The sequence below is a fragment of the Capra hircus genome (genome assembly GCF_001704415.2).
Source record: "Capra hircus breed San Clemente chromosome X unlocalized genomic scaffold, ASM170441v1, whole genome shotgun sequence".
NCBI classification, from domain to species: Eukaryota; Metazoa; Chordata; class Mammalia; order Artiodactyla; family Bovidae; genus Capra; species Capra hircus.
In genome coordinates this window covers 9838686-9910435 of record NW_017189516.1, presented here as the reverse complement: position 1 = coordinate 9910435, position 71750 = coordinate 9838686, and the positions used below count along the sequence as shown (strand labels likewise).

General features: G+C 45.4%; 2 protein-coding genes across 3 annotated transcripts; one reads left to right on the top strand and one right to left on the bottom strand.

Annotated features, from left to right (window-relative positions):
- Positions 1-39280: 39280 nt before the first annotated feature.
- On the bottom strand, positions 39281-43799 carry RGAG4 (retrotransposon gag domain containing 4). Of its 2 annotated transcripts, none has more exons than XM_018043799.1 (2): positions 42081-43799; positions 39281-39875 (listed from the first exon to the last, which is right to left on the bottom strand). In XM_018043799.1, exons 1-2 carry the CDS (start codon positions 43648-43650, stop codon positions 39799-39801), a joined length of 1647 nt encoding a protein of 548 aa, XP_017899288.1. In that variant the 5' UTR covers positions 43651-43799; the 3' UTR covers positions 39281-39798. The 2 variants fall into 2 exon arrangements, with proteins under 2 accessions (XP_017899288.1, XP_017899287.1); XM_018043798.1 differs by having other exon boundaries at positions 39300-39875; positions 40320-43799.
- A 330-nt stretch (positions 43800-44129) lies between these two features.
- On the top strand, positions 44130-65409 carry NHSL2 (NHS like 2; the record flags this gene model as incomplete). The annotated part of the gene is made up of 7 exons (XM_018043622.1): positions 44130-44289; positions 47169-47296; positions 47603-47798; positions 49591-49722; positions 51078-53405; positions 55138-55270; positions 56137-65409. Coding segments are annotated over 7 exons (3402 nt in total), but the record flags the coding sequence as incomplete, so codon positions are not given.
- Between the last annotated feature and the right edge of the window lie 6341 nt (positions 65410-71750).

Below are 71750 nucleotides of genomic sequence, written 5' to 3'. Positions count from 1 at the left end.
GGGAAACACAGCGCACGTGCAGTCTGGGTTCCCAGACACTTGAGGTTAATCAGTTGCCAGAACAAGGGTGTGCCTCAGTTTCCTTGGGCAGCAGGCCATGAGTGTGAGGATTCATGCACAAGTGAAGGAGAGGAAGTCATCTCCAGCAGCCGCTGTTCTTCACACCTAACTCATCAGCAGTGCTTTACGAGACAAGCAGTGTCTGCCACTTCTCCCACTCAGTCGCTCTCTGCCGTTCCCTCTCCTGCTGCTCCCCGTGGCTGTGCTTTGCCTGCTCCCTGTGGCTTCTGCTTACTGCTGCCCTCTGGGCTTCTGGGCCACCCCCACAGCTTGTGCTCTCCTGTCTGTGTGTATCACATCTCATTCCCCAGGGAAGGAGTCTCACAGGGTCAGTGGTCACTCTGCATTCTGGAGTACCTGTCTGTCTGGGTCCTCACTGCAGAACCCTCCCAGCCCAGGGTGTGCCCTCAGAGCCAGCTGGCAGATGACTTCCCTTGACTCAAGCACAGACTTCCTAAATTATTCAGTCACAACCAAAAGAACAGTGCCTGGCACAGAGTAGCCACTCAATAAAATATTTCTTGAAAGAATAAACAATCATCCAGAATCAAGAAATCACTACTGTACACTTGGTTCAGAAGGGGCTATGGGTGAGGCAGGCACACAAAGCATTGTGGGACCCCTCTCTAAGGTCACATTCAACAAATTAGTTACCTGGATTTCTGATATACTTCTGTCTCAAATGTAGAGGTGCAATGCTATAAGGAGAAGAATGCAGACAGACCTGAACTCAAATCCTGACTATCACCAACTCTGCAGCTTTGGGCAGGTTCCTTGACCTCTTCATGTCCTTACCAATAAAATGAGCCTCATAATATATCTGGGGCTTCTCTGGTGGCTCAAATGGTAAAGAATCTGCTTTCAGTGCAGGAGACGTGGGTTTGATCCCTGAGTCAGAAGATCCCCTGGAGAAGGGATTGGCAACCCATTCAGTATTTTTGCCTGGAGAATCCCATGGACAGAGGAGCCTGATGGGCTACAGTCTATGGGTCACAAAGAGTCGGACACGACTGAGCGACTAACACTTTCACTTTCATAATACATTTATCTTATGGTGTTATTAGGAAAACTAGTCTAGACAAAGAATGCAGTGCCTAGTACTTAAAGGTGTTTAAGAGGCATTATCTATTGTGGTTATTAAAGTCATTTTAAAAAGTTAAACCTTCTGGCTTTATCCATTAAGCTCCCAGTAAATGAGAGCATGCTTGCAATTTTAGAGATATGCTTGAATGTCTCAAGTCAAATACTCCCAGGCACCACAAACATTTCCTCTTATTGATGTTTGTTACCAAAAGAAAAAGCCTTTTCTTCCTTTTCTTTCTGTTCGGCATTTAGCTTTGAAACAAGGCAAGTCATCTCATCAATTTGCAAATGTTCCTTTCAAATACTTATGAGTTCTGTCTCCTTCTGATATTTCTACAACCTGAGTTCTAATTTATTCCTTGGACTACTTCCCTATTTTTTTTAATTGATTTCCAAGAAAGGCACCTTCCCAGCAGACTGGAACTCTAGTCGGGTCTCCATAAGGCAGGAGTGAGTGTATCTCCATCTAATACATCAGCAGTTATGTCACCCCCCTGGTACCTGGCCCTGTGCTGTGAGCAACATTATTTCTTCAGTCCAGGAGTTAAGGTAGTAGGTGAGAAAGGGACTGCTTAACATTGCTTTCTTGCAAACTCTATTCCCTAGGGTAGGGGTCCCACAAATTGTTCATCTGCCCTGCTCTACACTGATGGACGCTGAGAATGTTTCTAGTTTCACCCAAGTACTAACAGCGGGGTGATGAGCGTTCTCGTGCATAGATCTGTGTATATACTGGGGCTTCCCAGGTGGCGCAGTGGTAAAGAACCTCCTGCCAATGCAGGAGATACAAGAGACTCGGGTTCGATCCCTGGGTCAGGAAGATCCCCTGGAGAAGGAAATGGCAACCCACTCCAGTATTCTTGCCTGGAAAATCCCATGGACAGAGGAGCCTGGCAGGCTACAGTCCATGGGGTTGTAAATAATCAGAAATGACTGAGCAATTGAGCGTGCACATGTATGAATACTTACCTAGTCTGGCTTGATGAAAGTGCAGTTACTGGGTCAAATACAGTATGAATAGTTACTTTGGATAAATATTAGAATATTGCCTCAAAAAAGCTTTTAAAATGTACACTTCCATCATTTACCTCAACTATTGCATGCCTAGGTATATATCCTAGAGACATTCTCATACAGGTGGACAGTGATACATATGCCATGAATGTTCATGACAGTGTTGTTTACAAGAGTAAAAGCTTGAGAAACAACAGGAGGACAGATAAATAAAATCATTGATTATTGTGGATTCAAACAGTGGAATACTACACAGCATAAGAATGTCTGAACCAACATCAGTGTGACTATTTCTCACATATCTAATGTTGAACAAAGAAAGCACATTGTAGAGGATATGTACAGTTCAGTAATAATTTGTATAAAGTTTAAGGATGTGAAAAACAATACTGTATATTGTGTATTGTTTATGAGCATATGCAGAGTATATTTTTAAACATGCATGTGAATCATAGCCTGTCAGTTCAGGGGATGGCTGCCTTTGGGAGGAGGGACACAAGAGGCTTCAACTGACCCTGTAATATTTTATTTCTTTAAAGGAAATATTCTAGGACAAATACTGGGAAATGTGTTGTTCCTAATACTTTTCTGTATGTTTGAAATAGTTCAACATCTTCAAAACAGAAGGAAAGAAAAGCAGGGCAAAGACTCCCTCTACTCTTTTTGTGAAGATGAGAAAACTGAAGCTGAGACAGGTTCACAGCCCCTCTGGAGTTCACCCTTTTGTTCAGGGGCAACCAGTACACCAGAGAGACCAGTAACCACTATGAGAATGGAGCTCGCACCCTGATTCACTGAGAACCTCCTTCTGTTTCAGACTCCAGTACAAATCCTTGAAGTCATGATGCTTGACTTGCCGACCTAAGAGGGTGACCACTGAATTTTTGCTACTGTCACCCAAATGCTGGAGTCTGCCTGCCCACCCATCTAGGGATTCTGAGTGTACTCAAATCAAGTGTTTGGGGCAAATGTTAGATCCAATCCTGATTTGGTAACACCCTTTACCAACACCCTTTACCCACACCCTTTACCCTACCACTGCACCACAGATGCAAGGAAGCAGGAATATTGCCAAGCTTTTCCTAGAACTGAAGTTTTGCCACAATGCCTCCTGCAAGCAGCATTGCCCTGATTAGGTGACACAATGGAACCATTAGGCCTTATCAGCAGCACTTGGTCTAAAACAGAAGCTAGGAGGAATAGGAAGGGCAGTCCTCAGTGCTTGGCCCTGTTGCCATGGCCGCTGTTGCCATGGTTCCCAAGCACTTTTGCTTACTATTTCTTTCAACCATTCATGGCATCCATCAGCAAGCAGGACCTAGAAGCTCTCTGAGGCAGACCAGAGAGAAAGTGATTAACAGAAAAGGTAAGAGTGAGTAGGGAAGTAATTAAACAAATGAAAAGAATTTGGTGTATAGAAACATGAGGCCGAGAACACAGTTTCTTTTAAGGACTCTTCTTGAGATGTGATGGATCGAGGTGGCTGGGTCAGAATTAGCTGAGAAGTGCCCATTATGCAGCTGCTTTGGGTTTCAAGTATAGCAACTCTGCGCCCTAGATTTTCCAGAAAAGTCCCAGTTTAAAGTATTGGGTTCTGTTTGTCAGATCAAGGATCCTGATTTGAGATTCAGAAAAATAAGGTCACTGTAGTTATAGTAGCTCTCTAAATTATCCAGGAAAAGCTGACTTAGAATTCACTCTGCCCCCACTGGGTGGCAGGGAATCCCCACAGTGCCTGCCCCTGGGGCACTAAAGACTTGAGTGAGGTGGCCTTTTATACTGCCAACAAGCATCAGAGTGCCTCCTTGCCCTCCACACCCCTGTAGCTCTCTGTGGGGTGTGTAGCCAGAAAGGGATAGGTTTTGACCCCCATAAACCTAGGTTTCAATATTCTCTGCATTAATTCTGTCAGTTTGGGCAGTGCTCTGAGCCCCAATTTCCTCATCTGTAAAATAGGAACAACAATACCAGGTTTATTCCAAGCAAACATCAAATGAAATGTTTACCTTTAAAGCTCAAACAAAAGTTAGTTATTAAAATTAATCCCTTCATTCATCCAATAAGTGTCTACTACATGTCAGGCTCATATGAGGCCAGTCCTGGGGGTACAGACATGAGCAAAACAGACAAGGTCCCTGCTAGCATGGAGCTTTCAGCCCAGGGGAGATGGCAGACATTAGCTAAAGAATCACCTATTCAAAGTTCACACAGAGGAGAGATGAGGTAGAGCTGTTCTTTCTAAAAGCTGGCTCTGGCTGCTTTGTAGAGTGAGGCAGTGAGAGAAGGGGCTGGAGGCCACTGAGGAGGCTTCTGCCAGCCACAGTAGCGTGGGCTAGGGTGGTGGCAGTGGTGGCAGTGACGGTGAGAAGGGGTCAGATTCTGGATCTATTTTTGAAAGTAGAAGCAACAGAACTGGATGATGGACTGACGTTTTGGAGCAAGGAAGAAGCAAGGAGGTGTCTTAGCTAGCTGTGTCCCCAGGGCTGGGGCCACTGGAGCCACAGAGACAGTCCCAAAGCTGCCGAGGGAGCCCATGTGTAGCTTGGGTTTCCTCTCTTCTCTGTAGCTCAGATGGTAAAGAATCCACCTGTAATGCGGGAGACATGGGTTTGATCCCTGGGATGGAAGATCCCCTGAAGGAGGGCATGGCAACCCACTCCAGTATTCTTGCCTGGAGAATCCCCATGGACAGAGGAACCTGGCGGGCTACAGTCCATGAGGTTGCAAAGAGTTGGGGCAACCACAATTGAGCAACTAAGCACAATCACCCTTCTGTAGAATGGTGCAGTTCCCATCAAATCTGTTTGCTAGACTTGATCTTAATCATTTAGTATTTAAAATGTTGCTTTATAGTTGATAACAAAGACAAATATATGGCATTCTGTCTTTATAATAAAGGCAGATTTCCTCTTATTGGGAAATGCTTTGCTTCCAAATTTCAAATGGAAATTTTATTTCCAAATAATTTTTTTTATTTATTTTTAATTGAAGGATAATTGCTTTACAATACTGTGTTGGTTTCTGCCATACATCAACATGAATCAGTCATAGTTACACATATGTCCGCTCCCTCTTGAACATCCCTCCCACCTCCCACTCCATCCCAGCCTTCTAGGTTGTCACAGAGCACTGGTTTGAGCTCCCTGAGTCATACAGCAAGTTCCCACTGGCTATCTGTTTTACAAATGGTAATGTATATGTTTCCACGCTACTCTCTCCATTCGTCCCACTCTCTCCCTACCCTCTGCATCTGCAAGTCTTTTCTCTATGTCTCCATCAAATGCAATGTTACTTTAAAAACAACATAGTTTCCATTCACTTAGGATGCTGAAAAACTTCTTCAATCTAGGTGATCTCAGGGCCAGCATATGTTCTTTAAATTGCATTCCTTTCAAAGCTCGGCTTGGTATTTTTTGTTCTGAGAGGCTGGGAAAGAAGACGGCCTGAAAGGAGAGGGGGAAACAGGAAGGCCCAAAGACAAGGTTGAGTTTCATAACAATAATGGACCATACTTTATGGTTTTCAAAGGAATTTCATGCCAATTATTTGTTGTCATGTTTTGCAAATTCAGCTATGTCCTGACTCCCAGTCTGGTGATTTTGCTACTTAGAGCACTGCCAAATCCTTAACTTTGGGGGCTAGGTGGGGGAGGAGCAGAGCTCTCCATGAAAAACAAAAATGTTTCAGTAGACATACAAGGCCCTTCTTGATCAAAGCAATTTATTTCATTTGCATTGAGAATGATTGTTAAAAGGAAATTTGGTATTTTCCCACACCACTTGTCCCCTACACATATCAACAGGGCTTTCATTTCTCAGTCCTTGCAGGCCCACCCTTCAGAAGCTATTATCTGCTTGACAACTGGCTGAGACCTCTTGTCTCTTTTCCTCTCTCAATTAAACACTAAGGATTGAGGTTCCCATCTGCCCTGGAGCAGACAAATCTTTTGTTATACCTGTTTCCAAGAAGCTGAATAGCTTTATTGCTTTCTCCAACCTCTGTAGTTCTCTTTTCAAAACACTTGACCCTCAACTGCAGATGTACATGAAATTGGTTTCCCAAACTTTGAGCAAGGCTCTCCAAAGCCCACTTGCTTCAACCCTGCCTCCACCTATCCCTGAACCAGGAAAGAAAAAAACCACACACGTTTTCCTAAGTTGTTTTTTTCTTCTCTTTTCTAAGCAATCTCATCTTAACATGAAGGTGGCAAACTCCTAGGGAGAAACGGTAGGATGTATCTCCACTGAGTAGGTTTTTCTCTCCGTAGTGGATGGGGCTGACCTGGCCGTCTTTGATAATGCTGCGGGTAATCGTGCTTTATCCAGGATGGCGCCTTCCTCTTCTACGGGAAGACAGAGGGCGCCTCAGGTTCAAGCTGAGCAAGGAGCCAGCAGATGTGGGCTGGCTCCCCATGCACAGGGTTTTGAGGGTGAGAGGAGAGGGCAGGTGAGGAAAGAAAAGGGCAGGAAAGGAGGAATGAGAAAGAGTAAGGTGAGAGGGCTATTTGCAAGTAGAAATAAAGCTATGAAAAAAATAATAGAACCTCTAATTTTTTTGGTTGAAAAATATTAATACTTTTATATAAACTATTATAATAAATTATTTTCCAACATATAAAATTTAAATGAATGTAATGGTTTCATTATTGTAAGAATATCACATTTGTCGTTAAAACTTCAAATAGCACTGAAGAGTTTAAAGTGAAAAATCTGGGTCGGAGTCCTTCCCCTTCCCTCTCAAAGCCCTCCTCATGGCCCCCAGAGGCCTGTTAGTGGTAACAGTTTTTGTGTGTCCTTGGCAGACAGACTAGCTCTGTTCATATGCAAACTTAAGTGTGCTCTCTAGATGCATAAATGAGATCATACTATTTATTATGGCCCATTCCTAGCCCTTTTTTCCTTAAAATTAATAATAACTATCTGGAATTTTCCCATTTCATTTTTAATTTAATGTTTTTTGTAGTTTAACAAAGGTTTTTTTTTTTAATTGAAGTATAGTTGATTTACAATATCATGTTAGTTTCTGGTATACAGTAAAGTGATTCCATTATACATATATATTCTTTTTCATAATTTTTTCATTATAGTTTATTACAAGATATTGAATATGGTTCTCTGTGTTACACAGTAGGACCTTGTGGTTTATCTATTTTATATATCCCAAACTCCTAATATATCCCTCCCCTGCCATTTCCTCTTTGGTAACCCTAAGTTTCTTTTCTATGTTTGTGAGTCTGTTTCTGTTTCATAAATAAGTTCATTTATATCATTTTTTACATTCCACATATAAGTGATATATGATATTTGTCTTTTTCTGACTTACCTCACTTTTTATGATAATCTCTAGATCCATCCATGCTGCTTCAAATGGCATTATTTCATCCTTTTATGGCTGAGTAGAATTCCATTGTACATATGTACCACATCTTCTCATTTATTTTCACTGAAGTATGGTTCATTTACAATATTTGACATATTCCCATTTCTTCTCATAGAGATCTACTTCATTCTTATTAATGGTTGCACGACATCCCATTGTATATGTGCCCTGTGTTGTGTGGGACCCTGCTGATGGACATTTAAATGAAATAGGGAGCCCAGAGCAGCACCACTCAATAGAAATAAAATGTGAACCACAAATGTGAGCTGCTTATGAAATTTTGACATTTCTAATAGTAGCCATATTTTCTTCTTGCTGATTGGAGATGCCACTTTTATACATGAAATTGGTTTGGACTATTTTATTTCATTCACCAATTTGCCTATTTCTATACCATTTTCAGTAGCCACATTTAAAAAGTAAAAATAAAAAAAAGAACTTCTAGAAACAATTTTTAGCATAGTTGGTTTTTTCCATTATATATCTTGCTTCCATTGATTTCCGTACTCAAAAAAAGCAAAAAGAAAGAGACAAATTTTTTATGAAAATGTTGTAAATACTTTAGTATAATATAAGATTGTTTTTCATTGAAGCATAGTTGATTTACAATGTTGTATGTCAGGTGTACAGCAAAGTGAGTCAGTTACATATATGTGTGTGTGCATGTATGTATGTATATTGATTCTTTTTCAGATTCTTTTCCATTATAGGTTATTACAAGAGACTGAATATAGTTCCTTGTGCTATACAGTAGGTCCTCATTTATCTCTTTTATATACATTAATGTGTATCTGTTAATCCTAAACTTCTAATTTATCCTCTCCCCACCCTTTCCTTTTTAGTAATCATAAGTTTATAAGAAAGAGATGAAAGTAATCTTAAGAATATATTTTATTGAATCCCATGTATCAAAAATATTATTTCAACATGAAATCAATATTAAATATTATTAGTAAGATATTTAACACTCTGTTTCATACTCAGTTTTTAAAATCAGGTGTGAATTTTACACTTCTAGCACATTTCAGTTCACACTAGCCAATTTCAAGTGCTCAAAAGCCACACAGGGCTGGTAGCTGTGGTCCTGGGCAATGGAGGTCAACCAGACAGAGGCCCAAAATGTCATGCAAGCTGTGTGTCTCTGTGGTGGTAGGAATGGCTTAGATGGCGGAAGCTGAGGATGAAAACCTCAGTGTCACCACTTGGGATAACTCCTGGGCCCTCTTGGGTCGCTTGCGTGTGGATCCCATAAATTTGCTGTATGCTGCCCTGGTGCAAAGCAAAATAGCTGACCCACGTACAAAAAGCCCAGCTCCTTACCCCTGAGGGGCTCTAGCTCTGCTGGCCACAGAGATAAAGAAATGACCTTGAGTGCTCAGGAAGTGATTATCTGGGGCCTGTCGCAGGTTCCCCTTTCTTTGCTTCCAGAAGTGCATCTGTTTGCAGCTTCTCATTGTACTTAATGAGCATTGTACCCAGTGCTCCATTTCCTTTTTTCAAAAGTAGAGTGATGTGCCAATGGGGCTCTGAGGAAAGCCCTTCACTGGTGTCACGGAGGGTGTGGTGGGAGGAACCCACACTGTGGCTTACTCAACTGTAAGGTCTTAACCCAGAAGCTCCCAGAGCTACTGTGTTCCCTGGTGGCAGTGGCAACAGCGATGGTGGCCCAGCCTAAAGCATGGAATGGTGAGCATGGGCATGATTTCATATGGCAAGGGGATTTGCAATGGGGTTGGAGGTTGGAGGTTGGCGCCTGGATGGGTGCTGGAAGTATGGGAGGAGGCAGGTGGCTGGAGGACACTGAGGACGGGAAGGCCATCCTTGGCCAGGTTTGGGAAGCATTTGGACTTCCCAGCAGGCTTGAGGGCTTGCCCCCAAGTTGGCAGGAAACTGAGAAATATGATTATCTCCTGCAGCACAGCATGCTGTCCCTGGGCAAAGGCAGTGGCCCCATGCCCACTGCCTGACTGATTTCCAAACCAGCCCTACCCCAGCCTAGCCTTTCCCTGCTGGCCAGCCACAAGAATCCACGCATGGCAGTGAGCTGCTCCAAGGGCTCAGAGTGGGCTCTGAAACAGGAGAAAGGGAGCTCTTCTTCACTGGCCCCACTCCCAGTTTCCAGTGACTGCCTTACGTGGGGGTGGCTCAGCCTTTTTTATGATCCAACTCTCACATCCGTACATGACCACTGGAAAAGCCATAGCCTTGACTAAACAGATATTTGTCGGCAAAGTGATGTCTCTGTTTTTTAATATGCTGTTTCTAGGTTTGTCATAGCTTTTCTTTTTTAATATAAATTCATTTATTTTAATTGGAGGGGGGTTCAGGATGGGGAACATGTGTCATAGCTTTTCTTCCAAGGAGCAAGCATCTTTTAATTTCATGGCTGCAGTCACCATCCTCAATGGTTTTGGTGCCCATTAAAATAAAATCTGTTACTGTTTCCACTTTTTCCCCATCTATTTGCCACAAAGTGGGACCAGATGCCATGATCTTAGTTTTTTGAGTGTTGAGTTTTAAGCCAACTTTTTCACTCCCCTCTTTCACCCTCATCAAGAGGCTCTTTAGTTCCTCTTCACTTTCGGCCATTAGAGTGGTATCATCTGCATACCTGAGGTTATTGATATTTCTCCCGGCAATCTTGATTCCAGCTTGTGATTCATCTAGCCTGGCATTTTGCGTGATGTACTCTTCATATAAGTTAAATAAGCAGGGTGACAATATACAGCCTTAACGTACTCCTTTCCCAATTTTGAACCAGTCTGTTGTTCCATGTCCGGTTCAAACTGTTGCTTCTTGTCCTGCATACAGTCTTCTCAGGAGACAAGTAAGGTGGTCTGGTATTCCCATCTCTTTAAGAATTTTCAACAGTTTGTTGTGATCCACACAGTCAACGGCTTTAGCATAGTCAATGAAGCAGCAGTAGGTGTTTTCTTGGAATTCTCTTGCTTTTTTGATGATCCAGTGGATGTTGAGAATTTGATCGCTGGTTCCTCTGCCTTTTCTAAATCCAGCTTGTATATCTGAAAGTTCTCTGTTCACGTACTATTGAAGCCTAGCTTGAAGGATTTTGAGCATTACCTTGCTAGCATGTTAAATGGGCATAATTATACAGTGATTTGAACATTCTTTAGCATTGTCTTTCTTTGGGAATGGAATGCAAACTGACCTTTTGCAGTCCTGTGGCCACTGCTGAGTTTTCCAAATTTGCTGACATATTGAGTGCAGCACTTTAACAGCATCTTTTAGAATTTGAAAAAGTTCAGCTGAAATTGCATCACCTCCACTAGCTTTGTTTGTAGTACTACTTCCTAAGGCCCACTTGACTTCACACTCCAAGATGTCTGGCTCTAGGTGAGTGACCACATCATCATGGTTATCCAGGTTCTTGAGACCTTTTGTGTGCAATTCCTCTGTGTATTCTTGCCACCTCTTTTTAATCTCTTCTGCTTCTGTTAGGTCCTTGCCATTTCTGTCCTTTATTGTGCCCATTTTTGCATGAAATGTTCCCTTGGTATCTCTAATTTTCTTGAAGAGATCTCTAGTCTTTCCTATTCTATTTTGGTCTTCTATTTCTTTGTATTGTTCACTTAAGAAGGCTTTCTTATTTCTCCTGGCTATTCTCTGGAACTCTGCTTTCAGTTGGGTATATCTTTCCCTTTCTCCGTTGCCTTTTGCTTCTCTTTTCTCAGCTATTTGTAAGATCTCCTCAGACAACCACTTTGGCTTGGTGCATTTCTTTTTCTTGGGGATGTTTTTGGTCAATATCTTCTGTGCAGTGTTATGAACCTCTGTCCATAGTTCTTCAGGCACTCTGTCTATCAGATTTAATTTGAATCCATTTGTCCCCTCCACTGTATAATCATAAGTGATTTGATTTACGTCATACCTGAATGGCCTAGTAGTTTTCCCTACTGTCTTCAATTTGTCTGAATTTTGCAATAAGGAGCTCATGATCAGAGCTACAGTCAGCTCCTGGTCTTGTTTTTACTGACTGTATACAGCTTCTTCATCTTCAGTTGCAAAGAATATAATCAGTCTGATTTTGGTAGCTTTCTGCCTGATCCTCTAAGCTGAGGCCTCCCAACAAGTTGAGCCTGGGCCGGAGTAAAAGTACTAGGAAGACAGAGCAGCTTCACAGCAAATCAAAGTCCCGTATGCACACAGTGGCCTCATCCCAGTTCCACTGTGCCAGTCCCCTTCTCCAGCTGACCACAGGGTGGAACCCTGCTAATTAAGACTCATCCCTGAACGTCAGTAGCTTAGCATAGAGCCTGGCACATACATGGGAGCTACCCAGTAGAGTTTTCTTGGATTGATGGATGAATGATCATATTCTAGATTTTGTCTTTGCTGTACCACTTACTCCCAAAGCCCTCAAACTAAAATCTCTCATATCGCTTTTGCTCCTTCTACTCCAGGTGCCTCAGCTGCCACTAATCTCTACTAAGAAAAAGTCATGAGTACAGCCAACCCACGGACTCCTGAGGGTAGGCTGGGAGAATGATCTCACTGCACATTGTTGCTTCTCTCTCTTCACGTTATTGCTTTTAGGGTCTTCTGGGCTGAATCATCCTACTTTGAGAATCAAAAGCATGGGATTGGATTCTAGTCTCAAGCCTGCTTTTCCCTATTAACATGACCTTAATCAAAAGTTACATAGCCTCTCCAAGACTTAATACTGTGCTTTGTAAAATAGAGCTGAAAATACCTATCTGGGATTGTGGTAAGGAATAAATGAGAAAACATATTAGGATGAACCCTAAGAAATTGCCCCCAAACAGTTGAACACCAGCAGTTTTGTACAATTCAACCTAATATATAAAGTGCTTCCTCCTTTTCATCAGAATGCAGGTCAAACTAATAGTAGCAGCTACTCCTCCACCAATCACAGCTGCAGGCATTTCCTGGAGTAGTTTGGCCTGGGAAATCGGGACCAGGTATTTTTAAGAGACTAGACTGGTTCATGGAAAGCAAAGGAGGTGAGAAACAGGGTGACTTCTGGCAGCTCCTACCTGGGAATGATTTACCCAGAAGAGCACAGTAGGAGTTGGCAGCTTCTCCTGACCTGGACAGGAGTGCCCACTTCATAAGTCAAGTTCCAAGGCAGAGATGGCCTAGGACGGGCTTCCCTTCCCAGGAGCAGAGCCACAGGGGTCCCAGACCATCAGGCATTTGGAAGAAATTGAAAGCAGCTGCCTGCCAGCTTTTTTCTGCCTAGTGGCAGCTGTCAAGCCCAGCTTCTCTTAATTCAGCAAAGATTCAGGCCTGACAAAGCTCCAGTTTGGAACCAACAGCCATGATGATCACAGTAAGGAAAGCCCTCTCACCATTCTACATATCTGCTATTCAATCCCAGCTCTATCTGTAAAATTCATGGGGTTTCAAGTGGGAGGGGGATGGGAGAAGTCCAAAATAATGCCCATTGACTGGCTGTGCCTTGGATGCCAGTGCTCCAGGCCGATGGAGACCACAGGGGCACTAAGCAGGTATTTATAGAGTGCCTACTCAGTGTTTCCCACTGAGGGCACAATTGTCGTTTTGGTCTATACAGTTCATTGTACTGGACTGTCCCATGCATTGCAGGACAAGTAGCATCTGACGGCAAGATAAGGATAGGGCGCACCTTGTAAGCCTAAGAGCCAAATGAGTCCCGGTCACTGAAGCTCAGGAGAATGGCCCCAGCAGAGTGGTAGCCTCTCCATCACTCTGAATGGCACCTTGAAGATGACTTTTTAAAGTAGATGCTCCACAACTACGTGTTGGCCTGATGGCCATGAGCTATCCCATGAACCCAGTGACTGGGCGATCTTGACTGGGCCAGTGGAGACATGTAAAATCAGTCAGATGGGGCCTGGGACCTCAGGGTAGAAAAGCCAGGAAAGATATTCCCCCAGGAGCTGCCCGAATGGGGGTTATACCCCTGGCAGGCAGTGAACCACTCTGCTCAGGGACCCAAACCCTGGCCAGCCTGTGCCAAAGAGTCCACACAGAGGGTGGGGCCCACTCAACCCCAGGCCCAGGTGCCAGTTACCCAGCATCAGGCAGGATGGGAGTGGGATGTGTGAAATTTTTCAGGGAAGTATGGTGAATCTCCAAGCTGAGCTACAGCGTTGACCCTGCCAGAGCACAGAGGTGCTTGACCAGGAGTCCATGTACTTGGATGGGAAAAAAATTACAACTTTATCTTCATGAACCTCTAATTGAAATTTCGACTTCCCTTCCATTATCAATGCAGCAACAGCCTGCAGTTATATTAGTACTACCAGCGACTTTGTCTCCAATTAAAACTGCGGAGATTTTTATATCCCATTACTCTTGCTGTGGGCTTCCCAGGTGGCACAGTGGTAACGAATCTGCCCGCTAGTACAGGAGACTCAAGCAACGTGGGTTCGACCCCTGGGTCAGGAAGATCCCCTGGAGTAGGAAATGGCAATTCACTCCAGTATTCTTGCCTGGAAAATCCCATGAATAGAGGAGCCTAGCGGGCTACAGTCCATGGGGTTACAGAGTTGGACATGACTGAGCATACACACATCACCACATCACTCTTGCTGCAGATATCTTGAAATATCATTACACTCATAGCCATGAGTGTGGTAGTTACTGGACCTGCCACTAGATCATATTACTCTATATGCTAATAATGAAACATCTATTACTATATCACAAATTTTAAAGCATACATGTTTATAATAATCTTTAAAAATAATTGACTTCCCTTGGTATCCTATGTATCTTATTTTATGCTCATGGAAACATTCCAAGAAAGGGTCCGTAGGTATCATCAGACTCCCCAAATGGTCCAAGCCATAAATGTGTTAAGAACTCCTGGGTTTGAGATTTGGCAGGAAATCAGGCCAATTGTGGTCAACAGGGGAGGCCTGGATGCCGGAAGAGGCAGCTCAGGCTTGTGCTCTGTAGGCACCAAGAGGATACTAAAGGTTTCTAAGCAGGAGACTGCCCAAGATGGTGCTAAGGTTTCCAGCCTGGGATTCCAGAGATGGTGGTAGCATTAACAGAAATAGAGAAGTCAGGAGGAAAGGTCAGTTAAGGTAGTGGGAGAGACTTTTGTTTTAAACATATTAAATTCAGGGCTAAAAATTGGACATCTACATGAAATTGTCCACCCAGCTCTGGAAAATGCAAGTGAGCAGACTGGGAGAGTGGCCATTGCAACAGAAAAGACTTGAGGGGGTCATCCTTCAGGATGGTCTTAGAAGAGTTTAGAGTAATTGTAGCCTTCAATAGAAAAAAGACAGTGGGAGAAAAGAGGCCAAGGCAAGAGGCTGTCATAGGCTGGATTCTCTGGGAAACAGATTCTGAGACAGAGATTTGCATGCAGGTATGCAAGGAGAATGGCTTCTAGAACGCATGAAGAAGTAATTGAAGCAGGATTAGTCAAAGACAAGAGTTGAACTGCTAAACATAGTCACACTGGAGACCTTAGCTGATCCCATGAGGAGTTCTGGACTGGGATGTCCTTCATAGGGTCCCAAATGTGGCCGGGTAGCTGGGTCTTTCTCTTCCTACCACCCTCGCCCCCATATTTTGACTAGTCTTTGGATATAGGCTGCCCTCCCCCGGGGCATTTCCTTGGATAGGGACTCAACTATGAGCCACCAGCCAACATCCCTAGCAACTAGGGGGATGAGTTCCTTGCTTCTGAATGAGGGAAGGGAAAAACTTCAAGTCTGCTGTCCCAGCCCTGTGGAAAGTGCAGATAACTACCCCCAACCCTGCACAGGCCTTTGAGGAAGTCCCATCCTGCAGTCTACAGCCAATTTTAGGAATCTAGGGACAGGGAACCATGGCCTAAAAGGAATTTGAGTCTTTGGTGCCTGTAATACAGAGTTCTCAGTATTTACTCCAACTTCTCCCATTTGGGGCTAAGCTGGGGGGAAGTTGGAGAGAGCTAAGCCATTGCTATCCTCCACTGTTTGCTTTTAAGAGGTTACCAAACTAAGCAAACCAACCACAGCAGAAACAAGTTCTGTGGCCTCTGGGTCCCTCCCTTCCCTTTGGGGTGACCCACATCTCAAAAAGGGGATGTCACCACAATTGAGGTGAGAACCCTGCTCACAAGGCCTGCAGTCTGTCCAAGAAATGATACTGTTAGAGCTGCCAAGAAGCCCAAGAAGGAGGTTGGGCTTCATTTTGAAAGTGACACATGTACAAACTAGACTTTTGGTTTTGACATTTATGTCCTAAGACCAAAAAAGCAAACTAAATAGCAACCAAACTTATTAGGCACAAGCTCTTCCCAAAATGCAAAATCCAGAAAAATTGATTCATTTGTGCATTCATTCCATAAAAAAATAACAGGCTTTGAGTTTGCAAAATGATAGGCCCACAGTTGGCCTGAAGGTCAGTTTTTTCTTGTTATTGTACATAGTTTTTAAAATAATTTGTTAGTTGCCAACTCACTTTTTAAAAAATTCTAAGATCTGACCACAATGAACCTGTCAGTTAGAACTGAGAAGTCCTGTCCCCTTGTGAATGGGCATACCTCCTATCCCCTAGTTTACCTCCGGCCCCATTCAGCCCCCTGCTCTCCTGAGTAGAGGCCCTGCATGCCAGCATTCATGTTCATGAACACTTGTTCAGTCGCTCAGTCCTGTCTGACTCTGCTGCCCGATGGACTGCAGCACGCCAGGCTGCATTTGACTCCTGATTGATGCTGCTTCCCCTACAATACATTGCTCCAAAGTATGCATCCAGACAGGATCTCAACTGAGAAGGTCCAGGTTGTTCCATTTTTTCATTCTTGTTTATTTAAAAAACCTAATTGAGAGAAGGTAGATTTGCCCCTCAGAATGCAAAGCAGAGTTCCCAGTCAGTGAGAAAGTCATCCTACGCCCGTGGGAGATGCAGCTGAAACCCAAAGGACTGAGCATCCCCTGGAGGATGCAGGAACAGAAGGGCGAAATGCCTCCCTCTGGCCCAGGTATCTTTTCTCAACCAACTTCTTGTTACTTAGAGTGTGATATGAGGACCAGCAGCAACAGCAGCACCTGGCTCTCAGTGAGGAACACAGTATCTCGGCACGTACCCCTCTCCACCTACTGATTCAAACCCTCATTTTAACAAGATCCTCCGGGGATTCTTATGCATGAAAAGTTGAGAAGCATTGACCTAGGGGGCAACCTTTGAGATTGACCTGACTCCTCACTAGATGGGAGCTCCCTGAGGGCAAAACTGTGTCATCTTGTGCCCCCAGGGTCCTTGCACAGTGCCAGGCACCTAGCAGGTACTCAGTGATATGTGTTGAATGAGTAAATTTCTGAAGGAATCTAGCCACATACAGCCAGCTTAGGTACAGATAGAATCATGTACCAGGCACATTGTGCAGCCCTGCCTGCACTTGTCACCTGCTCTTGTAAGCTGCCCAAGGCAGAGGGTCCAGCCCTGGGGCTCCCTCCCAGCCTATGGTCCCATGAGGGAGGCCCACCAACAGGAGGTTTGTCTCTATAGGCCTTAGACTTTGGATAGGATGCCAAATAGGCTTGCTTCCTCCGTCCTCCCATCCTGAAAACCCCAAGGAGGAACTTCGGAGGCACCTACACTCTGTTTTTGCTCTCTTCAGAGGGCCTGGCCTCCTCAGCACAAGTGACCGCTGCCATCCCCATGTCGTTTCTCAAAGGCATTCCCCTCCTGGAAATCCAGATCCCTTCCAAGGTGCAGAAGGTGCTGCCAGGTGCTGGCTACCAAGCCCTCCATGAGTGTGCAACCAAAATAAACCTCTGTTGATATGGAAACGGGTCGAATTATTTTAAGAAAAAAAAATTGCTCCTTCATTAAGTCACGTTGTTATGGCAACTGGGATTAGGAAAGTTACTTGGCCAAGGAGGTTATGTTCAGTGTTTTGGGACTGAGAGTTTTCAGAAGAGCAGAAAACAATTTGTGAGCTCATCTCTCCATCTCCTGGCTCTGCCTAGAGTGGGGGTGGGGGAGGAGGAAGAGGAGGGCCAATTGAGAATCAGGCTGTCCCACCTGGATGGGCTTGTGCAGGGGGACTTGGGGCCACTCTCAGGGCCCTGCCTGTGGTGATGCAGGCTGAGGTCATAAAGGATATGTGGGAAAGGAAACTGCTGGGGAAGAGGATATCCTGACCAGAGGTCCAGCACTGCATGTGCAAGCAAGCCCACTACTCTGCTGCCAGAGGAGTGCTGCAACTTCCTGGAGTAAGGGAGAGGTGGGAGAGTTGAAGAAAAATCACAATAGCTACTCTTGATTGGGTCTTTACTGTGTGCTGGGCACTGAGCTAAGTCCTTGACACTCTCACATTCAATCCTTGCAACAACCCTGCCAGATAGTATTATTACCTCAGTTCTTCAAATAAGGGGACGGAGTATTAGGTCAATGGGGTGACTTGTCGAAGGTCACACAGGAAGTGCAGAGCTGGGATTGGAATCTTAAGTCACTGTTTGCAGCCTCTGCTGCAAAGTCAAAGGACTAATCACCTGAAACAAGAAACCAGGTATTATCTTAAGCCCGCATTCATTCATTCAGTTAAAAATCATTTATGGAGTACCTACTCTGTGCCAGGCCCTGAGAAGAGCATACATATATTGCATCTGCTTCTTGCCTTCAAGGAGTCAGAGACCTTGTGGGGGAAGCCTTGCAATAAGGTGGGTACCAATACAGGCGGCCCCAGGCAAGATGCTAAGCAGTCAGGGAGCCCAACAGCCCTGAACAGAAGAAATGGCAAATCTGCCCTTCCTCAGAGGGGCCCTGCTCTCCCTTCCTGCTTCCCTCTCCCTTTCAGATATTCCAAAGTGCTCCTTAGACTCAGGAAACACTGTCCTTTGGCATGGAAAGCAGAGAGGTTGAGGGGTTCAGGCCAACAGAAGAGAGGGGCAAGAGGACCTCAGACTCCAAGGGTCAAGAAGGGAGGCCAGTCAGAGGGCCCAGCCTTGGTCAAGTTTTCTGCTTCCTTCCCTACAAGTCTGGGGAATGCACCAGAAACCTCACAGTGACGGAGGTTAGGAGGCTGCTGTGAGGCGTCCTGGTCCCACTAGAAAAAGCGGGTTTCATCCGGCTAAACCGAGTCATGGCACACCAAAGCTTTTCTTAACACCTAGCGAAATTTGTTGCTGCTTTTTAAATTGCCAGTTAGTATTATGTGAATAGTGCTGAGGCACTTTGCCCTCTTTTCTTTCTAGCCTCAAACAGGCTACTGTTGTGAGGTTATCACCAGTGTGTTGTGTGCCAGTTTGCTGTCAGTGTAGGCTGGGGCCTGGCTGAATAACAACTTAAGCAAGGGCCCCTAACCCAGCCCAAGACAAAGCCTTCAGAGCCTGCCTGGAGGATCACCAACCTGGGACCCAGTGGGTACACCCTTATCCCGGCACAGCTTAGTCAGTGCTCAGCAGGGAATACAAAGGGGTTCCATCTGCACTCCAGAGACTCATTGAGGACCCTCACACACACACACGCTCACACCAGGTCTTGCGCAGTTTTGAGTGGGGGAATAAAATTTGCTAGAAATTAAACATCTCCATTCCCATTTACTCCTCACTGCAAGGTAGATGCTATTTTCCTCATTTTATAGAAGATAAAATGGAGACTCTCAGAAGGCTAGGGAAATGCCCATGGTCACACAGATGGGAAGTCACAGAGCTGGGACTAAGAACCATAGAGATTCTCATCCCTTACTGCTTCCTGGGCTGAAGAACCCCCCAGAAAACTGCCTTATGACTCTGTTGACTGCCTCAGCAGCCCCAAGGAGTATTTACATTCTGCTCAGCGTTAGCAAAGCCACTGCCCACTGGAATCACTGGGGATATAGCTGATTAAGAAATCGTATCTGTTTCTGCAAACTGGATTGGGAAATTAACTGTCAGAGAGACCTGAATTTAAGTATAGGGCTATTGTTTACTAGCTACGTGATTTACAGAGCCTCTCAATCTCATTTTTAAATGAAAGTTTGTTGTAAGAATTAGAGATAATATATACACAGGGCTTACCTAATGCCTGATATACAATAGGAACCGAATAAAGGGATAAATAAAAGAATCATCTGGAGAGTTTTTGAAAACAGCCCATGTTGGAGCCCTACTCCAGACCAAGTAAATCAAAATCCCTGAAGGTGGAGCCCAAGGATTAGTATTGTTAAGTTCTGCAGATGGTTCTAAGGTACAAGTGGGGTTCCAGGAATGATGCCCTTGGCCCCTGTCCACAAGGAGCTCCCAACAAATGGAAAAGACAGAGGCAAGCAACCACAGCCCATTGAAGCCAGGACTGCAACCGGGTACTGGGACAAGGATTGGGTTGCAGCTGACTACAGGCTATAAGCGCCATCTAAAGCTAAATTAAAGCATTACAGAGAATTCCCTGGTGGTCCAATGGTTAAGACTCTGTGATTCCACTGCCAAGGGTGCAGATTCGATCCCTGACTGGGGAACCAAAGTCCTACAGGCCATGCCAGGCGGCCAAAAACAAACAAAAAAATCCAGCAACAAGTAGCAGCTCCACAGTAGCATGTTACCAGTGAGGAGGGGCTGCGCTGACCCTCTGCACACTCACACTCAGCCCCCCTCAGCATCAGGAGTGGATATTTGCAAGGACAGCTGGCTGGAGTGGGCTTCCCTGATAGCTCAGTTGGGAAAGAATCCACCTGCAATTCAGGAGACCCTGGTTCGATTCATGGGTTGGAAAGATCCGCTGGGAAGGGATAGGCTACCCACTCCAGTATTTTGGGGCTTCCTTTGTGGCTCAGCTGGCTGGAGTGAGATTCACTCGTTTATTCATTCAACATGCATTTACCGAGCACCTACTGTATGCTAGGCATTGTGGATACACTGGTGACCAAGACAAAGTCCCTTGCCTTGGGGAGTTTACCTCCAATGAAAGGCAAACAGATAGGAAACAATAAAATCAATAAACCAGAAAAGTTTCAAGTGGCGGAAGCACTATGAAGGAAAGCAAGCAGAGATGTGGCCAGGATGACTAGGATCTGGGCACCATAGGACTGCAGGATCAAAGAAGGTCTACCTAAGAAGGTGATATTTGAGTGAAGACCCAGATAAAAGAAGAAAGCAAACCATGTGACTACCTGGTAGAAGAGTGTTCCCAGGCAGAGGGAGCAACCAGTACCAAGGCCTTGAAGTGGGAATGGGCTTGGCATATTTGAGAAGCAGCAAGAAGGCAGCAGTGACCAAAAAAGAGCTTGCAAGGAGAGTGGTAAGCGATGAGGCCAGAGAGGAAGCCAGAGGCCAGATGATGGTAGGGACTTTTCATCTTCATATAATGTGATGAGAAGCAATGGGAAGGTGTGCTGGGGAACAATAAGATATAATAAACTTTTTTCTTTAGTAATAGGTTTATTGAGATATTACTATAATTCATATGCTATACAATTCACCCATTTATTTATTTATATTGAATATAGTTGATTTATTAATACAATGTTGTATTAGTTTCAGGTATACAGTAGAGTGATTCAGTTATATCTATATATGTATGAAAATAGATGCATATATCTTTTCTAGATTCTTTTCCATTATGCTTTATTACAAGACATTGAATATAGTTCCCTCTGCTATACAGTAGGTTCTTGTTGTTTGTTTTACACATAGTAGTTTGTATCTGCTCATCCCAAACTCTTAATTTATCCCTCCTCTACCCTTTCCCCTTTGTAACCGTAAGTCTGTTTCCTATGTCTGTGAGTCTGTTTTGTAAATAAGTTCATTTGTATCATTTTTTAGATTCCACATATAAGTGACATCATATGATATTTGTCTTTCTCTGTCTGACTTCATTTAGTATGATAATCTGTATCTAGGTTCATCCATGTTGCTGAAATGGCATGATTTCATTCCTTTTTATGGCTGAGTAGTATTCCATTGTGTGTGTGTGTGTGTGTGTGTGTATACCACATCTTTTTATCCATTCATCTGTCAACGGACATCTAGGTTACTTCCGTTTCTTGGCTATTGTGAACATTGGGATGCATGTATCTGTTCACCCATTTAAAGCATATAATTCATTGGTTCTTAGTATATTCCCATATATGTGCAACCATCAACAGTTTAATTCCAGAAAGTTTGCCACCCTTTACCCATTAGCAATCACGTCCTGCTTTTACCGTCACCTACCCTGGCCATTGGTAATCTCTAATCTACTTTCTGTCTCTTGGATTTGCCTAGTCTGGACATGTCACATGAATAGAATCATACAATGTGTTACCTTTTGTGACTAGCTTATTTCACTTAGCATAATGTCAACAAAGTTCATCCATGTTATAACATGTATAAGAACTTCATTCCTTTTTACTGGCAAATAGTGTTTCATTGTGCGGATATACCACATTTGGTTTATCCATTCATCCATTGATGGACATTTGGTTTGTTTCTACCTTTTGGCTATTATGCATAGTATTGCTACAAGCATTCATGTACATGATTTTTTATGAACATATGTTTTCAGTTTTCTCGGGTGATAACTATGAGTGGAACTGCTGGATCATGTCATAATTCTGCGTTTAATCATTTGAGAAACTGCAGTCTGTTTTCCATTGTGGCTGCATAATTTTATATTTCCTCCAGCAATGTACTTGTGGCCAATTCCTCCACATCCTTGCCAACACTTGTGACTGTCTGATTCTAGCCATCTTAGTGAGTGTGAAGTGGGATCTCACTGTGGTTTCAGTGCGCATTTCCCTGATGACTAAAGATGTCAAGCATCTTTCCATGTGCTTACTGGCCGTTTATGTATGTTCTTTGGAGAAATGTCTCCCTATTTGCACATTATGTTAGTATTTGTCTTTTTAGTATTGAGTTGTAAGAGTTCTTTATATATTCTATTGATAAATACAAGTTCCTTATCAGGTAGATGATTGGCAAATATTTTCGGTTCTGTGAGTTGTTCTTTTCATTTTCTTGATGGCGTTGTTTGAAGCACAAAAGGGTTTTTTTTAATGAAGTACAGTTTATCTTATTTTTTTTTCTGTTGCTTGTGCTCTTGGTGTCATATCTAAGAACCCATCCCCTTGTCCCTTAACTTCGAGAATGACTCTCCTGGCCACCGTGCTGGGAACAGATGGCAGGCAGGGACGCAGAGTACCGAGCAGAGGCAGAATGAAAGTGGCCCTGAGGGGTCACTCTGAGCACTCAATGCAGAACCTCGACCTCCTGATTGAGGGCTGGGCTCCAAAGCCTGCAAAACAGCCCAGACCCGGACACAAGCATTTACATGCTGTCCTCATTTTCTTGCTTTTCTTTTATGTAAATCCTGCATGCACCTGTTGGAAAACTCAAATGTCTGGAAAATAGGCTCAGATGTGGATGGCCTTGGGTGGCTGGGGAGGAGCCCCTCTCACACTAACTCAGTGTAGGACCTGAGAAGACACCTTTCCTCTTTCTGGGCCCCAGTTTCCACATCTCTGTTATGTGAGGGGCTGGACTTGGGTCTGCTGTCCACAGGCTTCTGGGTCTTCACTTTCCCAGTCTCACAGGGTAGCTAAATGAGGCTGGCAGAAAAGATTTATTGTGGGAGTGAGAGCAAACCACAAAGCAATATTTACAGTATGAGCCCATGATTTGTTTGGCATAGGAAAACTTCTGGAAATATACACCCAAAGTATCAGCAGTGCTTGTCTCTGGCATGTGGAAGATGATGCGTTTTTGTTTTTCCTCTTTCAGTGTGCTTGTATGTTCTGATTTTTCACTTTGATAAACGTGTTTTGCTTTTGTAACAAGGAAAAAAAGAAAAGCATAAGAGAAAGAAAGTGAAATTGACATTTTAAAATTAAATTTTATTTATTTATTTTTGGCTGTGCTGGATCTTCGTTGCTATGCGGTCTTTTCTCTAGTTGTGGCAAGCGGGGGCCACTCTCTCATTGCGGTACACTGGCTTCTCATTGCAATGGCTTCTTGTGGAGCACGGGCTCTAGGAGTGGGGGCTTCAGCAGCTGCTGTGTATGGGTTCTAGGGCATGGGCTTCAGCAGTGTGGCACACAGACTTGGTTGCTCTGCAGCCCTCAGCATTGGCAGGTGGATTCTTAATCACTGGACCACCAGGGAAATGCTAAAATTGACATTTTTTAAAGAGAGAGATTGCCTAGAGGTCATCAACAGGGAAAGGGAGCAAAAAAGATAGTCTCTACCAGAGCCAGTAGGAGCACGTGTCAACACACCTTTCAAAACATGAGGTGCGCTCTCCACCAAGGGAGGTTGGGTGTCCCAGAAATTGGACTCTGAGATGGAGATGAGTGTGCAGGAAGTGTATTAGGGAGGATCTCAGGATCTGCAGCTTTGGAAAGAGAGTGAAGAAGCAGGGTTGTGCAGGTGGGACAAAGCGTACTGCTGCCCTAAGGCCTTGCTCAGTCAACCTAAGTGGGAGTCTCTGGCTCTGAGCCGGCAGTTCAGAGTTGGCCTGACTGGGGATGAAAGAGCCACCCTAAGAAGAAGGTATGACATTTGACAAGGAATCCCCACAGATTCCCCAAAGCAAAGGGCTCCCCAAGGAAAGCAAAGGAATCCCCAAAGCAGTACAATGCTGCCTAAGGCAGCTCTGTAGACACTTAGGAGACTAAATTGTCCCTGAGGTGAGATCTGGGCAGCACATCGGTGTCTGCTATCAGGAGACTGCCTGGCAAAGAAGACCTCCATTGGCAGATGTTAGAGGGGTTTTCAAAGAGGAAAGCATCATTTTTAAATTCAGATGCCTGGCTGCCCTCCCATTCTGAGCCCTAATCTCTATTCCAGTTTGTCTCCTCAGGCAGTGACCTTTGAGGGCCACTGATGGGCCAGCCTTTAGTTTAGGTGCTTTCCACGATCCACAACACTACTCCCAACTTTATCTCCTAGGATACTTTCATTGCTCTGGAATACAGACAGAATGGAAATATTCTGAGCACATTTTATCAATGAGGAATCCTAGGTTCAGAGAGAAGACCCAGCTAAGTTGTGATGATGTAGGCTCAGAGCCAGCTCTGTCCAGCCCCAGGTCCCACCCTCTGTGTCCCTGGTAACACAGCTGCCCAGACTTTCAAGTGATTTGTTTTGTGATCAAATGGACAAATCTGTTCCTTCTCATTATTGCTAAACCAGTTTGTTCCCCATGCCCACCAATCAGTTTCCAGATGAGCCCATCTCAATCCTGCAAATCACAAAGTGCACTTTTACTTAGTTGATGCAACATGAAATCGCCCTTCCTCTCCTGGAAAGCTGCTGTCTTTGGAGGGGAGCAGAGCTCTCTTGCACCTGAGCCTCCTCAGTTTGGGGGGACACGGGAGGCTGAAGCCAGTCTGGCTGAGTTAAGCTTGAGTTAATCTTATTAACCTGTGAGATCAATTGGCTGAAGGCACCAGGCAAGTGACAGTACAGGCATTAATTCAGTAGTGACCAGAGCAGCCTGACAGCCAGGGACTGATTTATCAGTCTTTTTAATGGATGGGATTGCATTTAGCTAATTGAGTCTGAGCCTGGCATGAATATGCCCTCTCTTCAGGCAACCCCCTTGTAACAAGGTGCTCCTGAGTGGATGTCCTACAGAGGGAATAGTGAGGGAAGAAGAAGCAGGTAGCAATTAATGCCCTCTTCCCGTCAGCACGCTGTAAGGACTGGTTTGGGGACCCAGGTGCCTAACTTGCATGCTGCTCTCAGGAGGCAGTGGTTCCCAAATGTGATCCTCACACCAGCAGGGTCAGCATCCCGTGGCGACTTGTGAGAAATGCAGAATTTTGGACTCTACTCCAAACCTACTCGATTATAAACTCTGGGAGTGGGGCCCAGCGATTTGTGTTTTAAGAGGCCCTCCATGGAATTCTGATTCTCAGTAAAGTCTGAGACTCACTGAAGGAGATGTGAGCACAAACTCTGGCACCAGGCAGCCTGCGTTACTAGCTATGACTTTGAACAAAAGACCTAACTTTTCAGTATCTCAGTTTCTTCATCTGTAAAATGGGGGCTATAATAGTACCTGCCTTACAGGGTTCACAACAATCCTACAAGATTAAACTTGCAAAGTGCCTAGACCAATGTCTGGGACATGTAAGGAGCTATATTTATAAATGTTGTCTTTGTGTTGTTCAGTCACTAAGTCATGTCCAGCTCTTTGTGACCACACGGACTGCAGCACACCAGGCCTCCCTGTCCCTCATCATCTCTCAGAGTTTGCCCAAGTTTGTGTCCATTGAATTGGTGATGCCGTCCACCCATCTCATCCTCTGCCACCCTCTTCTCCTTTTGCCTAGTGTAACATTTATGTATGTTAACAACTGTTATTGTTGGAAATAATGGAGCCTAGGGCTTCTGTCTGCTCCTTCAGCATGACAGTGATTCTAAGTAAAAAACAGGGTCGTAAACTTTCTATGATTTGATAAGTAAAAAAAAAAAGTACAAAGTTGTATCTTGACTGTTATTGCACTTATGTAAAACTGTGTATGCACATGAACAGGGTAAAATCATGGGCGATTTATTTCTCTAATCACAAACATTTGCATGTGATTAAATATATCTTTGGAATCAAAATATTAAATAAATCAGATTAGACGAGAAAAATGTATTGCGTCATAGACAACCAATGGGTGGAGTTGAAGAAAAGACTGCTCTAGAGCACTCAAGGTACAGGACTGCCTTTATGTTGTCCCTGTCTCCATTCAGGTACAGGAGGGCAAAACTAAAGTCCCTCAAGGTTAAAATGGAAGAGGTGAGCCAGAGTCTGGTCCAAATAAAGAACCTCAATAGTGGCACCAAAGATGGCTGAGAGGTGGGCATGAGGGCTGGACAGTGAACTCATCCTCAGAAAGGGAGAAGCATTCCAGCTGAGACTCAGCATGGTCTTGGGAGCTCAGACCTTGCTGATTTCTTGGAAACATCTGAATATTTGGTGAGAGCTTCAACTAGATCTCCATCTCTAAAGGGAATAAGTCCAGCTAGCTGGCACATCTATATCCCCATCTTTCTACCTACATATATATTTAGGTACCAGGGGACTCCTGACTGGACTGTAAAATCCTAGCCTAAGGTCAGAACAGCTGACTTTAGGATCAAGGTCCAGGTCAGATGACTGGGGTAGGTATGTAGGAAGTTTGAAACTTCAGGCATGTGTGCTACTCCCAGCTCTACTTTCCTCTTTTAAACTCTGCTACTTAGAACAACGACTCTCCAGATAGAGTTTACTAAGATCTCTACAAGCAGTATTTCTTTGTACCTTGGTAACCAGTTTACTTTTAAATGGTAGCATATCTGTTGATACATGGTCACTATGGAATCTAAGACATACTAGAATTTCTGCAGTTTATCAATTAGCTACCATGATCTTGGGCTTCCCTCGTGGCTCAAAGGTAAAGAATCCACAAGAGACACAGTTGATCCCTGGGTTGGGAATATCCCCTGAAGAAGGAAATGGCAACCCACTCCAGTATTCTTGCCTGGAGAATCTCATGGACAGAGGGGCCTGGCACAGAAGGGCTGCAAAGAGTCAGACAAGACATAGTCACTAAACAACAACGCTGATCTCATCTTGTGGCCTTTGTTTTGACACTTGAGTATGATATTGTGGTACACTTCTGACTTACCAAGGTTCTTTTTCATGTATATAACAGCTTTATTGAGACATAATGCATGCATTTACCATACAGTTCACACATTTTAAAATGTACAATTCAGCGGGTTTTAGTATATTTAAAGAGTTGTACAACTGAACAACAAGAGTTCTGCAGCAATCACCCCAATCTTGGAACATTTTCAGTACCCTGAAAGAAACCTTAAACCCCCTTCCCAGCCCTAGATAACCACTAATCTACTTACTATCTCTATGGATTTGCCTATTCTGGGCATGCCATGTAAATAGAATCATTCACTATGTGGCCTTTTGTGTCTGGCTTCTTTGGTGTGGCATAATGTTTTCAAGGTTTATTGATGTTGTAGTATGTCTCATTACTTCATTCCCTTTTATGACTGGATCAGTTCAGTTCAATTCAGTTACTCAGTTCTGTCCCACTTTTTGTGATCCCATGGACTGCAACATACCAGGTTTCCCTGTCCTTCACCATCTCTCTGAGCTTGCTCAAACTCATATCCTTTGAGTCAGTGATGCCATCCAACCGTCTCGTCCTCTGTCGTCCCCTTCTCTTCCAGCCTTCAATCTTTCCTAGCATCAGGATCTTTTCCAATGAGTCAGCTCTTCTCATCAGGTGGCCTAAGTATTAGAGTTTCAGCTTCAGCATCAGTCCTTCCAAATGAATATTCAGGGTTGATTCCCTTTAGGATTAACTGGTTTAATCTCCTTGTTGTCCAAGGGACTCTCAAGAGTCTTCTCCAACACCACAGTTCAAAAACATCAATTCTTCAGTGCTCAGCCTTCTTTTTGGTCCAACTCTCACATCTGTACATGACTACTGGAAAAACCACAGCCCTGGCTATATGGACCTTTGTCAGCAAAGTAATGTCTTTGCTTTTTAATGCGCTATTTAGGTTTGTCACAGCTTTTCTTCCAAGGAGCAAGCATCTTTTAATTTCATGGCTGCAGTCACCATCTGCAGTGATTTTGGAGCCTAAGAAAATAAAGTCTCTCACCATTTCCTTTGTTTCCCCATCCATTTGCCATGAAGTGATGATGCCATGATCTTAGTTTTTTGAATATTGAGTTTTAATCCAGCTTTTTCACTCTCCTCTTTCACCTTCATCAAGAAGCTTTTTAGTTCCTCTTTGCTTTCTGCCATAAGAGTGGTGTCATCTGCATATCTGAGGTTATTGATATTTCTCCTGGCAATCTTGATTCCAGCTTGTGCTTCATCCAGCCTGGCATTTCACGTGGTGTACACTACATATAAGCTAAATAAGTAGAGTGACAATATACAGCCTTGACAACAACAACCAGTCTGTTGTTCCATGTCCAGTTCTGTTGATTCTTGACCTATATACAGGTTTCTCAGGAGGCAGGTAAGGTAGTCTGGTATTCCCATCTCTTTAAGAATTTTCTACAGTTTGTGATCCACACAGTCAAAGGCTTTAGCATATGACTGGATAGTATTCCATTGTATGACTACACCATATTTTGTTTATTTTTTTATCTATCCATCAGCAGATGCACACAGGTTGCTTCCTCTTTTGGCTATTGTAAATAATGTGGCTATAAATATTCATTTACAAGTTTTTGTGTGGATGTGTATTTTCATTTCACTTGAGTGTATGCCTAGTAATGGAAGTACTGGATTGTATGATGACCCCATATTTAACATTTTGAGGGACTGACCATTTTCCAAAGCAGCTGCACTATGTTACATTCCCACCAGCAATGTAAGAGTACCAGTTTTTTCACATCCTCATCAACATTTGTCTGACTTTTTGATTCTAGCCATCCTAGTGGGTGTGGAGTGGGATCTCACTGTGTTTTTTATCTGTATTCTCCTAATGGCTAATGATGTTGAACATCTTTTATGTGCTCATTGGCCATTTGTATATCTTGGAGAACTGTCTAATCAGATATTTTACCCATTTTTGAATTCAGTTATCTGTCTTTTTATTACTGATTTGTAAGAGATGTTTATATATTCTGGGTACAAGTCTGTTATTAGGTACATGATTTGCGAATATTTTCTGGCTTCTGGAGGCTATTTACTTTTATGTATTTATTTATTTATTTTTGTCTGCCTTAAGTCTTTCTTGCAGTGCATGGGCTTTCTCCAGCTGTAGCAAGTGGGGGCTGCTCTTCCGTTGTGGTGTGTGGGCTTCTCATGGTGGTGGGTTCTCTTTGCTGTGGGGCACAGGCTCTAGAGTGTGCCAGCTTTAGTAGTTGTGGTGTGTGGGGCACACACTTAGCTGCCTCGTGATACGCGGGGTCTTCCTGGACCAGGGATGGAGCCTGCGCCCCCTGAACTGGCAGGTGGATTCTTAACCACTGGGTGGCCAAAGAAGGCCAGGGTCCTTACTCACTCAATGGCATTATTTATAACACATTTTTTAAATTTTAATAAATTCCAGTTTATTTTTTCTTTTTTTATTTGTGCAACGTGTCACAACTAAGCAACTGTTGTATAATCCAAGGTCTCAAAAATTTATGTCTATATTTCCTTCTCAGTTTCATAGTTTTAGTTGTTATGTGTAAGTCTTTGATCTAATTTGAGTTTAATTTTGTGTCAATGTAAGAAAGAATTCCCAAGTTCGTGCTTCTACATGTGGAGATCCAGTTGTCCTAATACCACTTGTTGAAAAGACTGTTTGTTCTTTACCCATTGAATGAATTTGGCACCCTTGTCAAAAATCAGTTGGCCATGAGTATTATTTCTGGATTCTCAATTCTGTTCCATTGATCTATATGCTATCCTTTTACTGCTACTACTAAGTCACTTCAGTCGTGTCCGACTCTGTGCAACCCCACAGACGGCAGCCCACGAGGCTCCCCCGTCCCTGGGATTCTCCAGGCAAGAACACTGGAGTGGGTTGCAAGTGGAAGTGAAGTCGCTCAGTCGTGTCCGACCCTCAGCGACCCCTTCCAGGCTCCTCCGTCCATGGGATTTTCCAGGCAAGAGTACTGGAGTGGGGTGCCATTGCCTTCTCCAATCCTTAGGCTAGTAGCACATTATTTTAATTACTGTGCATGTGTGCTCAGTTGTATCCGACTCTTTGCAACCCCATGGGTTGCCCACCAGTGTCCTCTGTCCGTGAAATTCTGCAGGCAAGAATACTGGGGTGGGTTGCCATTTCCTACTCCCAGTAGCTTTGCATCGAGTTTTGAAATTGGTGGGAAGTGTGAGTCCTCCAACTGTGTTCTTTTTTAAGTTTGTTTGGGTCCCTGGAATTTCCATATGAATTTTAACCTCAGCCTGTCAATTTCTACAAGGAATTCAACTGGACTTCTGATCCAAATTGCATTCAATCTGTAGATCATTTTGGAGGTATTGCTGTCTTAACAATGTTAAGTATTTGGTCTTTCCATCTGTTTCAGTCTTCTTTCTTTTGTAAGTTTTCAGTGTACAACTCTGGCACCACTTTTGTTTAATTTTTTCTAAGTGTTTTATTCTTTTGATGATATTGTAAATGGAGTTATTTTCTTAATTTTACTTCAGATTGTTCATTACACATATATAGCAATACAATTTTTATATTGATTTCATATCCTACAACTTTGTTGAATTCATCCATTACTTTGAATAGTTTTTAGTGGATTCCTTAGAATGTCTATATACAGGATCATGTCATCTGTCCTTTTTCCTTTCCAGTCTTTCCAGATCCTTTAATTTCTTTTTCCTATCAAATTGCTCTGGCTAGAACCTCCAGTACAATGTCAAGCAGAAGTGGCAAGAGAGGATACCCTTGTCCATTCCTGGTCTTGAGGGAAAACTTCTAGCATTTCACTATTTTGATGTTCTTGTGGGTTTTTCACAGATGCCCTTTGTCAACTTGGAAAACTTTCTTCCTATTTCCACTGGTTGAGGGTATTTTTTTTTATCATGAAAGGGTGTTGGATTTTGTCAAGTCCTTTCTCTGTGCCTTTTGAAATAATTATGTTTTTGCTTTATATTCTGTTGATATGCTGTACTTCATAAAATGATTTTCAAACATTACAACAACTGTGCATTCCTGGGATAAATCCTACTTGGCCATGGTGTGTGATCCTTCTTTTTTAAATTTATTTATTTTTAATTGAAGGATAATTGCTTTACAATATTCTGTTGGTTTCTGCCATATGTCAACATAAATCAGCCATAGATATACATATGTCCCCTCCCTCTTCAACCTCCCTCCCGCTTCCCACCCCATCCCACCCCTCTAGGTTGTCACAGAGACCCAGGTTGAGTTTCCTGAGTCATACAGCAAATTCCTACTGGCTATCTATTTTACATGTGGCAATGTGTATGTTGCTGGATTTGGTTTGCTCATATCTTGTTGAGGATTTTTGAGTCCATAATAATAAGAGATGTCAGTCTGTAGTTTTCTTGTTATGTTTTGTGTCTGTTTTTGTTATCAGGATAATACTGACCTCATAGAATGAGTTGAGAAGTATTACCTCTTCTTCTACATTTTGAAAGAGTTTTTTAAGAATTGACATTAATTCTTCTTTAATTATTTGGTAGAATTCATCAAAGAAGCTATCTGTGTCTGCGCTTTTCTTCATGGGTAGTTTTGATTATTAATTCAATCTCTTTACTTACAACAAGTTTATTTGGAGCTTTTGTTTCTTCTTTGTGTCTTTTCAATAGTTTGTATCTTTCTAAGAATTTATGCATTTCATCTAACTTGTATAATTTATTGTCAAACAATTGTTCATAGTATTCTTTTATAATCTTTTTTATTTCTGTAAGGTGGATTGTAGTGTCCCCTTTTTAATTTCTGATTCAAGTAATTGGGATCTTCTCACTTTTATTCTTGGTCAATCTAGCTAATCAAAGTTCTTTTGAATTCTCATTTGATCCTCAGTTTCTTTCTGCCTATGTTTGGGAGACTTGGCCAACCTAAGAACATACATATATTTCTTTTATAGTCAAAAGAATAAGTCTTCTTCACATTCCAGCACATGAAGCTCTCAATCTAAACCCCCAAAGCATACTATTCTGTTCCCTTGGCTAACGGAGGCAGATTCATTGTGAACCAGCCTCTTTATTAGCCCCGGCTGTAGTTCATAAGACTATCACAATCTCAGCCACTCATTTTAGAAAATAAGCTGCAGCCCTTTTAGCACACTGGCCATCAGCCAAGTATTGCTTATTTCTGAATAAATATGAGGACCTGGGGAAGAGCAGAAGGCAGCAGACCCTGGCTAGCTAGAAGCCCCAAGCAAAGCATTGTGAGTAGACCTGAGGCCTGGTCTTGATAAACAGGGCTCTTTGAGTTTTGAATGGGAACAGAGGCAAGTTAGAAAGGCCAGAGGCCTCCTGCTGTTCTGACCATTTGTCTCCTTAGCCATGGCACCCAGACTGTGCTGCCCTGGTTGGCAGGGATTCAGCTGACAGGTGGCAAAGTCAGGAAGTCAGGAAAAGGCATTTGGTGTTTTGGGAAAGTGCCAATTTTGACTGGTGGTCTGGGGGGCATAGCACAGTTGGTGATCTTTTCCCTCTCTGCAAGCCTTAAGTCTGGCTGGGGTGTTGGGGTTAGAAGCATCTATTATCTCAGAAAATGTCTTTGAGCCAATAAAATGTTCGCTTAAAGATTATTTCCAGACTAATAGGAAATCTGTATGTGCAAGCAAGTCCAAATTTTAAAAGGGAGCAAAACCCACTGAGATTTCACTGGAAAGGAAGTGGCAACAAATCAGCTCTTAGGGATGAGTGTGTGGTGAGCTTGAAATTCAAACCAAGTGTGACAGCCTCAGCCCCACCCTGGGCTGCTGACTCAGGACCAAGAGGAAGAAGGAGCTGCCAGACTTCATGATTTCTGTAAACAGTTCTTGAAAGAGAAACCACACACTTGTCTTTCTGCCAGCCCCTAGCTTCTCCTTAGAGCTTAAAATGCAGCTATTGTCTTTTCTGTGACACTGTAGGGCAGGGCTTCTCAACTTGAGCTCTGTGGACCTCCAAGCAGTTTGTGGAAAGAATTTAGGGGGTCTATGAACTTGGATGGGAAAACTATTTGATCCTTTTCCACTAATCTCTAACAGAAATTTAGCATTTCCTCAAATTTGGAATGTAGGCAGCAAGCCATAATAGTATTAACAGTATCTGTGACTTTATCTGCAATAGAAATCACAAATATTTTCATATCAGATTACAGTTATTGTATCTCCAAAGTTATTTATGCTGAGCATCACTTCAAAACTCCTAATCTATAGACTTGTCACTCAGTCTTGTAACTTAATGCATTATTAAAGTAATATAACTAGATCATAATTTCTTAAAAGTATTCTTATAACCATTTCAATATGATTCATTTCCTTTGTAATTCTACACATTATATTTTATGGTCTGAAACCCATATTCTGAGGTCCAGAGGTTTGACCAAACTGCTAGAGGGACCGATGACCAAAAAGAGGCTGAGACCCTTGCCCTATATCCCGGTGCTCTCCTGCTCCACTGGCTTAATTTCTGATCTACAAAACTTTCCTTATCTTATTGGAGGGCTCAAAAACACTTGTGTGCTAGTGCTGTGACATTAGGCAAATTCAAATTTCCCTGCTGCTTCTCAATCTGCAAAGTGGGGAATAACACTACCAACTTACCTACTTTTATAGGGTTGTTGCAATGACTCGATGAGTTAATACATGTAAAGCACTTGAAAGTGAAAGTGAAGTCACTCAGTCGTGTCCGACTCTTTGCGACCCCTATCAGGCTCCTCCGTCCATGGGATTTTCCAGGCAAGAGTGCTGGAGTGGGTTGCCATTTCCTTCTCTAGGGGATCTTAATAGTAGCTGCTCATAAGTATTAGTTATTTTTATTATTGTTGTTCATATTGATTATCTCACTAATATATATATATATCTCCTAATATATATATATATATATGTGTGTGTGTGTATATATATACTATTACTATCTCTGTTTTTAGAAAAAGGAAACTGGAGCTTAGAGAGGTGAAATGACTGACCCAAGGATACACACAAGGAAATGGTTGAGCCAGAGTTCAAAGCCAGGTCTGTGTGACTCTCAAGGCCAGCAGAGGTCTCTCTTCACCACATGGCTGATTAGAAGCAACTGCCCGTCTCCTCCAAACAGATGGGGACCATCAAGGGGGGAGTCGTTTGGGGATGAACAACAAGCTCTGCACTCTCTTCCCCAACTTGTTCCTACTGTCCACACCTCCAGCTTAATGCGGGGAGAGGGCTGCTCCCAGCTCCACTTATATGCCGTCAGCCCTCAACCAGATCTCAGGAGGCCAGTCCTCCCATCCTCCCAAAGTCTATTGCCAGTGCAGCCCCTACACGTGAAGGGGACAAATGAATACCAAGCTCATTTGGGGTCATGAACCAGCCTCTCAGTTCAGTTCAGTCACTCAGTCGTGTCCGACTCTTTGTGACCCCATGAATCGCAGCACGCCAGGCCTGCCTGTCCATCACCAACTCCCGGAGTTCACTCAGACTCACATCCATCGAGTCAGTGATGCCATCCAGCCATCTCATCCTCGGTCGTCCCCTTCTTCTCCTGCCCCCAATCCCTCCCAGCATCAAAGTCTTTTCCAATGAGTCAACTCTTCGCATGAGGTGGCCAAAGTACTGGAGTTTCAGCTTTAGCATCATTCCCTCCAAAGAAATCTACTCAAGCCTTATAGAGTATTGGAGTTTGGGGTAGGGGAGCAACTGGGGACTCAGAAATGGATGAGCTTGTCTGGGCAGTGAAAGCGGCATTAAGAAGGAAGTGGTCTGGGAGCAGAGGAGATCACCAGTTGGAGTGGGCCAGGAGTGCTTATGAATTTTTAAAGCAGAGGAAATAGGCCATGCAAAGGGCCAGAAGCATAAAAGAGTCTGGTATGTAAGGAAAGAAGAAAGTAATTCAGGATGTCTGGGGTTTGGATTGAATGGAAGAGGGAAGAAGGTTGGCATGGGCAGATGAGATGGCAGTTTATTTATAACCAGATAGTGAGGAAGGCTGCAGCCATGAAATTAAAAGATGCTTGCTCCTTGGAAGAAAAGTTATGACCAACCTAGACAGCATATTAAAAAGCAGAGACATTCATTACTTTGCCTAAAAAGGTCCGTATAGTCAAAGCTATGGTTTTTCCAATAGTCATGTATGATGTGAGAGTTGGATGATAAAGAAGGCTAAGTGCTGAAGAACTGATGCTTTTGATCTGTGGTGTTGGAGAAGACTCTTGAGAGTCTCTTGGACTACAAGGAGATCAAACCAGTCAATCCTAAAGGAAATCAGTCCTGAATATTCATTGGAAGGACTGATGCTGAAGCTGAAACTCCAATACTTTGGCCACCTGATGTGAAGAGCTGACTCATTGGAAAAGATCCTGATGCTGGGAAAGATTGAAGGCGGGAGGAGAAGGGGATGACAGAAGATGAGATGGTTGGATGGCATCACCGACTCAATGGACATGAGTTTGAGTAAACTCCAGGAGTTGGTGATGGACAGGGAGGCCTGGCGTGCTGCAGTCCATGAGGTCACAAAGAGTGGGACACGACTGAGTGACTGAACTGAACTGAGTGAGGAAGGTCAGAACCTGGTCCACAAATGTTCCAATAGAGGAAGGAGAGCCGTTGAAAAGTTTTTATATAGTAGCGACAGAACCAGATTTGCCTGTTCAAAGAGCCATGCCCACCCACCCCACAAGCAAGCTTGCAGAAGGTGGATTGCTTAGAAGGGGTAGAGACTAGAGGCTGGTTAGACCAACAGGTAGCGCTACTATAAAGAACCTGCCTGCCAATGCAGGAGACAAAAGAGACTAGGGTCGGGAATATCCTCTGGAAAAGGAAATGGCAACCCACTCAACTATTCTTGCCTGGAGAATCCCATGGACAGAGGAGCCTGGTGAGCTGTTGTCTATGGAGTTGCAAAAGAGTCGGATATGACTGAGCAACTAAACCACAACAAACAAGCCCAATAGGGAGGCTACTTCAGCAGTGGGCAGAGAGATGAGGCGGGGCTAAACTGGGAAGGGAGGAGCCTGGAGCTTCTGACATTCCCTCTGGCTCAGCCTCTGCACTAAGTGGTGAGGAGGAGGTGGGATCAGGACCACAATTGCTGGGGGTGCTTGCCCTCCTCAAGCTTCATTGTGTTTGGAAAGTCTTCTTTACGCCAAAAGACAATCGCCGTGAATTCACAGGCTAACACTTCCAAGAGCAGAATAAATAGCCAGGACCCTTCTTTCTGGCTCTGCCCTCCTAGGAGAGTAGCTGAGATGAGAGGCCCCAGCTCTACCCCTCTGCGTGGTAGGCAGGAAGGAGAGAGGGGGCCTCGAAGAGCAGGTCAGAGCCTGCCCTCAGCCAAAGGAAATATCCACCCTCCTAAGCCTTTCAGAGACTGTTTTCTTCCAAGTAGGTCCCGCTGTTACCAGGGCAACGAAGAACCCTGGGCTTTGTGTTTCTGTCTGTGGAGTCCCTGGAGAGAAGTGATCTGTGGAGCTTTCCCTAGTCTAGGCAGGAAGCAGGAAGTGCTAGCTGGAGGTGGAGCCCCTACTCCTACTTAGAGATAATCTCTTGCCTTGTTAATGCCTTTCTTCATCCCCCGGGAGGGGCCAAGGCCCCAGGAAAGTCCGTTCTGGCAGCCTAGGCTCTGGTGGACCTGGTTTCTCAAGGCCAGGCCCATCTCATGGCACACCTCTCTCAGGAAGTGCAGCCTGAGCAAGTGTCCTGGAGGGGTAAGCTCATGCCAGGCCACGCTACATGCTGGGGGATCACTGCACAAATATTTCTTGATCCCATACCACATGCTGGTGCAGGATTTCCAGGCTGGCTCCTGCTCCAGGGAGCTCTGTGGGAAGGCTCAGAACCAAACTGGCCACTAAATGTCACCTGAGCTGGTTGGCCTCCAAGGCTCTTTTCTGCACTGGGCTGGGCTAGTCATTAGAATTGCCTAGGGAGCTTTTTAGAAATAGAAATTCCTGGAGATTCTGATTCCGCCAGTGTGGGTGTGAGTGGAGGGTGGAGGCTAAGTTCTGGATGTCTAATTGCTAGACCTCACAGTTGAACTCTGCAGACGGAGCAAGTGACCTTAAGCTGCCTCTTTTGGGCTTTTGTTCTATTTCCTTGTTTGGGGCATGCAAATGGGCTTCTGTGAGATACAGCCTGCTCACTTCCATTGGGCAGCCAGGATCCCAGGTACGGCCCGCCATCTCCTGAGTCCTGCATGCACTCTGTTGCAGCAGCCCTGAAAGGTATTAGCATTTCTGGCACCCATGGCACTCTGCTGATTAATCCTGAAGCCCGCATCACCTCAGGCCCCCATCAACTTTCAGTTTTTTTTCACAGCTTTCTTCTCATCCACATCTTCCCCACTCAAGCTTCTGCAGATGGTTTTGTGAACTTAACTGCAAGATATCACAGGTGCACCTAATAAAGGTCATTTCAGCACATCCTTCCAAGTTAGATTGGGAGGGGGTGGTTCCTGACTCCGTTTTGGAGGGGGTCCTCTAGTCCTCCAACTTAATGCCATCTTGCTAATGCCCTTGGCAGCCTACCTCTAGGTCTCCATCCAGCAGCCCATGTATTCTTTGTTTATGTACTAAACTAGGGTTGTGATCCTGTGTGGATCATGAAATGCTAATACCTGTGCTGGATAGCTGTGTGCTGGGTCCAGGGGACTATATGGATGAGGAAACTATGTCCTAAGCAGGATTGGGAGTCACACAGGGTCCCAAATCCAGTCAGTGGTGTGACCAGACTGGAATACAGGGCTCTTTTTCCTATACTCACAGGGCTCCCCACTGCAAGGGTTGGCAAGGCTGAGCCTGCTCTTACTTGCCCCCACCTCCTTTGACAGGCCATCACATACGCAATCTGGGATCACCTAGCTCTCCCTGAAATGGCATGAGAAACTCCATTGGGTGCTGGAGACTTAATCTGATCCCCTAAAGCAGAAAGGGGAGCTCCAGTACTCACTGATGCTTCTCATGGCCCCACAGCCTTGTTCCTCCCCAAAAGGGGGCAGTTGTCAGCCACACACTCATGCATACTCATCTCCATAAAATCAGCCCCGCCACTGGCCTGCCTTGCTCTTCAGTCCCTTCCCTGAAGGACAGAACTGGCTGGTTCTGGAACTTCCAGAGATCGGGCACCTGGTTGCTTTGGCAAAGACCCAGAATTCGGTCAGGTTAAGGCTTGAGCATGTCGCCGGGCTTTCTTGGGAAAAGGCTTGGAGTATCAGAATTGAGAGAGTGTAAATCTGGGAGTCGCAATGACCCAAGTCCACCATGCAACCTAGTATCTCTGAAATTCAGGTCCCTCAGTTCTAAAAGAAGACACCATTACCTTCTTCACTGAGTGTGGGAATGAAATGTGGTGAAAGTGCCTGGCACACGGTCAGAAACACGCTAGTTTCCGCCCTCTTTTCTCCCTCCTTCCCTTTGTTCCTTCCCCATAAAGAGGCATAGCAAGCGCACATCTGATGCCGGGCTTTGTTTCTCACATGTCTGTACGGTGGTGGGCAGGGCCGGACAGACCCTGTTGGAGGGCCAGTAGAGGGAGGCGGAGAGGGGTGAAGCATCCCTAGAGCTGAGGAATGGGCAGCTGTGGTGCTATGATAGCGCCACTTAGCAGCTGTAAACCTTGGGCCAGGCTTTCTCCTTTCTAAGCCTCAGTTTCCTCATCTGTAAGAGGAGAGTGAGATGAATGAGATAACGGGTGTGAAGTCCCTGGCAGAGCCACTGGTAGGGACTCCATAAGCGTTCTCACCCACTGTCCCAGGTGGGGAAAATTCAGCTCATGGCTGGGAAACTTGAGCAAATCCCAGAATGGGATTCAGTTTCTTCTGAGCCCACAGTCTGTGAGGAGCAGTGGATACTTGCTGGACAGTGTCCGCGTGGACTTGCTCTGAGAGTGTATTTGAAAATCTTCACCAGCTTTCTCACTGATGCCCCATAGCGCCATCTAGTGCCAAGAAGTGGAAGGGCCTTCCCCCTTCCCCTCTCCCTCCCTCCAAAGTCCTGTGTGCGCGTGTGTGTTGTGTTTGGAGGCCAGGGGCACTGCACTGTTACAGGATGGTAAGGCTAGTGCGCTCGTATCTTTATGTTAGTGGAGAACTAATGCTGTTTTTAATATGCCTAGTCCCTCCACTTCCCTCCTGATAGCTTCTGCCATTCACAGATTCAGCAGGCTGGAGCCCTTAGTTTGAAGGACTTCAAGGCTTCAGGCTAGGGTTGATACAGGCGAAGTGCCTGGGAAGTACCTAATGCCTCCTAGGTGGTCTTCTGTGCTTGCTCAATAACCCAGAGAAACACAGTCTTTACACACCCTTTATCTTTTTATTGAGGAGAAAGCTTTAGCATACAGAACAATTTCTCATCTTCACAACACAGTAAGACAACAATAACACATTGGTTTCAAATGATTTCTCCCCGGGTCTCTGGGAATCCCTGGGCTGCCCTCATACCCCTGCATGCATACGCCCACCCCCACCCACCCCTCTTTAAACCCAAGAAATAGCCCAAAGCCCATAGTTCCTCTTACAGCTATTGTGGCTGTTAGATCACAATATTGAAGATCTGGGAAAGGAGGGGAAGAGGGTCAAAGGGGAGCCCAAGCTCCCTTGCCACCAGAGGGCCACAAACCAGCTCACTGCTCAACTGTTCTTTCCCTGGCCGAGGCTACATGGGCTCAGGATGAAAAGCACCATGGGAACAGGCAGGGCCTGTGATGAGGGGTCCCTGGAAGCGTGGGTGGAAGGCACCTGTCCTTTGGACTTCTCTGACAGGGACATGGGCAGCAGGGCCAGAATGTTGATTAACCATCAGCAAACAAGAGTCCACAGCTTTGAAGAATGGCAGGCCTCCTTCTGGAACTCTCTCCTGAGAAAATAGCTGAAAAACAGACAAAATTTTCTTTACAAGCTTATTTACTTTTGAACTGGTGGGGATGGGGAAAACCAGGCAATTGACATGTCCAACACATTAGGAGAAAGCTCAAATGTTATTCAGTCTGTGTGATTACATAGGTGGCAGCCATTTTAAATCCTGCTGATCAAGAGTTCACAAATCTCAGCTTTGAAAAGACATGGCAAGAACACACTAGAAAGAAAGGCAGCAAAGCGTTAAGAGTGTGGCTTATCTGTGTGGTGGGATTCTGAATGTGGCTTTTGGATCCCCATCGTTTTCTCTATTTGCCAAATTTTCTATAATGATTATGTATTACTTTTCTATTTGGAGAAGGGAGTAGCTTTTTTAAAAGATAGCAACAGGTTATAGGAACCTGGCTCCACCAATCCCCAGGCTGAGAAATGTGTGAGCAACAGAAGTGCTTCTTACCTCCCACTGATGAATAGAGACCTCACCGGAAACCAGTCGGAGGACTGGGTTTCTGTGACTCCTCTTCCTCCTGCTCCTTTTTCTTGCCTCTGAGCTCAAACTCCTAAGGCTGGGCTGAGGTCATCTGTCAGACTCCAGTGAGGAACAGAGGTTTAATTGACTATGTTTTCTTCCCTCTGGCCACAGACACTTTGGCTGCACTTGCCCAGCCGCCAGGCCCTGTGCAGGAAGGCCAGTGTGGAGGGCAGTCCAGGCCATCAGTGGATCTGGCTGCCATTCTGTGGCCAGAGTAACACAGTATGTACTTTTCACTGCAGAACCGTGTCTTCTGGACCCAAGGCCAGCAGCAGGTCTCTGTGAAGGCCCCTAGGTTAGGACCCAGAAGCCCCAGGAGTTACTAGGAGGCAGTCAACCTCTGAAACCTCACCATCTGCTCAATGCCCAGCATCAGGCTATGGCTTGCCCCTCATGTGAGAGACGTGAGGTCATCCCGGTTGCAAAGCTGCAGGAGGCAGTCTCTGTAGAGAGAACCTTCCTCTCTCCTCTCAGTACTAAGGAGTCCTTCACATTGGAGTTGAAGAGCAGGCTTTGGACCTCTCTCTCTGGCATTCTGGGAAGGAAAGGCCAATTAACCCACCTCTGGAACCCCAAGAATGGCAAATCTTCTGCCAAGACCTGCGGCTGGAGACTGCAGTCCAAGGCCTGGCCAGCAGAGGAGACCACCATCCCTAAGGAAAGAGTCACTCCTTACAGGGTCAAATTGAGTTGTTGCTGCTGCTTTCTCCTCCTCCCCGGCCTAACTGCCTACCCTTTAGGCAATGTCAAGGAAAGGAGTAGGGCGTGGAATATTGGGCTGTGTCCACTAGGGATGCCCAGGAGAGCAGTGAAGTAAGAGGAAAGGGTCCCAGATCTGGCGAGCTCTCAGGCCCTAAGCCCATGGTCTGTGGGAAGGTGGAACCAGCTTGCTCAGTCAGTTGAAGACAGGTCTCAGCTGGGTGATCCACTGGACATGTGGCTTTGCATTCTCTCACTGGGCTAATTGGAGGGGCCTCTTCAGGGCCCTCCTGCTGGAGGGGTGACCTGAAGCAAGTGTAGGCTTCCAGGTACGTTTCTTGATAGCATCCTGCTGTCCACCAATTATACCTAGTAAGTGGCTTCAGTGGCTTTAGAAGTTCAGTGGAGCCTGTCCGGGGCAGAGCAGTGAGCCATTGGGTGAAGTCCAGGTTAGCCAGCCAGAGGATGAAACCATAGAATACAGTGTGAATTAACACAGGAGAGGTGAGGGCTTGGAACTAGAGGGGAAATACAAGAGGGTGACCAGTTCATTTATGGGAACAGGCCCATAAACCTGCTCTCTAGATCCTGGCAGGTATGAGCAGAGTGCACTCCGAGAGGAGACCTATCACTGCGCCCTCCTTTCCCGAGTGTCACTCCCCAGTCAAGGTCATGGGATGGTCTGGAGTCCTCCAGGTTTTGGGGTTCTGCAGGTCTGGAGCTTAAGTTCCCTTAAGTACTGGTCAGTGAATGAGGCAGGTGTGGCAGCGAAAGCAGGGGCAGGGAACACAGTGGAAGGGTGTGTTGTGGGGGAGGGGGCAGCTCACTGCAGCTCTCACACGCGAATACGGCCCCGTGCAGCCCGGTGGCCCCCCTGCCTCGGAGTGAGGCGAAATAGCACTGGGGGACGGCGTCGAATTTGGCGTTGCCCCAGGCGACCTGCGCGGCGAATTAGCGGCGGTGAACTGTAGAATGGTGAATTGATACCTGGAAGGCCCTCCAGAAGCGGGAGTCGATTCTGGTTCCTGCGTCTGCTGGGCTGTATGATGGGAGGCGACACATCTAGGAAGTTTTCATGATAGTAGCCAGAAGTCTGGGATGAAGCGTTGGCATAGGTGGGCTCCATCTCCATCAGCTCATCCAGGTCATCGTCTTGGGTCTCATCCTCTGTCTCCTGCTCCTGCTCGGGCTCTTGCGCGGGCTCCTGCTCTGGTTCCTGGCGGCCACCCTCATGTTCCTCTTCTTTCTTATCCTTACTCTGATCTTCCTCCTCCTTCTTCCTCTTCTTCCTCATCCCCTCCTCTTCCTCCTCTTCTTTCTCCTCCTCTTCTTCTGCCTCCTCTTCTTCCTCCTCCTCCCCGTCCTCCTCCCCTTTCTGTTTCAGCTCCTTCCTCATCTCTTCCTCCCTCTTCCTCCTCTTCTCCTCCTCCTCCCCCCTGGTCTCTTGCTGGATTGCTCTCACGCGCCTCCGCTGGTCCTTGTTGAGAATCCTGCGCCTGCGTGCCTCTTCATCTTGATCCCCACTGTGGCACTCTTCTCCCTCTTCACCTTCGAGATTACGGTCTGCTGCAAAAGGGAAGAAGATATTGCGAACCCCAGGGAGTGGCATTGGCTTGGGGACACGCACTTTTCTTTCTATCTCCACACACTCGAGAATCAGCTCGTCCAGGTCGGCCATTTCAGTTGACCATAAGAGCTCCTTGCGGAAGAACTCTGATAAGCCTTTGAGGAACTGGTTTTGAAGGCGGCAGTCATCCCAAGGCAAGAATTGAGCCAGGAACTGAAAAGCATCTGCATAGCTGCCCAGGGTACAGTCTCCCTGCTTGAGCTTGCGGATGGCTTTTTTTGCCACGCTTGGGGGAATGGGGCCACAGAATTGCTTACGGATTTCATCTAGGAAGCGCGGAAAGTTGGCATGCAGGGGGCTTCCTTCCTGGGTGACTGAGACGGCCCAGTCCTTGGCTTCACCAGCGAAAAAGGAGATCAGAAAGGCCACCCGCTCAGCGCCCCCGGGGAAATGATCCTCATGGTCGGCTATGAAAGTCTCTAGCTGCATCAAGAATTCAGCCAGGTAGACTGGGTCGCCCGAGAAGGGCTCTATCTCAGGCCGCTCCAGCGGCGGCAGAAGAGGCTGCGGGGGCAGCTCCTTGGCCGGAGACGGGGGCAGCGCTGGCGGGGGTGGACTGGGCATCGGGGGTGGGTCGGTGGGTGCGCCGGAAGTACCGCAATCCTGGATCACGCTAATCAACAGCTCGTCCGGGGCACACTCGGGCTCGGTGCGCGGGGGAGGCCAGCACAGGAAGGGCAGTTCTCCCTCGGGAGCGGCGTCGATCTCACTGAGCGGGAACTCAAAGTTCTCCTCAGAAAGGGCGGGCACCCCGGGGACCGGCCAGCGCATGTAGCTCGAGACATTGCCCCGCAAGGAATTGACCTCGGCCAGGGCTCTGCCGAGCTGAAGGCCCAGATTGGCATTCTCCCCGCGAAGGGCATTTAATTCTTCTCGCAGGGCCACGTTCGCCATGCGGAGGCTATTGAGATTGCCGGCCGCCTCGGACATCAGGACTAGCCGGGGCCCTGGGGCTGCGGGCAGGGGTGGGATGGGGAGATAGGGCCGTGAGAGGAGCCGGGGGCCGCGGCGGGCGCGCGGGGGGGCCGAGCCACACCCACTGGAGCGAGCTCGGAGGGCCTGGCGGCTCCGCCCGGGGCGCGTTACCTCGTCCCGGGGATCGCAAAGGGCGGGCGGCGGCGGGAGCCGGGAGGCGCCAGGCGGAGAAGGCGGGCGGCGAGGCAGCGAGGCGGCAATCGGGCGGGCGGAGGCTGGCGGCGAGGTAGGGAACTGACTGCGGCACGATCTGTCGAGGAAAAATCTTGCGGCTGGCGCGTCCCCGCCTTTTAAGCGCGGCCCGCGCCACCACCCCCCACCCCGGCAGGGGCGGGTCTTAGGGAACCGCGGGAGCCCAGTGGCCGCTGCGTGCCGCCCCCCTCAACCCCCCGGCCCCCCCGCTTGGCGGCGCCTCTCACTGCCTCTCTCCTTCCCTAGCTGCAGCTAACTCGGGTCGGGAAAATGCGACAGCGACTGCCCACTCGAGGTCGTCATGGCGACAGCCAGTGAACGTGTTCCTCTCCTCGGGCAGGCCCCCGAGTGTAGAGGAGCTGCTTCGAGAGGCGCAGCTCAATCTCCAGAGCCTGTTGCAAGGTACTGAGAGGGAGGGGGGCTGCGGCCAGAGGCCACGGGCCCAGCAGCGGCTAGAGGGAGGCGACGAAGAAAGGACAGGGACCCGCGAGAGAAAAAGCGAGAATAGTAGAAAACCTATTGAAAAACAAAAGACACACTTGCTCTCTTTCACCTTCCAAACTACTGACTCCAAAAGACCCTAATTTTAAGGTTGTTTACACCCCTTGCTCCCCCCTTACTTTTATTCAGTTCACTTGTCTCTGAGAGAACAGGGACAGAGGCCGAGACAGAGCCATGAGTCAAGTCATTTACAAAGAACACTAGATGAGAGACTCCAAAAATGTGGGTCCACATACCCTCAGGTCTTCTCTTGCCACATCACCCAAGCCTTTGGAATTCTGGCACCTGAAGATAAATGAGGCATCAACAGGTTCTCCCTCTCTGGGCTTCACTCTCTCTGCTTTTGAAATAACCTTGTTCATGTGTCTCCTGGGTCACTCCTGCCTCACCAAGTAAGCCCAATACACAACACTCAGACTTCATCTCATTCCCAATTCCCAACTCAGTGTCTTTGAGGTATACTGATGAGCACCTTGTACACAAAGCTGGGTCCACACAACCAGAGAAACAGCCCAGTCATAACACCTGAGCAGTCAGACTGCTTGCACCAGGTGGAGTGAGAAAACCCATACTTTGAAATCAGACAGAGCCAGAATCTGATTTGAATCCCACACCTAACTAGCTGTGTGACCTTATGCATATTACCCAACCTCTCTGAGCTTCAGATTAGTCAGTTATCTTCAAAATGGGGATTCCAGTTCCCCACATGGCAGAATTTTGTGAGAACTAAAAATAGGGTGTTCCTAAACCAATTAGCAACAGTATCTGGCAGCTGGGTAAAATGATACTGATAAAATGCAACATCAGCTCCTGATTGGTGTCCTTTGGAACACAGGCTGATCTAGACACAATGTTAAAATTAAGGTAAAAGAAAAAAACAATGTGGTCCCTAATAGATCTTACAATATGAAAAACATGCACATTGACCAGTGGGATTTATCCAGTGTAAGTGGCAAGAGGATTAAAACTCAATGCTATGAGAGAAACTCAGGGTGCTGAAAATATCTGGATGGAGATTACAAGGGGCATGCATATATCAGAATTCACTGAACTGCACACTGAAGATTTGTGTACTTTACTGTAGGTAAATTAGATCTCAAGAGAAAAATACAAATAAAACCCCAGTGCTAGTCACAAGCTCCTTATACCCTCCAGGCACTCATTGTCCCACTCGAGGCTCTTTTCCAAGCAGAGAAGCCCTTCCTCCCTCTTTCTCACTCCAATCCTTAGACTTTCTTCCAAGTTCTATGCTTGCTGACTCCAAGAAGACCTTTAACGCTAGTTCTTCACTTTGCATCATTCCCTCCCTAAGCAGCCATACAAGGCCCTTTGTACCATCTAGCTCAAAAGGACTTGTATAGTTCTGAACTGATTTTCCTTTCACTTACTCATTTGTTCATTCACTCATTCTTCTGCTAATCCCAGGTATATATTTTGTCCACCTAACCAGACTGGGCTTCTCAATGTAAAAGATCACATCTCTTAGAACTCTCAGGTTTCTGGGAGCACCTGGCGTAGGGCTGCATCTGCAAGAGGGCATGTGTTGAATGAACATTAAAAGTGAAAAGAGGTCTTACCAGCTGTCATTTATGCATTACCAACAAAGGCTAACTTTTATGGAGAATAGAAAACTTCAGAGTGGCCACCCAACTGGACAACAGCCATGACCCCCACCTCCCTGCCAGGGCAGTGGCAAGCTTAGAGAAGCAAGATTCCAAGGGACACCGTGAGCCTTGTGTTCTGATGAGAGGAGCCGCCATGCAGAAAGAGTCAGTGTGCTCTGTGTTACCGCCATGGGCAGAATGAGGACAGGTGGGTGGAAACCTAAGGGGAGGTGGATTTCACCTCAAGATAAGGAAGAACTTTCCATATGCCTGCCAGCCCCAACTGTCCTTGGATGGAATGAGCCACCTTGGGAGGAAGGCTGCTTCCCTTCTCTGCAGGCAGGTGTGTGCGGAGGCTGAAGAAACACCTGGAAGGGCTGCTGAGGAGGAAATGGGAGCCTAGCATGAAACACTGGGCCAGAGAACCCTCGAGGCCCCTGCTGACTCCAAGTGTTCTATGATTCTTCAAGTCTCTGTTCAAATGTGCAAGCTCTGACTGTTGGTTCTTTAGCCTCACTTCCTTCCTTCATTCATTGAATCCATCACTTAAATAAAACCCATTCAAACCTTCTGCATCCTTCTTATTCCCTGACAATGCCCTAAACTTCTCTCTCTCCTCTGCCACTACCTCTGCCTTCCCTCACTTTCACCTTAGCCCCACTGGAACTGACATCGCCGCCCACCACAGTGGGGCTAAGGTGCAGGGAACCAAGCCCTTAGAGGCTGAGGTAAGAGTTCTCGGCATCCAAGGGAAACTTCTGCATTGGACTTTCCAAGGCATATTTCTTTGTGCTTCACACAGGTCATGTCCCTGGAAGGGTTGCGTAAAACCTAGAGAGCTGCAGGGCTTCAAAGAGAGGGCCTTGGAGCAAAGAGTGGCCAAAGGCATCTGCATCCTGAGCCTCTTCCCTGAGTTGAACACTTACCATGGGGGCCATGGAGACAAAGGCTTAGTCCCTGAACCAGCACAACTCAAATCCATTGACTCTCTTTTCTCCTCGTAGGAAGTAGGCATTTTTCCATTCCTGAATCCAGAGGCTCAGACGCTGGGAACTAACTTAAACAATGCGAGTCAGACCTGGCAGCTAGAGCAGGAGCCCCCAGCTTGTGGTCCTTCCCCAGCCCGGCGCTTGGCCGTGGCTCCCTAGAGTGTGTATCCACTGTGCTGTTTTTCAGAAGACTATGAGGAACAGTACTCGGAGGCCAGACTTCTGGGGCAGACCTTCCGCTCTGCTGATGAGGCCCCTGAGCCCACCCCCAGCCCAAGGCTCCAGTCTGCCAGGCGTCTGGAGTTTGTACTGATGGTGAGTTGCCTCTTCCCCGACCTGGGAGAGCCAGCATGCAGAGCTTGCCCCACGCCCTTTGACGGGGGACCTGAAACAACTTTCATTACCCACTGGAAGCTGCTACTTACCTCTGCTCACCAGCAGAGCCATCCCGAGGCCCCACTGAGGTGGGCCCTGCACAGCAGGCATCTGGCCTGGCAGCCTATCCATGCTTTCCTGCCTCCCAGATGAAGCCTCTGACCACCCTGCCTAGACAGCCATCCTGTGGGCACAGCTCATCTCCAGTTGGAAGCACACCCTTCCCATCACCTTCTTTCCCAACAGCCCACAAAATGGCAGCTGAGCGAGGATGAGACTACCATGCAGGGTGTGAGGGCCCCTGAGGCCTCCCCGAGCCTGCCTACCACAGCCGACAAGCAAGCTGCCTGGAATAGCCCCTTTTCTCTGCCCATCCTAGAGGAGAAGCGGTGGCTTCAGTCTTGTCCCACACACTCTGACATCGTGCCCATCAACGTCTCCGGTAGAGTTGCTTAGCATCACCTCTGTTCGCTTCCCTCCATGCCAACTATAGATCATCCTGTCCAAATGCACTGGGTGCTGGGGGAGGGAGCAAGACTTTCTTTGCTACTGGCTCACCCCGCACTGTCAAGGTAGTGGATCTTACCAGGGAATGGAGGCATGCTCTTTCTTCACTTTCTACTGGCCCTGCCATGCTAACTGAGACCATTTGATGGCAAAGGAAACTCTCTTACCAGAAAACTCTAAAACTTTATGAATTTGTGTGCTCTTTGGAGCATTGTGGAAACTTAGAGTGTATGAGTTATGTTTGGTTTGGGGAAAGAAAACTTGTGCCAGCAGCTGGGTTTTGAGCACACAGATAGGAGTTTCAGGGGACGTGTGGGGTTCAGGGTGTTGGTGGTAAATAGTAAGATCAGACACAGAGCACAGACCAAGGGCCTTGCAGCACTTTGAGTGGTCACTCCATCTCCTAGTGGGGGTGGGCCGCCTCCTATTGTGTAAGATCAAAGAGGAACCCGGTACTACCTTGAGATGGGAAAAATACTGTACACAGCTCAGCTGGCTTTTTCTCTGGGGACATGTGGAACCCTCTACCATGCCCATTACTAATTCATTCACCACACTTCACCAGCTATAAGTGGAAGAGGAGGAAGGTCAACCATTTCAGGAGATAGGGCCAACAACTTGATGAGATCAAGACCTCCTAACCCAAGGGGACTGGAGGCACCCTGTGAGCCAGCATTGGCCTGTGGTATGCTGGAAAAAGTTGATGAAGATGATAAGGACAGCTCTGGCCACAGGTGGTGATACTCCCTGGATATGAGGTCATCTGATGCCACTGGTGTCATCTCAGGAAATCAGAGGCAGGAAACAGCTCAGAGCCTCAGGAGATATACTCAGAAGTGTGAGGGCCGAGAGGAAAAGCTCACAAAGTGATGGTGGGCACTTTGTTTCTGAACTTCTACCTTGCCCTCAATGGGGCTGGCCCTGTGTTTTGTCCACAGAGCCACTTACTGGGGAGGGGGGGTACCTATGTGTCCATGGGACTGAGAGGGGAGGGTTTGGTTAGCCAGCCGCTGAAAGAGAGACAGTGGTGGGAAGCAGCAAACTTCACTCCACTGCCCTCACCCTGTCCCTGCCCTAGCAACTCCATAGAAGCAAAGACTGAGCCGGTGCTTTGAGAAAAGTAGATCTCAGTCACCACGCAGGGTGAACTTTGATCAAACATGATCAGGGGGCTGGAGGGCAGGTTATCTGACTGCTTCCTGGATGCCGGGATGGGGCAATTTCTTGGAGATACTCACTGGCCCAAGTTAAAGCATTCTCTGAGAAAAGATTGCAATCAAACAACGTCTAGTCTCAACCTGTCTCTCCACTTCAGGGGTTCTCACCCCAGGTTGTACATCTGAACAATCACCTGGGGAGTCTGAGAAAATGCTTCTACCTGGGCCATATTCCCAGAGTGTTAGGTGTTCTGAGATGGGGTCCGGTTGTTAGAGTTTGAAAAGCCACCCAGTTTATTTCAATATAAAACCAGGATTGAAAACCACAGCTCTCCGCCACCTAAGACTCACAGGTGACCCCAGGGTGGACCTCTGAAATTCAGCATGCATGCTTTGGAGCTGCGGGTGCCCAGGGCCTATATGGGAGGGATGGGGAAGAAGGGTCACCTGCCTGAATGCTATTCATTCTCATCGCTACTGCCATCATCCCTTCTGTCTACCTCAGGCCAGTTTCTACCATACTGTGAACAGAAACCAGGATGCACCCAAGTGTCTTTATTTTGGCTACAGGGCAGCAGTTTGATAAACATGCAAGTTTGCGACACTCGTTGTTTAACACAGAGACAGCCGTGAACCCCAAGTCCACCCTGAGGCGGAGGAGGACCATTATTGGATTTTCTAACTATTCCCAGCGAGACCAAGGTGACCCCACCATAGCTGATCCCCCAAACCTTTTCCCTTGCTCACTCTTACCATTTCTGCAACCCAAGTGTTATTGCTGTGACAGAGAACAGGAGTGATTGGGGGAGAGGGGGACTTTGGACATCTTGAAAAAGGCAATATATTAATAATAATTAAGGATAACCAAAAGCCTTTTGTAAAGGGCAGCAACTGAAAATGGACAGGAGATGTCTAGGCTAATAAATTTGTTATGTTATTGTTTCCCATTATAAGTAGAATATAGCTCTATAAGTCAACTTCAGGCGGATAAAGAAGGAAATCATCACTAAAAGTAGCATCTTCACAAAATCATTACTGCCATTAAATGAATGCCATCCAAAGAGCACAGACCAGAGAAATGTGAATACAAATTCTGGCCTCTCCACTTCCTAACTGTGAGGCCTTAGCCAAGTTCCCTAACCTCTTTAAGCCTCGGCTTCTTCATCTGTGAATGGGGATGATGGTTCCAACCCATGGAGTGGTCGTGAGGATTAGAGTTATTGTATGTAATTTTCCTACCACGTGCCCAGTACATAGTATGTGTTCAGCAAACAGTGGCAGTTATTATAAATTATCATAAGAGTAGTCATCTTCATCGTCATCCTCATAACAGTAATAATTGTTATGTATATGAGAAAACCTTTGGGGGTTTTCAACATCTGAATGGTTTCCTCACATTGTAAGTTATCCTCACTTTCTCCTGTTGCCAATCTAAAAAGCCAAGAATGCAACCAAACAACTTTTCAGCTGTGGCATACTCCCACTGTGCTGCTGGAACTGAAGGTCACACTGCTGTCCTTTATCAGTTTGAAAGCCTCTGCTCTCATCTCTGGGGAGGTGAATCCTGAGGGCTGTGGTGGCTTCCTGAGCCTGGGGTGAAAACCTGGGGGAAAAAAACCATGGCTGTCCCACATGCTACTTCAGCTCTGAAAGGCATATTCAAAGCTGGAAAGTCAGAGATGTACGTACGTCCCCTCAGTCTTGAACCTCCCTCCTATGGCTGATTCATGTTGATGTATAGCAAAGATCAAACCAATGTTGTAAAGCAATCATCCTTCAATTAAAAATATATATATATATATTTTTAAAAAGCTGGAAAGTCTTTGGCAGCCCTCTGGACAATTCAAGGGCACCCTGTGACTCACTGTGTGGTGATGGGTAAGGACTCAACTTCCCCAGCATCCTCAACTATGGAAAGGAAGAACCAAGGAATTCTGACCAAGCTATTATTGGCAAATGCTTCTTGACGAAAAATCGGTGATTCCGTCTCTTTGGTGACAGCTGCTGCTGGGGGATCCCTAACCACTCCACTAACATTCTGTGTTTGCCTCCTCCAGGTCACAGCAACAGCCCAGCAGGCAGTGTGGCCCGCTCTACCACCTCAGACATCAGGCCCAGCCATTCAGTTCCAGAAAGTGTTCATGGAAGAGTTGCACTCGGTCAGGAAGCTCGGTTCCCAAATCTCACCTCACCAGTACTAAGAAATCCTTCTAGTCATCCGGAAGAACCTCTCCAGGCATGGGGTGCCACAAAACCCCCTGGAATGGAGAGCATGGGGATGGTGTACAGCATTCCTGGTTCTTGCAATGGACCAACAGAATCGACATTCTCTGCTTCCTGGAAGGGGGATGCTTTTACCTATGTGACTCCAAGTGCCACTGCTCAGAGCAGTCAAGTCAATGAAAATGGAAAAAATCCTTCCTCTGGGAATTCTTGGGTCTCTCTGCACACACTGCCACCTCTTGTTCCTAAGGAGGCTGCTACCCTCTTTGTCACTCGTGATAGCCCAGCAGGGTGCAGTGGGCCTGCTGGCTACTCTCAGCATCCTACGCAACGAAGCCAAGTATCAGAACGACCCTCCAAGATTGGCCTTCTGACCGGTGGTACCTCAAGGCTGGAGACAGGCCCAGGTGGGGCCAGCAGGTTCCGGGAGCGGTCACTGTCTGTACCCACAGATACAGGTACCATGGATGTGGACTATGAGGAGGAGCAGAAGGCCAGTGAAGCCTGTGCCCTACCTTATGCCAGTACGAGTTCTGAGGGCAGTAACAGTGCTGACAACATTGCCTCCCTCAGTGCCCAACAGGAGGCCCATCACAGAAGGCAGAGGTCCAAGAGCATCTCACTCAAAAAGGCCAAGAAGAAGCCTTCCCCTCCGACTCGCAGTGTCTCACTGGTCAAAGATGAACCAGTCCTCTTGCCGGAAGGTGGGTCAGTACTACCCAAGGACCAGAGGCCCAGGAGCCTTTGTCTCTCCTTGGAACACCAAGGACATCACTCATCCCACCCAGATACTCAGGGTCACCCAGCTGTGCCAACCTTCAAAGACCCAGAAGGTACACAATTCGCCCATCACTGGTATCTTACTGACTGGAAGTCTGGTGACACCTACCAATCCTTGTCCAGCTCCAGCACTGCCACTGGCACCACAGTCATTGAGTGCACCCAAGTTCAGGGCAGCTCAGAATCTCTTGCCTCCCCTTCCACTTCCAGAGCCACGACACCTTCTCAACTTTCCATCGAGGTGGAGGCCAGGGAGGTATCCTCTCCAGGAAGGCCTGCTGGGCTGATGTCACCCTCCAGTGGATACTCCAGCCAGTCAGAGACACCAACACCCACTGTCTCCATGTCATTGACCCTGGGCCACTTGCCCCCTCCAAGCAGCAGTGTCCGGGTGCGTCCAGTGGTACCTGAGAGGAAGTCATCACTACCCCCAACATCACCAATGGAGAAAATGTCCAAGTCACGGCTATCGTTTGACCTACCATTGACCTCTTCAACCAACCTGGATCTGTCTGGGATGAGTATCTCAATCCGAAGCAGAAACAAGGTGAGCCAGCATCATTCAGATACAAATTTGGTGGCCAAGCTGGCCCAGAAAACTAGCCCCAACCAGCCAATCATGCCCATGGTTACTCAGTCTGACTTACGTTCTGTTCGCCTGAGGTCAGTCAGCAAGTCTGAGCTGGAAGATGACATTGAGAGCCCTGACTATGCTGAGGAGTCAGGAGCTGAAGTCTTCACCTTGCCAGAGAGGAAGATGAAACCTCCCATAGCTGAGAAGCCCCCTCTGGCCCGAAGGCCTCCAAGCTTAGTCCACAAGCCACCATCTGTCCCCGAGGAGTACCCACTAACTTCGCCTACCTTGGCTATGACTCCTAAGAGCTCAATTCAGCACATAAGGCCACTCCCTCAAGATATCTACACAGTAGTGCGGAAATCAAAGTCCTCCAGCTTTCCTGAGAGCAGAAGCCCAGGGGAGTCCACAGCACCCTCATCTCTTGTTTTCATGCCTTTTTCCAGTTCCTCTGGTGCTTTCTTCTCAGGAACACAGCAACCTCCCCAGGGAAGTATGGAGGATGAGGGCCCTAAGGGGAGAGCCCTGCCTGAAAGAATTAGCCTCCAGAGCCAAGAAGAAGCTGAGAAAAAGAAAGGCAAGATTCCACCTCCTGTACCAAAAAAGCCCAGCGTGCTGTACCTGCCTCTCACTTCACCCATGGCTCAAGCGGAGGCCTATGTGACTGAACCAAGACTGCCCCTCAGCCCCATCATCACCCTGGAGGAAGATGCCAAGTGTCTCCCAACTGATGACCACCTGCCATCTGCTGGTACAAAGATGACCTCAATGCCACAGTCCAACAGTGAAAGGGAAGCAAGTCCTCCAGGTTAGTAAAATGTCTGTGGGCTTTTCCTTTCAATCCCAGAAGAGACAAGAGTGAGGATGGGGTGCCAGAGGCAGAAGCAAATGCCCCCACATAATGAGCCTGATCCCAGGGCAACCAAATCAAGAGTGGACACCGCTTGAGGTTTGAGTTACTCTAAATTGGTCTCACTGCCCTTGGGGTCAGGACTGATCCGGGGGTTGGGGGGATCTCCACAGCGATCAGTGGAGTATGGGACAGTATGAAACAGTCTACGCTGGAACCCCCAGTGGTGAGCTAATGAAATCAAACTAGGTCTCAGCACCCTAAGACCTTAGGAACCCATCTTCCTCCTCAGGCAGGCATCTCCTGCCCTAGGAACCGCCTCTCCATCTCACTTGACAGCACTTTTCACCAGCTTCCACTAAATTTAGTTTCATGCATGGGACTAAGTACTCTCCCAGTCTGAGTTCAAGTGCCATGGCAGACTGGTGGGCTTCAAGCAGTGTAATATATTACCACCAGCAGCTTCTCAGTGTTTTCTAGAGGAAAAGGGGCTCACTTTCTTGGATGGTTTGAGCCTATCTCCGCCTGGAACCATAAGACCAAGCTAGATGATATTTCATATCCTTTCAGGTTTTTTTTTTTTCTTGTCTCTTTTTGCTTTAACTGTGGTAAAATACATATAATGTAAAATTTACCATCTTAACCATTTTGAGGGCTTCCAGGTGGCACTAATGGTAAAGAACCTGCCTGCCAATGCAGGAGACATAAGAGATATGCGTTCAATGACTGGGTCAGTAAGATCCCCTGGAGGTGGAAATGGCAAGCCACTCCCAGTATTCTTGCCTGGAGAATTCCATGGACAGAGGAGCCTGGTGTGCTCTAGTCCATAGGGTTGCAAACAGTCGGACATGACTGAAGCAACTTAGCATGCATGCAACCATTTTTAAGTGCACAGTTCAGTAGGTGTTAAGCACATGTATAGTGTTGTGCAACCATCACCACCATCCATCTCCAGAACTCTCTACATTTTGCAAAATTGAAGTCAGTACCCACAACAATAACTCCCCATCATCCTCTCCCCCCAATCCCTGGCAGCCACTCTTCTACTTTCTGTCTCTATGAATTTGACTCCTATAGGGACCACATATAAGTGGAATTATATAGTATTTGTCTTTTGATGACTGGCTATTTCATTTAACATAATGTCCTCCAGGCTCATCTGTGTTTCTCATCCTTTCTGAAACCCTTAACACAAACATCAAAATCTTATGGCCTTCCTTAAGCGGATTTGGATTTTCAACATAAGTTAAATCATTGTAACTAAAACAAGCAAACAAGTCAAACCACAGGTAATTTTAGAATCTGCTTCCTGAAACTTCACAGGCTCCCTCTGAGATTCAGATAGGTCCCACTTCCACCCACTGGTTGAGTCATTGCTTTAGATTGTTCTCAGTGCCTTGAGTTTTAAAAATGATACATTTAAAACAAGAGAATGCTCAGGCAACCTAAGCATTGTTGTAATGGAAAAGGCATGAGAAAACAGGGAGCCAGGCTGGTCTTCATCATTCCCTCCACATTGTGCAGGCCAAATCACTAACCTTGGGAACATCTTGTTTTCTGCAGAATGGAGACAAGTTTTTGCCCTGCTTCCCTCCCAGAGTTGCTCTGAACATCAGATGAAATACATCTGAGAATGTGCTTTGTCCTAATGATTGTGGTCAAAGTAGTTCTTTCTGGTTTTTATGCCTAGGGAGTTCAATGGAACCAAGCACCGAAGAAAAAAGTGTAATCAGTGATAAAACAGCCGAGTGGATTGCAGAAGATGATGATGATGTGTTTGTGGCTTCACGTACAACTGAAGATTTATTTACTGTGATCCACAGGTCTGGACCAATTTCTTTAATTCCCATTATAATTGCCTTCCCTCCTTATACCAGAAGAAAAACTGCTACCTCTAAGCATTAGATTGGAAACTGGAGACTAAGTTCAGATGTCCACGTATGTGAACACAGTCCAGGGCCTCACATCTCTGATTCACTGACATCTTCGGGTGAAGTGGAGGAGGGGCAGGCAGGGAAGGGAGGACCAGGTGCGGAATGAGAGGCCCCTCGTCTCTTAGCAACCACATGGCCTATTGTGGCTCCATCTGCTCTCTCACAGCTCTGCCTACAGTCAGAGACATTTAACCCTTCATAGAATTCCTGTACCAAAAAAAAAAAGATCAAAAAGTGAAGTGGGACACCAGGCTGAGCATCAAAGCAGAAACTTAGCCAAAGGATGACCACACGGGGACCCAGTTATAGGCAAAGAATGACCACAGGGGGACCCAGTTATTGGACTGGGGCACAAAGCAGGGATTCAATGGTGAGGAAACTGGAAAGAGCCCAGTTATTGGAGTTGGAGCACAAATTCAGAACAGGATCAGCTCCCAGGCTGTCTTGATTCAGTCACTGAGCTACTAGCCTTGACTCCTGAAATTCTTCCTTGGTCCCAGAACCTGGGCAGGACTGAGCCTGCAGGCACAGGCCCAGTGACTCCAGATGTGGGGACTGAAAGGAGTATAGGGACAGGGGACCAGACGAGGAGCTCTGAGGACTTAGCAGAGAGAGAGAAAGCTGGTAGGTACAACTGCTCGCAAAGCTGTTGCATGGAAGTTCCCAGGTCATGTCACTGACACTCGTGACACTATATGAAGCATTAGGAAATGTTTGCACATGAATTCACTGAAAGCACACTTTCTCTTATTTAGGTCCAAAAGAAAGCTGCTTGGCTGGAAGGAACCTGGTGAGACCTTTGCTGGCAGCAGCAGACCAAGCTCCCACTCACCAGTAAGGAACCCACCTGAGTCTCCAGTCAGTGAGTTGGCTGCCTCTGCAGGGTCAAGCGGCAGTGCCAACCTAGATGCTGGCAGAAATGATGATTTCAAGGCCTTGCTACAGAAGAAGGGAAGCAAGGCAACTCCAAGGTCCCGCCCCTCAGCAGCCGAACTGCTGAAGACCACTAACCCACTGGCTCGGCGAATTATTGCACAATTTTCAAAAGACTACAAAACCCCTGATAACCCCAGTACCTAAGCCCTGGGTTCAGCAAACAAGGTTTAGTTACTAAACTTGAGTAGAGAAGGGGGAAGAGGAAAAGAAGGTTTTGAAAAAGAACATGACAAAAAAGCCTGCATTTCTTTGACATTAACTTACACTCTGGACAGCAGGAGAGAGGCCACATCTAGAACTAAATTTATCAGGCACTTTAATCATCTTCAGACATTTTACATTTTCATACTTAAAATCTTGCCGTTACTGAGTACCGATTTTCTCCTTATTTCCCCCAGTGGTATGCACTTAGAAGAAATTCTCAGATGCAAGGGCACATGTGCCATCTTTTCAATCAATCACCAGGCTGCTCCATCCCTGGCTTCTGTCACTGAGGGGCACAGTGAGAGAGCAGTTTGAGGGCTGCCAATCCCAGGGGATATAGGGTGCCAATGGTGATTATTCGCTTTTCTCATCAAGGCCCTGATGACCTTGTATGGAGAAACAGAAGGACTCTAATGCCTCTTCAACCACAGTTAACTCTCTCCCATGAGAGGTTTGCAGGTGTGCACTTATTTTGGCATGGGGTTGATTGGATGGCTTTTGTAGTGCAAAATATGAATGTGACTCTGTCCTGAACTTCATGCCTTTTTCAGTTTGATTGTCTACACGGAGATCAGGGTGATGAGTTTCAGTAAACATATAGACCTCCCCCTCCTCACTCCTCTGCTAAAAAAGGTCAGAACTGGCTTGCTTTGGATGAACCAATCTCAGTCAACAAACAAGGCAGCCATTTGTTCACTCATATCTACCCAAGGTAACTCACACATGCGCTTTGAGATCCTTCAAGTATCTGCCACCAACGATAGCTAGTGTCTGTGCCCAGCTCACGCTGCATTCGAAGAACTCTGGTTTCATTTGCATATAGCATTCATTACAGGAAGTCATTAGCTGAAGGAAGAGCATCCTCAGAGGCTCAAGGAGGAGAGAAATTAAGTGTAACTTGCCCACCACCATTCAGTTCAGATTGTGGTTGGTTTTATTTTGTTTGAAGGAGATCTTCCTCTGTTCCCAAGCGAGAACACACACTAAAAGGATAGAGCGAAAATCTGACAGGCAGCCTTGCAAGTTACTGTGGTCCATAACCCCCCCAAAAGGGCTACTTTTTGCCATTTAGGTTCTGCTGCTTGACCAGTTTTCAGTTAACCATGCTAGGGGAGAAAGTAAGAACTTTGTTAAATGGGATGCTGACAGAGCACCAGAACAATCATTGTGACCCCTTCCCCCCACCCTCTGCCAAAGCTTATAGACACTAACTATTCTTGTCAGTTCAGTTTTCTAAGCAAAGCAAGAGCCATGATTCATTTGATTTTCATATGTCTGGTTTCTGAGAGGTTGAGGGGAAAAACAGACAGCTTTGAACAAAGAAAACTAGCTGACCAATAATGGAAAATTAATTGTCCACCATTACAAGAAGGAAAAAAGAAAGTCAAATGAAATTCACAAAGAGGGTATCCTGACCTCTTCCTCCTTCACCCCCAACCCAACAGATTCATTGGTCAACCTCTTGGAGGATATGGAAACGTCCCCCCAGAGACAAGCAGATCTTGAGTTTGATAGGTCTCAATAAGAAGCAAACCCTTTAGCCCAGCTGCCCACACAGCAGACAGAGCAGCTGGAAGACCACACTAAGCGTTGATGGGACTTGGACCTCTCGCACAGGGGCCCTAGGCCTGGGCCCTTGGTTGGTTCAGTTTTGAACCCTAGACTTCTGAGTACAGACCAGGCCCATCCACTCCCTTGCCATCAGCACCTCCCCCTGATTTAGACAGAAGCTACTTCAAATAATAGACAGTTACCAAAACCTCAGTTGCTTTTGAAAGCATTCCAACTAGTTGGTGCAAAGGCCCTGACTAGATTTCAGAGGTTTTGCCTAAAGTAAAAGAAGATTCATTCCTAGCCTTAATTTATATACAAATACCACACTTGTCTGCCCTCAACACAGAATTTCAAAGGACAGAAACATTTTCCTCTGTGGGGAAATGGAGTGTTCGTTCTTTTGCCTAACAAAAGTGAGGCTGCCGGGGCCCTCTACTCTTGAACCATTATGAGCTATAAAACAGAGTATGAGACTCACGTGGTATAAGACTTGTTACCTCTGCTGACCTTTTGGAAGCTTCTTGTTTGCGACTTTTGTCTCTCCCCTCATTTTGCCGCCTCTGGTGGTTTTCCCCAAAGATTCTAAAGCTGAATACCCAGACATCTTGACATTTTTTCCTCTGCAATATTCTGCATGCCTGCAATTTTTAGAAAGTCTTATGCATCTTCACTATGGCCCTCCAATAGCCAGTGTTGTTCCCATTAGCAGAAAAGGATTTGGGGCAGAGATGGCGTGGTCAGAGGTAACACTGAGGACTGGTAATAATCATTTAATATTGCAACAGGTGGACTTAGTCCTAAACAAACAACCAAACTATAGAAGTTCTATCAATCTTTGATGAACATCATACCAGACAGCTCTCTTAGTCCTAGCACTCAACATTTTGCTTCCCCTTGTTTATCGTAACGCCAACTCTGTCTCCCACCCAGGCACAAGCCGCAGTGTTTGCTTACTTCTGCACCTACTCTGCCAAGATGAGAAGAGAGGCAGAAAGCCCCTTCCAGTCAGACTTTCAGAAAACCCACTGTTGCCACTATTACTAGTGTGAATAATTTTTGAAGGTGGAATACAGAAGGGATTCAGATGAAATGAAGTTAGCCCCAGGAAATCAACTTCCAATTCAAGTTGTTTCTGTCCCTTTGTTTCCTCTGATTCCAACTAATAGCAGCAGGGTTCTCCGCTGGACTGACTTCTGTCTAGTCAGGAATAGAGGGAGTCATCCCCAGGGGGGGAGGTTAATCGATAGCTAAGAGCACTTTGCCCTTGGTGAGTATTCATTATGTGTTTGTGGTTCAAAGGTTGAGGGTGGAGAACAAGTCATTTTCAGCACAACAGGAATCTTTGCTGCTGTCTCTTGTCCTTTGCCTGCCTCAGTCTGTCACCTGGGCCTTCCACCTGGCGCCAACATGTCCCTCAGTACGTATTCCTGTGAACTTTTTTTTTTTTAAAAAGAGGCAAGATCATAGGAAGCAAAAAAGCTCATGCTAGCTTACTGACCACAAATCAACCAGTTGAACTGGAAACATTACCTTGAATGTACAAAGACAGAGGAGAGTCTGCAAGGCTCTTATAACAGGATTGTCACCAAAGACCCATTTTAATTCTCCAGTGACACAGGTCAGATTGTGATCCCACAAGACCCATCAGTTTGAGCAGATCTGTCCATGCACCTGCCCTCTTCCTCATCACCAAAGTGTTCCCTAAAAGGGCAAGTTCATAGTCAGTGCTCTGTTCCTCCAGTGCAGCCTTCGATTATCACCAAGTATGTAACACAATGGCCAGCCTTCATTTTAATATGATTTGCCAGGGCCAGGGCTAGAGTGGGGTGAGTGAGGCACCTGGGGTGCAGAATTTAAGGAGGCACCCACTCTCAGGGCCATGTAAGTGCCTTACCCTAATCCCGGCCTTGCAATTTGCACTCTGTAAAGTAATATCAATTTAACTTCTTCCTATGGACATGTACGGTTCTTCTGATTTGAAGGGGGAGGGTAACTCCCTATCTGTTGTTGCACCAAATGTTTCATTGCCATCAATTTTTCCATGGTTCTAAACCTTTGTATGCCTATACATCAAAGACTCTTCAATATTATCAGAAAACGTGGCTGATTTCTAAGTAACCTGCTCCAAGTGGCAAGTTAGCACTCATTTCAGTAGGAATACTGACAGAGACAGCCCAAAATAGTGAATGAGTTGGAGGTCTGTCATTGGCATCCTCTGTCTCCTCTTCCTGCTCCATTCCCCGCAGACCTTGCTTCTTGGTACCAACTCTCCTGAATGCCTCCTCATTTGTCCTCCTCCTTGCTAAGGAAAGCATGCTCTCAGGAAAGGAAGAAATTCCTTTACTTTGAGATTATAAGGCTTATTGAAACCTCTTTGGAGGGTCACTTGCATTTTAACAGGGAAAAAGCCTTAAGCCAAAGGAATGATGTTCTACTTGTAGAATTTTAGGCATCTGTCAGTTACAGAAGTATATTTTTCACCATGGAAAGGTCAAATTCACTGATAACTCATTCCTAAATATAGAAAATACCTTAATCTCCTGGAACTATCTAAGTTAATTGCTGATGGTCAATTAAATTCTCCTGATTCTCAGTGCTGTTCAGTATGGTTTCTACCAAGGGAGTCTCAGAAGTGGCTACTCAAGACACTTAGAAGGCCTAGGTAATTCTTGTTGTACCTTAACATTTTTACACAAATGCAATTAGTACTACTTATCATTTGAGTAAAAAACACAAGGATTTGAAGAGTTTGTGAAAATGTGTCTTGTTTATGAAAGGTGAAACTGTCCAGTAAGTGCCAGATCAGTGTCAGCCATCTGGTATCAGTGGTGATTATTAAACTTCTTCAAGGTGCAACTTTACTGCCCGCAGCCTCGGCCCCAACCCTTACCTTTTTTTTGTGCTACCACTTCCTCTTGGTGTGAGAATGAGACCAGATCTATTCCAGAGTACGGTCCCTCCAAAGCCTTTGTGTGTATTTCAGCTATAAGTGACTAAACTATTACGGATTTAAAATGATGAGAGTGAGAAAGAGATGCAAAGAGCTAACTTTGTAAAAGGGCGGCAAAAATGATAAGGATTTTAACAAGGATACGAAATAAATTTTTTAATAATCTGATACATTTTGTAGAGGAATACAGTAGGAAATGGTCATAGGCACACATTTGAGGCACTTTTAATAAGTTAAGCAAAAAAATTTGCATAAGTAATGAGTTATGTGAAATAGGTATCTACTTCTGTTCAGTAAAGCCCAAAATCTAGGCCAGTGGTTCTCAAAGCATGGTCCCAGGACCGGCAGCAGCAGTATCCGAATAGTGTGTATCTGTGTGTGTGTGTGTGTGTGTGTGTGTGTGTGCGCGCGCGCACTAGTGCTGTTACTTCTTCAAGCTCCTGAGTCACTATAGCCACGACTCGAAATGATTCTAGCCTTTCCTATCTTTTCTGCTGTCATTATATTACGTGATCAATCTCCATCCATGTGACTTCTGTTATCATGTTCATCAGATAATATGTTTATTTGGTGTTAAGTAATTATCATATTGAATCAACTACTTGCTCAACCTGCAGAAACTTTTGATTTGACTTAGCCAGCACATCTGGCCTGTTTTTGGTTTAAAAACAATTTTTTAATCCACCAATAGGAAAAAGAAGAGGTGTTACATTTGTTTGATACTGCCAACCCTTAAATGTCTATCTTCCCTGTGGTGGCTATTCTCTAGGGAGGTTCTTATAGAAGTAGATTTAATTTTTAAGATTTTGCATATTTGTGGAATTTGATATCAACAAATCTGCAAAAAAATCTGAACTGCAGCAACTAGTTAACTACTTTTTCTTTATTCCTTGTGTGGTGTTGAGCTCTTTTTAATGTCCAATTTTACAAAATGTTCTGCATGCCAACGCAGCATTGTGCTCATTGTACAAGTCACCAGACACTCATCTCCTCCTCCATATGTATGATGGTGAAGAAATAGCAACATGTATGTTCTTACCTCTCCTAATCAATTGTAAATTACAAATCTTTTCATTAATTTTTAAACGAGATATATTTACTCTGGCTAGTAGTTAAAATTTAATTCTTTTTATTATATTTCATTGCTACTTTTTTCTACTGACTCCAGAGCTTACTTTGGGGATTATTTCTTATTTTTAGATTGTTGTATTGATCTTATTTCTATATTTATCTGTAGTCATGGAATGTTAGTACTGAAAGGGACCAACCTCTCCTCTTACAGATGAGGAAACTGAGGCCCAGAAAGTTAAATAACTTACGCAAGGTCATGCAGTGGCAGGGCCCAGCCTCAATCCCAGTTCTCCTGCCTCTGGGCCCAGTGTTTTTTCATCCAAATCACTGCATTTATGGAAGACCCACAGCTGGCTTCTACTATTATGACACATGAATTTCCTAGGTATGTCAGTGAATAATACATATGCTTTAAGGAAAATGTTCATGAATCCAAAGACAAATCTGATTTTCAGTATGGAAACATTCATTTCCCTCCAAATTAAATATGTATGTCCTACTCTTTACAGTGGATGTTTTCTCTAAGAGTTATTTGAAATACTGAATTTTTGTAGATCAAATTCCATGTTTTAAGAGAGAAGCTTCTTACAGAAGGGCATCTTCTGGTGACTTCTTTTGAAAAATGAAAAATGCTCTTGTCCATATCCCTCATGCCTCTATTTTCTTTTTCAGTGTGAACTTTTGTAACTGGTATTTATTTAAAGTAGGGCAAACCAATATAGACTTTCCTAGAATCTACTTTATTCTTCCCTTATTAAACTTTACAAGATAGTTTCAGACTGTTAGATGCTCATGAGATGCTTACTTGTGTTCTAGAAACTTCTTGACATTTTATCAATCCCTGGGCTCAAACTCTATCTCAATTTTATCAAACAATAACTGAATTTTCTCATCAGTACTGAGCTCTGTGTGCTGTTTGTTTTCCAGAACATGGTTTGCCTAATGTTCCTTATCATGACTCTCTCTTTAGCTATTCTCAGGCTTCCTTCCAAAGCTCATGTGTACCTCACTAGTGTGGTTTAGTGGAGTTGCAGGCAGTACTGATCAGATGGAGTGGTGTTTTCAGTTATCCCATTGTTCCAGTCCTTCTCCTGAACCTGCTCTGGTTTCCCTTTTCAGGAATACTCAGAGATTGGTGGGATTTTCCTCTTCATCTAGACCAAGGTTTGACAAACTGTTACTATAAAGGTCCAGATAGTAACTCTTTCAGGCTTTGTGGGCTAGGAATAGATGGTCTCTGTAGTATAGTCTTCTTCTTTGTTAGTGTTTGTTTGCTTGCTTTACAACACTTTAAAAATGTAAATACTATTCTTAGCTCTTGGGCGGTACAAAGCTGCAGACTGAAATTGTCATAGTTTCCTGACCCCTGGGTCGGGCATTTCTGTGACCCACGTGATGACTGGGTTGTGTGCTGGGTGATGTGCACACTGTCCTTCCATGTACCACAGTGTCAGACTCAGCTGCAGAGAGGTGGCTGGAAAGGCGTTGCACATGCCAACCAGTACTCTCTGACAGATGCCCTTCCTAGACTCTCAGTCTGTCTCTGTATCTGCCCCTCTCTCTCTCTGACTACCTCAGTGTAGAACCCTCATTCTTTTCTCCAGATCTCCTGTACTGGTTATCTAATGTGCCTCTGCTTCCTCAAGTGTGGGTTAAGCTGGCAGGAAAGAATGGTTTTCTGAGTTTTCTTATTTCATTCATTCCAAACTGTGATCAGGAACCCCTGGCCCTGGTCATCAGTCCCACTCTGCTCAGTACTTCCATCACATGTTCAGGGCCATCTCTGGAAAGGCTGGTGGCCCAGGCCATGAGATTCCAGTTCCGTCTACAGTTTCCTAGGAAAATCACCAGCTCTGTTGGTTCCAATGGCTGGTTTTAAAATCTGAAATGTCCACGTGCCCATTTTAATGTGATTTGGACTTGTTCTAGACTCAGCCCCAGTAATGAAACCAATGAGGTATGGAAGGTGTTCTATGTCCACAGTTTTCCCCTGCCTAAACCGCCTGCATCCCTGACCCCCAGCCCCAGGAATAGGCTCCTTGGGATGCCCCATGCAGCACCACAGCCAGCAGGCATTCAGCACACTGCCACCTCCTGTTTTCTGAACCTCTAAAAGGATTCCTTAAAGCTCCTCCACATCTCTTTTCATCTCACTCCTGGTCTCTACCTCTCATGCTGCTTGGGAGTGTAAAGCTCAGTTTCACATTTTCACATTTGCTCGTATAAATATTGGAGGATACCAGTGAATATCAAGTTATGTGCCTGTGTGTGAGAACAACATGGTTTCTCCACCTAGACTGTGAAGGTCCCATTTGCTAGTGTATCTTACATGCACACACACACACTGTCCAGTTCTCTCATCAGTTCTCTGGTCCAGTTCCAGGTCTGATGGGGCTGGTCAAGGAGTAGGGGATAGTAAGGGCTCCGGAGACATTTCCCTTTTTTCGTCTTTTGAAACCTTCTTTCCGCTGGCTTATGCTCACTTCTCCCAGGAAGCCATTTGAAGATACTCCTCTGGGGCAGTTTTGGACAGCCAACATACAGAGAGCTAGGACTTTAATCCCATATGAATTCTGTCACTTAGACATATTTCTCAGGCTGCAAGATTTTTTAAATCTAAGAACTTTGTTTCTGGGGACCTTTAGTTTGCTTTCTGTCATTTGAGCCCAGGGATTTACCCACTTACTGAAATCCACATTTTTAAAGATCAGAGACACTAGTAATTTTAGGATTTCCCTATTTAAAAACATTCATGAAACAATTCCTTTCTGCATTTTGATTAGGATTTCCAGCCTTGAGGGAACCAGGCTTGTACCCTGGACTCTAAAGCAGCAAAAGTAGCACACTTGCCAAAAACAAAATGATGAAGGAGGATTGGCTAGTCATACTCTGCAGTCAGGAGGACTTTTGTTAAGTTAGTGCTTACCATTCAGTGCTTACTGAGTGGGTGTGATGTGCTCTAGAAAAATTAGGGAGATAGGAACTTGCAGACCAATATCCTAAACTGAAAGACAGTGATGAGGCAATTCCCCCAGTGATGAGACTGTATCCCTGGATTGAAATTTCAAGAAGCAACATAAACTAGGAGAAGAGTGTCATCCCAGTCTTTTTGGAATTACAACACAGAATGGAAGGGGGCCCTCTGTGGGGTGATATTACAAAGGGTCTTGTTTGTCTTTCTTTCTTTTTATTTTTTCCTTTAAAAAAAAAAAAAGCATTCCTTACTGGCTTGCTACCAGCAATTGAACTGTATTCTTTATATAGCTAGAGCTGTTTGTGTCTTCTTAAAATAAATTTTTTTCTGTTAAAATCATTTTCTGTTTCATCCTCTGGTTCTCATTATAGCAATGATTCGTTTATCCAGATACTAAGCCTAGTTTGTGAGTACCTTTTCCCAACAACACAAGTATGGGGCCCACAAACATGAGCTTTGATTCTCACAGACCCCCGAGAGCCCAAAATAGATATGCAGGACAGTGTCTTACAGAAACATAACCCATCCATCTGTGAATCTACGTTATATGGGCAGGGAATCCATGCTTGAGGACTTTGTCTCAGGGATTCTCATTCAACTACTCCTGGAAGCAACAAGGGGTCTCAGACAAACACAGCTCTGCTGAAGTGGGCAGCAGTCACCAGGCTCCTGAGGGGAGGAGGTTGCCATAGCAACTGTGCTCAGGGCACGCACTCCCTCTTTGTTCTTTGGCTCAATGAAGCCACCCGGCAGGGGTAGATTAGAGTGAGTCAGGACTGGGAGCGAAAAACGCAGACCAGATGTGGCTCAGATTACCTCCTTCCTCGAGAAGGGAATGGTCCCACAATACTAGTGGTGACAGCTATACTCATGGGTCAAGTCCCATCCAAAACTTTGTTCTCATCCCAATCGGCTCAGGCCTCTAAGGGTGAGGCCCTTGCAACCAGCCTTCTTGTCTTCCCAGTCCCCGTGCTAGCTCACCTCCCCTGATACCACTGGACTGATCTTCCAAAAAGACACTGCAGAGCTGGAAATAACCTAGAAAGTTTACAGGGGAAGGGAGAAGGGCCAGGGCTACTCTCAGACGATAGCAGGTATCAAGACTTAAGACCAAGGTCGGAGAAAGAGGTTGTCTTGATGTGGGCCTCACGGCATGCAGTACCTCAATGAGACCCTGTGTTGATTCCAGCAGGGTCTGGGCCCCCTTTCACCCCCAACCATGAGCTGGGGAAGCTTTGAGGGATTGATCCACATTGACCAAAGTCACAAACTACATGTTAAAGGCAAAGAGATATTTTGCCTTCAAATACTTTAAATATACCAGTATATTTAACCAAAGAGAGAGCATACCTTTAAAGCACAGGTCATACAGGTCAACAGGAAGCCCACAGACTGAATTGAGTTCTTATACATTGCCCAGAGTACTTAATGTTGGTTTTTAATTTTTCAAAATGTAGATGGGACACAAAGTCCACTTTACACAGTTCCCCACCACTCCCTGTTATATGAAGTCCAACTAGCTTCATTCATTTATATCACCTGCCAGGCTCCTGAAGGCATTTGAGCCTGTGACACCTTGTTGTAGTTGGGTTCCCTGGGAAGCAGACTCAGAGATGGAGTTTGGTGTGTGGGATGTTTGTTAGGAAATGTCCAAGGGATTGACATCTGTGAGAGAGAAGGGAAGGAAACAGGCTTAGGCTGAAGGGGAAAAGAGCAGCAATGCAGGCGCCAGATAGCCTTGGCTGACTCTACAGAGAGCTCCAGCAGTAATATGACCCATCAGAGTTGTCCTGCACCCCTGCTTCAGTCAGTCCCTGGCTACGGGCCATCCCACCAATGGCCTGACTTTGGGTGAGGTGACTTTCTCCAGCAGAGGCAGTCCCCAAAGGCGGGGGACAGCTAAAGAAAGTTCTTGGCTGACAGCACTCCCAGTAGCTGGAGCAACATCTGCCCATGAAGGGGGATCTGGCCAACACAGTTCTGTGTCCATCACAGGTGTCTTTCTCCCAAGCACAGTGCAGGTTAAACACTTACATATTCTGGGACTTCCCTAGTGGTCCAGTGGTTAAGAATCTACCTGCCAATGCAGGAGACACAGGTTCAATCCCTGGTCCAAGAAGATCCCACATGCCATGGAGCAACTAACCCCCTGTACCACAACCACTGAAGCCTGTGTGCCTATAGCCCATGCACTACAACAAGAGAAGTCACCGCAATGAGAGGCCTGAGCACTAGAGTAGACTCTGCTCACCACAAATAGAGAAAGTCTGCACACAACAGTGAAGACCCTGCACAGCCAAATAAATCTTTAAAAAAAAAAAACACAAATTCTTATTTTCTGTTACCTCAGACAGATGACAGTTCATTTGATGAGGTGTATAGCTTTCTTAAATTGTTGTCACCATTTCAGGATACATGCCAGTAGCCTTAATTGGCCTTTGGTGTTTCACAAGCCTCATTCATGCCCATTAGCAAACTTTCTCTGAAGGCATGTCATATATGCAAATGGATAAGTCAATCCATCATAGACACTAGGAATAAAATGGTGTCAGCATCTATCAAGCATGTGAGATGGCTCAGACATTGTGTGCTCCCCCAGCCACTTCTGTTATTCATCCAGTCAGCAAAAATGTAATAGGCTCCTTCTACCTAGCTGGCTGAGTGCTGAAGAATTGATGCTTTTGAACTGTGGTGCTGGAGAAGACTCTTGAGAGTCCCTTGGACTGCAAAGAGATCAAACCAGTCAATCCTAAAGGAAATCAACTCTGAATATTCATTGGAAGGACTGATGCTGAAGCTCCAATACTTTGGCCACCAGAGATTGAAGGCAGGAGGATAAGGGGACAACAGAGGATGAGATGGTTAGATGGCATCACCAATTCACTGGACATGAGTCTGAGCAAACTCTGGGAGATAATGAAGGACAGGGAGGCCTGGCATGTTGCAGTCCATGGGGTCACAAAGATTTGGACGCAACTGAGCAACTGAACAACAACAGCAATCTGCCTGGCAGGGTGTTAGGTGCTGAGGGTAGAGTAGTGACCAAAACAGATAGTGTGCCCATTCCCCATGGAGTTTACAGTCCACTGGGGCCACTGCTGAGACTAGTTCACTCTACAGCCCTGTTGATGAAGCAGAGCCATTGAAAAGGTGAAGGTGATACTAAGTCAGTCATACAGAGAAAGACAACTATCACATGATATCATTTATATGTGGAATCTAAAAAAATGATACCAAACAGAAATAGACTCATAGACATAGAAAACAAACTTATAGTTAACAAAAGGGAAAGGGGTGTATAAATTAAGAGTCTGGCATTAACAGATACACAGTACTATATATAAAATAGATACTCAACAAGGATCTAACTGTATAGCACAGAGAACCATATTCAATGTCTTGTAATGACCTATAATGGAAAAGAATGTATATGTATATACATGTATATGTAATAGATACATATATGTATAATTAAATCACTTTTCTGTACACCTGAAACTAACACTACATTATAAATCAACCATATGTCAATAAAATTTTTTAAAAAAGAAAGAAAAGGTGAGAGTGAATAATACCCTGAATACAGGAGGAAGGGTTGGCTGGCTTTTTATAAGGAGTAAAGAGAGTTGTTCCATAGTAACAGGACAGAAAGCAGAGTATTTGGGCATAAACACAGGTTTTATGGACTGGTGTGAATATAGGAGCCTGAGGAAGTTCATTTCTGGCTACTTCAAATTTCTCAGTGAAATAGGAAGCAAAGCCATCAGCTGAGATGGTGTGGCCTTTTGGGTGGAGAGGTCACTCTCTGGAAATAACAAGGCAATGTGGAGGTCATACAGTAACCTGGGATTCCTTTCTCCTGACTTCTGGATGGAACAGAGACCACCATATCTCTTCATCCTAAACATGACTCTTCCTGAACCTCACATCACTTCTCAGCCACCATCCCATGTCTCACCTCCTTTCATTTAAATTAACATCATGATAAAAATGAACTTATTTACAAAACAGAAACAGACTCAAAGACATACAAACTTACTTATGGTTACCAAAGGGAAAGCAGGGGAGGGGATAAATTAGGAGTTTGAGATTAGCAGAAACACCCTGCTATACATAAAACAGATAAACAACTAGGCCCTACTGTATAGTACAAAGAATTACATTCATTATCTTATAATAACCTATAATAGAAAAAAATGTGAAAAAGAATGTATATATGTATGTATGTGTATATATTATATATATATGTATATTTTATACACACACACACATATATCTGAATCACTGTGCTGTACACCAGAAACTAGCACAATATTGTAAATCAACTATACTTCAACTTAAAAAAATCAGGATAAGATAATCTTTAATATTAACTACACTTATAACTAATTTATTTCTTTCAAGAGTTGATGATGAAAACAAATTTTAATTTTTGATCCTTCATGAGTCAAAAGTCTCAACTCTGCACTGCTGTGTGAAATAATATTTTGTGAACATTTGCAATTTATGAGAAGTCATTTTACTTATATATTTTAAAATTATAACACCTCAAATTCTCCTAAGGAAGGTTATCTATTCTTTGATTTTGCTTAATATCAAACCAACAAATATGAAACCAATAGATATTGAACAAGAAAAAAAAATAACATCATGAAAGAATTGTCACCACTGCCCAGCTATGTTCTTCATGTGTCACCCTCTCACAACTCTCTCTGATCTGAGTTCTACCCTCCTCCTTCCACCATGTCCACATATTGTCCTGAGGACACTGAAGAACTCCATGTCAAAAACTTCCAGCGATTCTTTCAGTTCTGTCTTATACCTTTGAAGCACTTGGTACCATTGAGCACCGTCTTCTTCTCAAAAAGCTTCTTCTTAAAAAAGAAGCTTCTTTGTTTGGCCTCCCTGACATTGCACTCTCCTGGTTTCCCACTCACTTACCTGAGCACTCCTTTGCAATTTCCCTTGCTTCTCTCTCCACCTTATTTTTTTTTTATTTTTATTTTGTGTTGGAGCATAGTGGATTAATAATGTTGCAATAGTTTCAGGTGAACAACAAAGGGACTCAGCCATACATATACATGTATCCATTCTCCCCCAAACTCCCCTCCCATCCAGGTTGCCACATAACATTGAGCAGAGTTCCATGTGCTATACAGTAGGTCTTTGTTGGCTACCCATTTTAAATACAGCAGTGTGTACATGTCTATCCCAAACTCCCTAACTATCCCTTCCCCCATCCTTTCCCTGGTAACCATAAGTTCACTCTCTAAGTCTGTGAGTCTCTTTCTGATTTGTAAATAAGTTCATTTGTATCATTTATTTTTAGATTCCACATATAAGGGATGTCATACAATATTTCTTCTTATCTGTCTGACTTAGTTCACTCAGCATGAAAATTTTTTGGTCCATCCATGGTGCTACAAATGGCATTATTTCATTCTTCTTAATGGCTGAGTAATATTCCATTGTATATACATACCACAGCTTCTTTATCCATCACTTTGTTGATGGATATTTAGGTTGCTTCCATGTCTTGGCAATTGTAAACAGCACTACAATGAACATTGGAGTGTGTGTTTCCTTTCAGACCAAGTTTTCCTCTGGCTTTATGTCCAGGAGCTGGATTGCAAGATCAAATGCTAGTTATATTTTTAGTTTTTTAAGGAACCTCCATGCTGTTCTCAATAGCCTCCATTCTTGAGTTGATGCCAGGAGCCAGCATGAGGAGTCCCGCCCATGGCAAAGGTCATGAGGTTAAGGGGTCCAACAGGCAAAGGCGAGTCCGGCCTTAAGGGAGCCTTGCTGAATCTGCTCGTGCATCTGCCCCAAAACCAGAGTCTGCCTGCCTTACTGCATTGTGCTTTTCGCCTACTTTTCTGACATTAACAGGGGGCTGTCCCCCCACCACCTTTTTCCGGAAAAAGTTATTTTAGAGTTTTTAGATGATAAGTCTCCTGGGCATAATAAGAATGTTTCAATCCAAAAACCCCTCTGATGGCTTTCTAGCCTGCCTGCAAGACTCTTACAGCTGTGCATGTGATTGTTTGCGGCCTCCCGACTGCGAGAGGCACAGGAAGCTCAAAACATCCTAGGAATGTAGGGGCTTCCGAGGAGTCAAAATCATTAGAATAGGGCTGATTAAGGGCTTCATTGTTGAGCCAACACTTGCTGCCAAATTTTTATATCTTTTATTTGTTGATATAGTTGGTATATAGAAAAAAAAAACAAGTAGCAACATAGATCTTTGAGTTAAGTACCTTCTTTGTTATAACCCACTGCGCCTTTGTTCTATAGAGATGTAACTTTGGTGCTTTGAGGGTGATGCAGATTAAAGAAAAACACTCAGGGGAAATGAGATTAACATTCATTAAAGAAGAGAGCCATAAAGTGTTAACAGGCCTCTTGGCCAGAAGGTAATGTAAATCACCTGAGACCTTTTGTATACAAAAAGATATACAGAAAGGGTTAGGACTGCTGCCCCTGCATGACTCTCTATCTTCCATTACGTAAAGCTTAGGGTATATAAACACCTTTTAAATAATAAAGTTATGGGGTTTTTGCACAAGCTTGGCCTCCCCCGTGTCGACTCTCTCTATCTCTTTCTCCCTCTCCCTCCCTCTCTTTTTCAGGCTGATCCCTTGGAATTCGAAGGCTCTCCCTGTCTACTTATTTGCCTG

What these genes read in the sequence shown, in the direction of transcription:
- RGAG4 (XM_018043798.1), bottom strand. Translation starts at nt 43,650, where the DNA reads ATGTCCGAGGCGGCCGGCAATCTCAATAGCCTCCGCATGGCGAACGTG.